This window comes from Spea bombifrons, chromosome 9, assembly GCF_027358695.1.
Source record: "Spea bombifrons isolate aSpeBom1 chromosome 9, aSpeBom1.2.pri, whole genome shotgun sequence".
Taxonomy (NCBI): Eukaryota; Metazoa; Chordata; class Amphibia; order Anura; family Pelobatidae; genus Spea; species Spea bombifrons.
This window is the reverse complement of record NC_071095.1, coordinates 585,748-657,836: the sequence shown is the minus strand read 5'-3', so window position 1 is coordinate 657,836 and position 72,089 is coordinate 585,748.

Genomic DNA, 72,089 nt, shown 5'->3' with positions numbered 1-72,089 from the left:
GGGAATTATGTTCCACTCAAAAAATAAATGAATTACTTTTCTGTTTGTGAATATGCGTAAAAGTACATTTGTACAAGCCCATAACCTGGACCTGCGAGAAGTTACATCCAAAAATCAATCGTGTTGTGGCCTACTTAAAATGTGAACTATTGGAATGGTGAGTAATTTAATTAATGAATGTATTAATATATTAATTGATTAAATGAATTAGATTTTCCCTACTCATTGAAAACAATAGCCTTTCTGATTAAGAGCATCTGATGTATATTTGGTCATGAGTTGCACAACAGTTTTATTTATAAAAACAAGGTTTTTCCTGTAATCACCCATCTGTTTTAGTAGAGATTACTTTCATAATTTTCTTCTTTTTATTGAGTCAAATCCTAATGTTAATATATTTGTGGGATAACGTAGGGGGACTATTGCTTCCAAGACAACAAACAATGGGGTAAAGACAACAATCAATTGACAAATCGCTCATCACCTAGTGTGGGTTAAGTTTCTATGAATTAATAATGTTCCACATTTTGAATGAGAACATATGTTTACAGTAGCTGCCCTTGACAGCAGGACACTGTTCTGACCTCCTTAACTATTTCTCAGTCTAAGCACTGTTACAGCTGGTAGACAAATCTTTCATGACTGCGATAAACGTCCTCTTTATGTTATACCGCAGAGACGCATGGATTTTAGTACTTTGAAAAGCTCATGCAAACAAATGCACCATACCTTATATCTTAAACATTTCAAATTGTGCAATGTGATGTCTCTACGGAGACTAAAAAGAATTTTCCTTTGCACTAAATCACATACATTTTTTCCCCATTTAGTGAATAATAAAATGGATCAAAGATTGGGAGTAATGTTTAGTTCTTGGCATAATAATCACTATATATATAAAAAGCAAGACCAGATCAGGGCAATAAAAACGCTAGTATATTTAAAATGTATACATTGAGATGTTGGTACTCTTGATACTTACGTGTAATTATTAGGTATAGAGGATTTCTATACAAAGTTTTGCTAAATGTCTTGTTTGTACAATGAATGTCAACATGTCTTATGCAGTGCTATGAAAAAGTATTTGCCCTTTCCTGATTTCTTCTATTTTTGCATACTCGCCACACTTAAATGTTTCAGATCATCCAACTAATTTTAATATAAGATAAAGATAAACACAAAATGCCGTTTTTAAATCATGATTACATGTATAGTATAGGAGGAAAGGAAATATCCAAACCTACCTGGCCCTATGTGAAAAAGTAATTGCCCCCGTAGTTACTAATTCAACCAATTACCAAATGTAATTGATAACTGTGTTCAATTTCACATATTGAACCTGTCAAGTGAACTAGGCCAAAAGGCCTTAAAAAGCAGCACATGATGCCAGGATTTAAAGAAATTCAAGAACATATAAAAAAACAAAGTCATCGACATCTATCAGCCTGGAAATGGTTACAAAGCCATTTCTAAGGCTCTGGGACTCCAACAAAGCACGGTTAGGCTCACTTGCCTCAGTTAAGGTCAGTGTTCACGATTCCACAATAAGAAAGAAACTGTGCAAAAATGGCATCCATGGGAAAATGTGAAAACCACTGCTGACCAAAACGAATAGAAAGGTTTGTCTCACATTTGCCAAAAAAACATCTTATCATAAGACTTTTGAGATAATATTCTATGCACTGATCAGGCAAAAGTGGAACTTTTGTGGAAAGCATGACCCCCGTTACATCGGGTATAAAGCTAACACAGAATGCCAAGTTCTACCTTTGAAATCTTTGGAAAAAAGAAACAAATGGAGAGGCTACAATCCCATATAAATTCAAATGATAAATCCAAGCGTAGCTGGGTACTGCAACGCCAAAAGGACCCAGTCCGTTGAGAATAAAATCTAAAGGAACAACAGTACGTGAACACGAACAGAAAAAAGGCAAAATCTTTGGAAATAAAAAAAAAAGCAGCACAATTAAAAATTGGAAAAAATAAATGAATAAAAAAAATAAAACAATAGAACAATATAACAGCGAAAATAGTCAGTAAATCTATAACAAAATCCTATTGAAATTAGGAAAATATGTGTGTTTGTTACAAATATTAAAATTACTTACAAGAAGACTATCCAACCACAAAATAATTGTTACTACGTCAGCATTCAGGACACAGGAAGAAATCAAAGTTGTTTTGATTTCTTTTGGTTGAAGAAACAACAAAATATTCACTATCCTAGTATTTTAACAACTCTTTAAAAGAAGTGTTCATGGAAATCAAAAGCTATAATTATCAGCAGATTTCTTTGAATATATGAAAGTTTATTCTGGATATTCTGGATACAGGCAGCTGGAACGGGACCTTCACAAATATAGACAGGCATAACAACTTTACAAAATCACGCACTATATATATTAGGGCAACGAGTTACATTCCCTGCCCGCTACGGGGACATTTTTCATAAGGGAGCGAAACTCATTGCCCGGTTCCCATATTCACTCAGTCTATCATTCTTGTTCACGCTTTCTCTTACGCTCTCTAAATGTTTCCCTTCCTTCTCTCCTGACCACTTCTGCTTCTGCTGACCACTTCTGCCTCTGGATCTTCTTATATTTTTTTAGCTTTAGAGTTTATCTTTTCCCTTCTCATCTCTCTTCAATCATTTATTTTTGTCTGATTGGGGGATTGGGAGAGGATGTCACCAGAAGTGCCAACGTTTTGGCGGATGTTCCTGCTGGGTTATGTCTTCGGAGATGTGGATGAAGATAAAAAATGGAAGACAGAAGAAGATGCAGAAGTGATCGTCGGAAGTGTTTGGCACGGAAGGTAGGGGAATATTTAGAGAAAAGGAGTGCGTCTGGCTTAGTAAATTTGCAATTTGTATGAATCCGAATGCACAAGTCTACTATATATACAGATTGATACAAAGGAAATACACACTTAAGAGGTTTTTACATTAGTAAAAATCTACTTTTTACTAAAAAGGTAACAAGTTGAACTTACATAACATAAATATGTATAAAATGGGTGGGTTTAAACAACAATATGTATACCTTTTGTCCTAATGACCCCAGCCCACCCTAATGTGCATTTCATTAAAGCCAGTTTAAGCTATACATTTGAATCCTTCCATTGTATACCTTTTTTTTCATAGGCCTCCAACTTCTCTCACCAAATAAAGTTTAACCTCTAACATTGCAATGTTCCACAGAAGTTACATTGTACATTGTATAACCCCACTAATTGTTTTAATGTAATACTTGTCATGACTGCAGAAAGCATCATAAGCAAGTTCTGATAATGCATAAGGTGATTTTTATGTGCTACATGCTTCAGAACTTGGCGGCCCCACTATTTTAGTGTGCATGGTTTGCCCCTTCATGGCTGAGCGTTGTTATGCTCCTAGATGGGGCAGATCTAGCAGGGCTGAATTTTCACGAACTGACATTTGGTAAAGGTGGCATCCCATGATATTGCCATGTTTAAAGTCACCAAGGTTTTCTGTTTGACCCAATTTTTCTCTATGGAGGTGGCTGACTGTGTGTCCACATACTGATGAGTGGTGTCCACATACATTGGTCATGTAGTGTATATGGCTATAGTCATATTAGCTCAAGAGAAAACAGAGTAAGAGGAGGTTTCTAAAGGGGGTAGCGGACAATGGTCGCTTATAGTGGGATGATATTCCAGGCAAGCTTTCTTCTTGGTTACAATATCTCTTGGAAGCCATTTTTGTTTGCAATAGTACTTTTAAAAAACCAGAACCCTGTATTTTAATAATTATACAATAAAATCTGTAGAATCCCTCAAATCTTGGCAAGACTATTTAAGGAATATTATTTAGTAATTACATTAATCACAAGTCGGATCAACATAAAAGGTGGTTTTCTAAAATATAATTCTATATTTTTATATGCAAAATAAGTTGAGATATTTATTACAATTACTGTTTTTTCAGAAGTCTGGGGCAGACATTTTCATTGGCTTTCTACAACATCCTGTTATGTCTTCTATTATCTGGTGTTCAAGCAAAGCTTACAATAGGCAAATTGTTTTACTTAAAAATGTCCTGTCAAGCTGCTGAGTTTCTTTTTTCTTTTCATTTGTGAATGTGAATTGCATCTTATGTATATGAGACATGGCGCTTTAGATCTAATCTCTAATCTCCTAAGTATTAACATTGACGGTTGTTTATTTTATTAGGACATACTTTCAGTCTCTAAAAATGCTCCAGGCTTTTTATTGTAATCTATTAAACTTATCCTGTTATATCATTTAGGTCCAGAAAATAGATCTTCAGTTTCAGTTGAACTTAGATGCATAGTTAATAGGGTCTGTAGTAAAAAAAAAAAAAAAAAAAAAGTAATAATATTTGTGTACTATTATAATTACAACCACAATATCGCTAGTCTGGTAAAAAGCAATTTCCTATGTATAGAATTCACTCACAGCAGCAAACTCATCTCCCAACATAGCTTAGAAAGCCAAAACCACATTATGTCTAGAAAGCTTAGGAAATAATATGACAGAGAGTTAATCCAAGTTGCTGAAAAAAGTACCCAACTGAGATAACCTGCCCTTTTTTTATTTGCCTGAAATATTTATGAAACAGCATATTTTCTTTTTACTGTACAGAGAAAATATATCATTATATTGTAAAACAACATGGTAACAAAATATTCATTATCTGAGAAATAACTTGACAACATTCTTAGTCAATTATTCATATTCTTCTTGCCAGCTAAATAAAATGTTCCTTGACTTTTTGTAGTCTACAAACTGTTAAACGCACAATCCACATCTAAATCAAAATATTTTTTTCACTAACAACTTTAACGGCAACATTCTATTGGCGGGTCCGGGGGGGGCAATGGCCCCCCAAGATAGACAGAAGCATCCTCCGGGGAGTACGGCTAAAGAAATAAGTCCCAACACCCAGTCTTACCTCTTTATCATCTTAATTTTCAGAAGGAAATGATAGGGGGTCATGTAACATTGCATTGTGTGACCCTGCCGGAGTCAGACAGGATAAGTGAGTTGTTTGTGTGTGTCTGGGTATGTATGTTTTCCTATCTGGGTATGTTAGTGTGTGCAGGGTTATGTTAGTGTGTGTGAGGGGGTAGGTCAGTGTGTGTGAGTCTAAGTATTAGCGTGTGTGTCTGGGTATGTTGCCATGTGTCTGGGTATGTAAGTCTGTGAGAACATGTGTCTTTGGTTACGTTTGTGTTATCTGGGTAAGTTAGTGTATGTTTCTGGTTATGTAAGTGTGTGAACATGTGCCTTTGTCTGTGTATCTTAGTATGAGTATGAGTATGAGTATAACAGTAACAGAAATAAATCTCAGTATAGCATCATGAAAATACAGTTACAATTACATCAAACAGATACAAGGAGAGCAAGCATATACTGCGTGACATAATCCTGAACACTCCAAACCCAGCAGACAGAACTGCATTAACTAAAGAAAAGAGTGTGTGAATATAAAAGATTGGGAAGGAAGGGGATAGTGTGTTTCAGCATTTTACCTCTTTATCAATCGTGAGTCACAAGATATAAAAGATACAAATCCCACCTCAAAAAGAAAAGAAAGGGGGAACCCCAGTGTGACTGCTAGCCATTAGATCCATATGCATTGATGATGCCTGGAATCAGGGCCGGCCGAAGACTTAACGCCGCCTGGGGCGAAGTTTAAAATGCCGCCCCCACCCCGCCGACGACGGGGTTGGCATTTTAAACTTCGCCGACGCCATTATCTATACCCCCCCGGTACTTACCTTTAAACAGTCCTGTGGGGAGTCTCCCTGCTCTGCCACGGTGCCGGCTTGTAATGCTGAGCGCCGGAAATTCATGTCACTTCCGGCGCTCTGCATTACAAGCCGGCACTGAGACCGAACAGGGAGACTCGCCGCAGACGAGAGAGAGAGGGGCGCCGAGCGGGTAAGCGAAAACCACTCGGCGCCCCTCTCTCTCCTCCGCTTCAAAAAAACAAAAAAAAACGCTTGGGGCGGCAAAGTGCCGCCCCTTCTAAAGTGCCGCCTGGGGCAATTGCCCCAGTCTGCCCCATTATAGGGCCGGCCCTGCCTGGAATTCAGCCCAACAGAACCATTCAAGATTGTTTCTCCGCGTGGACATTTCACATTCTTCCATTCTTTTACAAAACTAACTTTTTGAACACTAAAATGTAATGCTTTAGTTATTTTCATTCTTTGTATATTAAGCTAGTATTTTGCTGTCTGCAGATTGCTGCTTTATTTCTTCAGGGAAGTATAAAATAACACATTTTAGAAAAACTGAATCTCTTCCAGCACTTTTTAGATGTGGCTCATCTTTCTCATGTAATAGTGCCTTTCTAATGCTGGGTAAATATATTCACTAAATTGTTAGTTGGAGTGGTGGAGACACTGAGAAGGTTGGGAGACATTGAGAGAGTGTGACAGAGCGTGACTGAGAGGAAGTGAGTGAGTGAAGATGATTTTAGTTTCCAAATAAAGAATGTGTACAAATCATTTTTGGCCCACATGTACAAGTCTAGAAATTACCACACAACTTGAAGCATTAATGGGAGTGTTATTGCACATGAGCAGGAGGTATACTTAGGTATGCTTTCCGCATTTAGTAGTGGCAGCCAAGGGAGGAGGAAAATGGGACAGAAGTCGGCTTTTGTATCTCTGGTAGCTAAAGAATGGATACATTTAGCATGAAATGTTTTCTTTAATTTAATGTGTATTGAGCTAATTTCTACTCTTGTCTTATGTAATGGTTGTGGGATGCTAAGAAAGTGAAGTTTTTTTGGAACAAGGAGACACCAACTGTTAAAATTGTTAAGAGTAAGATTTCTCTGTCCATAAACACTATCTGTGCAGACTTTGAAAATGAGACAGGGCATGTTAATGTCTCATTTGCCAATTTTTATTTCAAGGGATCTGGTTCCTGTAGGAATTACTCTGTTCACAAATATATTTTAATATAGTTTGTTTGTTATCTTGCAATGGATACCTGCAATTAAAGAGACAAGTTAAAGAGACTATAATTCAGACTTTTACTTCCTGCCATTGGTGACAAATTCAGCAGGCTTAGTAATATTAGAAAACCTGTAGCTCCTGAAGCTTATAGTCAGCCACACCACACAAGACCCTGATCTATTATTATACCCCAGTAAGCTTCTGCAAATAGAAGGACTGAGATGGCTCGTCATAATGGCTTACTTGGTTTTCTCATCCAAAAATTGCAATTCAGGAGAACTTGTTTTTCCATAAGGGTTGAAGGCGCATGGGAATGAGGACTTCCTGTGGAGAAGTGTTGACACTTATCTTAATTAAGAAGAAGACTTTTACAGATTCTGATGATTGAACCAGGTTGTTAACATTTCTGTTTATTTTGGTCTTTGCTATTTCAAAAACAAAATTTTATAACCCCTCTCTCTCTCCCAAGGCATTTAAATCTGCCATTCCGTGAGACGGTTTTATTCTTCAAGTGCCCACTTCATATAATAAGGAAACTAGATCTATGTATAGATTATAATTTATATGATGGTCATGGAGGCAGTAAAAAATTCCCACTCATGGAATTATAATCCTTTTTTACTGAGAAATAACAAGGTTTTTATGATTAAGTTTGTAGCAGAAAAGAATAAATAGTGGTTACTGAATAGAATTCATAATAAAGAAATGATGTAATCACCTGAAAATAAAGCCTCTTAACATTGACTATTGTGTGAGTCTTCATCATTTACCTATTTTTGGCAATAGAACATGGGAATTGCTCTCATGAAGCAAATAAAAAAGTTTCCGTATCATTTGAATGGAAGCTTTGGTATAAAACCAAAGAGGTAGAAAGGCATTTTCTAAAGCTTAGGTAATGTCCAGTTTGGGAACTGATCTTTGCAAATACTAATGTGATCCCTCTGTCTGAGTTCGGGCACAGCAAATAAAAAAGGTCACTTTAGTAGACTACACTTTGCATTTGTAAAATGGAAAATTCTAGATTTGCAGACGGAATACATATCCACCTGATGCTTTATATACTTATATCTTATTATTTTATGGTGTTTGTGAAGGTTCATGAAGGTCAACATTTTTGCATTTTTTTTCAGACCCTTTTAATTTCTGTATATTTACATAACTTACAAAAAAAACATATAAAGTATATACTTTTTTGAGATAAAAATGTTGTTACCATACACTCCTAAAAAGTGGGACTATCAATCTTTTTCATACATATGCTAGGTTGCATACAAATGTACAAAGATAACAATGTGGTTAATGTATTGAAATGCTAAGTTCCTGATTACTTTAAAAAATATACATATCTACTTTTCTAGTCATAAATGAATATTTACCTGGAATAACATAGGGTACTGCAATATGTAAGCCCACTGAAGAATATGCATAGGTTGAAGTAAGATGACTATAAAGTGTGACCTAATCACCAGCTTGAATTTTTTTCTTTAGTTGGACAAAGTCGGCATTGGGGTTTCTGGCCCTTCAGCTTGTATGAACTGTCAATGGTAGAATGTATTTTAGGCATACAATGTGTCGTTATTTGAAACACACGTGGACACTCTATGGGTTTGAGTCTCCAAGTGAAGCTCTGTTCCCTGGGTCTCTGGGTCACTTTCTTTAGTCAATCAATATTTGTGGCTAGCCCACATCTTTGCAAAGCCACTCCGCCAGAAGAAAACAAAGTGTGGGTAGCCTACAAAGGGATATGCATGTGGTAGTACACAATCACACAATATCGAATCTATCAAATACTTGAAATATTTTACTTTTAGTAGTTTTGTGACCTGACCTTTGATCCCACTATTCCAGGATGAATTAATGATTTGACATGTGGTTGGGAAATCTCTTAATGGCATGACTCCAGAAAGGCCATGTCTATTGGTCCACGATAATAGCATTGAGCTTTTAATTTGTGCCATGTTTGCATAATACGTTTTGGCATAACTTTACTCATTTAGTAAAACTACCTAAACCAAGTGCTTTTCATTTGTCAGACAGTGTATTTGCTATATTTGGTTCAAAAACATGAGGTCTATATTAAAACTAGCCAACAGCTTTTGCATTGAGCAAGAGTATGTTGGTAAATGAGAATAATATGATGGAAGACATTTTCTTTTGCATTCTTCACTTCCTTTTTTATCTGGCAGTCGTTTCCTGTTCAGTAATCACACTTAGGGATGTAACATGTTTATCATATAGTTAGAGAAGAAAAACAATAAATGGAAAAAAAATTCTAAAGTCTAAAGTAATATACAATATTTATATAAAAATAATTTCAATGCACTACAAAACTAATGCCCCACGTACCAGAAACATGTTTTCTTGCTACAGATTCCCTAACCACACAGCCATTCCTTGTCTAATTTCATTTCCACCAGGCTATAGAGGAATAACAATAATTTTGATGATTTCATAGTTTCTAAAAATATTGCTGACAAAAGCACAGCATGTTCCCTTTTCTCCTCTCGATCCTTGGGGAGCAATAATATTTCTGTCAAGTTTTGAGTGTTGTCTAAACATGATACCAGAGGATCTGCATGGATTGTCAGCATGCTGGTTGTGTAAACATTATTCAACCCTTTTGTTGTTGTTGTTTCAATGTCCATTTTTAATTCTTTACAGTTTTTGTGTGTTGTAGTTTAACATAGATGCCTTAAATGTTAAGCAGTATTACAGTGTTTATGAAAATTGAATTGCAATCTTTTATCCAGAATGAAGATCTGACACTCCATAGCATTCAATAAGATGAAACATGGAAGCATAACCTGTAGTGACCCCTTTTATTGTTACGTTGCACCTTCATTGGCTCTTATCTATGCAATTAGTAGACTTGTGCAAATGGACCAAAAACAATTTGGAGAAATGTTTGGTTTAGTTTCTGGTCCATTCATTGTTGGATAATTAATTAAGTTTTCTGCCTTTTCAGTTCAGACAAATTTCGAAGGGCTTCTTATATTTGGAAATAAAATTTGTTGTCGCTGACCCTCATTTTCTCATGCTTTTTCACACTCTCACTCACTCTCTGATACTCTCTCACACTCTGCTCACTCAAGTTTTTTCACGCTCTCATTCACTCCCTCTCCAAATGTCTCTCTTCCTTCTCCGCTGACCGCTTCTGTGTCCCTGTTTCCCTGCCCCGCAGCTCCGCTTCTTCTTTTGCATCTTCTTCAGTGAACTTCCGCAAAATATCGCAGAGCCTCAGGGCAACCCTCTATCCCGATTGAAGGAAGAGACAGGGATTTGCAAGAGGTCATGAATGTGAGAGAGTGAGTGAGGGAGTGAGATAATGTGAATAAGAGTCTGAGAGAGCATGAGATTTCAAAGATTTGTACAAAGTAATGAAAATTGAAATTAGTACTAGTCAGAATGCACAACTCTAATAGTACCAGGTACCCATACCCACCAACATTTCAGGTGTCCAAAAATGCAGTACCTCTGCTTGGGGGTATGTCAAGAGGCAGGGGCGAGACCAGTCCCAGAAATAGGCAGAGCTTTAGGCATGGCCACCAGGCCATCTTTCCTTGCAATGCCTAGCTGCAGAGGTCACCACATTGGAACAGCCATGGTGGTCTGTACTGCAATAGCATAGACCTCTATTGGTTTTATAGCTTTCAAGATCAGTCACAGAAACATCTAGTAACCTAGTAAAGATTTTCTGTACTTATTTCCTGTACTAACATACCATTTGCTTACTTATCATTATTGTTAATTTGCAGAGTGTTCATGATGTGGCCATTGGGTGTTAGGATATTAACAGTTCACGGCAGCTTTGTTGCAATAAAAAATATGCAACAAGTGAACCAAATCCCAGGCTACTCAGTAAAAAAAACCTTGCCTATGATAACATAGGTAATCCACTTGCCCCTTAAGATTTAACACAATAGTTTTATTATATATATAGTCAGCGTAATCCATTGCATTACTGCTCATGTGAGACAGATCAGAGAACAAGTTCATGCTCCTGATAATGCTATAGAAAAAAATATAGAATGTTAAGTGTTGAATTAAATCCGGTACATAGCTTGACCCAGTTATTGTAACCTAGCTGCTAACTAATACATTGGACAATGACACAATCATTCTGCTACTGTGTGCTCCTAAAGATGGAGGTCAATGTGCCAAACAAACAAAGGAAATCTGTAACACACTAAAACCATATTCTACATAATTCTGAAACCTTTATGTGGCTACGAGTCACTGTTGCTAAGTGTGCCAAGAAATCTGAAACACATTATGGAGATTTGTGTTGTAAGACTTTTCTATAATTGCAGAAACAGAACAGTTTTTTTTCTAATTCTTATGATTTGAGTCTATGTGAATTAAGCAGAGCAAATTGTTTTACTAGACACTCACAGGCATGATTACTGCCAGCCCTGTTGAATCTAAATCAGTTAAGTAGAGCCTGTCTTGCAAAGTGAAGTAGGCTAAATAGTCTTAAAACAGCTCATGATGCTGTAATCTAAAGAAATGCTAGATAAGAAACAAACTAATTGACATATATCAGCCTGGAAAGAGTTACAAAGCATTTTCTAAGGTTTTGGGACTCCAGCGTACCACAGTGAGAACCATAATCTGCGAACGGAGAAAGCTAGAGACAGTGGCTGCCTTACCAAAATTCCTCTAAGAATGTATCATCAACTCATCCAGGAGGTCACAAAAGAACCCAGACTAACATGGAAATAACTGCAGGCCTCATTTGTCTCAGTTAAGTTCAGTGTGCACTATTCCACAATAAGAAAGAGACTGTGCAAAAATGGCATCCATGGGAGAGCTGCAAGGCGAAAAGCACTGCTGCCCAAAAATAATACAAAGGCTTTTCTCACATTTGCCAAAAAACATTTTGATGACCCCAAGACTTTTGTCATAATAATCTGTGGACTGATGAGTCAAAAGTGGAACTTTCTGGAAGACACGGGTCCCATTACATCTAGAATTAAGCGATCAGAGAATTCCACAATAACATCATACCAACTGTCCTATACAATGGTGGTGGTAGTGTGATAGTCTGGGACTGCTTTGCTGCTTCAGTACCTGGGCGACGTGCCATAATTGATGAAGCAAAATACATAAAGGATCCAGGCACTCAAGGGTTCCAGCTCAGGCAGATTTATTAAAGGAAGACAGCAGCAACGTTTTGACCTCACAATGTGGTCTTTATCAAGTTAACCACATAATCCATAATAATAATTGATGAAGCATTGAGTTTTGCTCTCCACCAAAAAATCCTGAATAAGAATGTCGGTCCTAAGTTTGTGACCTAAAGCTCAAGCGCAGTTGGGTTATGCAATGATCCGAAGCACATGAGCAAGTCCACCTCTGAATGACGCAAAAGATACAAAATAAAAGTTTTGGAGAGGCTGAGTCAAAGTCCTGATTGAATCCAATTGAGATGCTGTGGCATGATCTAAAAAAGGCAGTTCGCGCTCAGAAACCCTCTAATGTGGCTGAATTAATAGAATTCTGCCAAGAAAAGTGGCCAAAATTCACAGTCATGTAAAAGACTCATTGCCGGTTATCACAAATGTTTGATCGAAGTTGTTCCCGCCAAGAGTGGTGCAACCAGTTATTAGGTTTAAGGGGGTAATTACTTTTTCACATGGGTGATATAGATTTTGATTAACTCTTTAACCTTCAATAAATGAAATGATCATTTAAAAGCTGCATTGTGTGTCTACTTCAGTTGTCTTTGTTTAATTGGTTGGATGATCTGAAACATTCAAATGTGACAAACGAGCAAAAAAAAGAAAGAAATTGAGCAGGAAGCAAAAACTATTCTCTGAATATCTCCCTACCTTCTCTGCTGATTCCTTCCGCTTCTGTGCCTCGCAGCTCTGCTTCTGTCTCGCATCTTCTGCATTGTCTTTTTCTCCTCTCTTCTTTCTTCCTTCTTATCCTGGCAAATTTCCGCCAAAATGGTGATGCTTCTGATCAATAAAAGCTCTTCCAACCAGGTGGAGAGGACATCACTGGAGAGAAAAACAAGAAGATGAAGAACAAGATGTGAGACACAGAAGCGGAGCTGTGAGACACGAAAGCAGCAAGGCATGGAAATGGAATTGCAGTGGAATCGCAGAGAAGGTAGTGAGACATCCAGACGGCTTAAGAGAGTGAATTTGGATAATTGTGTGAGAGAATGTAGATGAGAATGTGAGTGAATGAATGAATGAGTGAAAGAGCTTATGAATTTAGGACAAACATGCTTTTTGCTTTGTTTTCGTCCGTTTCATGGAAGTTCTGGCCTCGTTTTTGGAGAGTTGATGATATTGGATGGCAATTTCCCGGCCAGCATCATAGAATAGAGGGCCAGCCTGCGTCACAGAACAGAAGCCACCTAGAGATAACACCATGACGTAAAGACAGTTTTCCCTGCAGGATTCTAGAAAGTCTCCACAACGGCTATAAAAACCCACAGCCGCAACCACAAACTTTCAAACCTCACCTGTGGTGTTTGCAAGAAAATGCACGGGCAGCCCAGGACTTTAATTTACAGCAATCAGCTATTGACTATTTTTCTTTACAAGATATTTGATAGTCCCTTGCGTATAGAATCCTGAATAATTAATAGTTCACCTGTCCTTACCATTCCTTCCAAAGCCTCCAGGAGGCATGAACTTCCTTCAAACAGCCATAAAAGGCAATTTAAACCCTTTAAATGGAGTACATTAAGTATTGGAACAGATTATGTAATATTCCAGAATCCAAAGAAACATAGCAGCAGCAACATCTGAATATGTCTTTTCCTAACTTTAAACACCAGTGGCACATATAACAAGATAGATAGAACATGACAAAATATATTATGTAAGGTCAAGTTAACACATTATCAATGCATCTACAGATGTCAGTCTTAATCACCCCCCACAGACGATCAGTAATGGGTTAATGAATTTAGTATAGTCATAGTAATGCAAAATCCATGGAGCATGCAAGTTCAGTGTTTCCCAATCCGCACCAGCGTGCATTGTCATTTTTATTAATCTAGCTCAGGGGCGTCTAACATGCGGCCCGCGGGACCTCGAGGTGCGGCCCGCGTAAGATCGGCAGCCAGGATCACAAGAGCCCTGCTGCTTACTTGTGGGAGGGTCTATTGTACTGCACAGAGGAAGCGGGAGGCCACGCCCCCTGCTGAAGTCTGTGAGCAGCATCGAGAACTGTAGTGCAGATAAGGGGGTGGGGGAGGGTGTTTGAATGAGTATGAGTGAGTGAGGGAATGAATCTGTGAATGAATAAATTAGTGTGTGTGTGATAGCATGGATGTGTAAGTGCTGGAACCTAGGCATGATGGGACTGTGATTGCTGTTAGCAATCACACTCCTATCGTGCCAAGTCAGCCAGTACATGCTGAAACCTGGCGAGCTGCCCCCTTGTGTATTGATGCTGCCAGCAGTATGGGGTCTGCACTTACAGCCACCCTGTACCAGCATGTAATGGCTGACTTGGGATGATAGGAGTGTGATTGCTAACAGCTAACAGCAATCTGCTAACAGCAATCACAGTCCCATCATGCCTAGGTTCCAGCATTTACTGGTTGTCTGGGTATAAAAAGAGTGTGTTTGCTGTAAGCAATCACACTCCTATCATGCCAAGTCAGCCAGTACATGCTGAAACCTGGCTACCTGTCCCCTTGTGTAGTGATGCTGCCAGCAGTATGGGGTCTGCACTTACAGCCACCCTGTACCAGCATGTACTGGCTGACTTGGGATGATAGGAGTGTGATTGCTCACAGCTAACAGCAGTCACAGTCCCAGTCCCATCATGCATTTACTGGTTGCCTGGGTATAAAAAAAGTGTGTTTGCTGTTAGCAATCACACTCCTATCATGCCAAGTTATATTGTTGATTTTTTTTTGTCCAATTGTGGTGTGTTAACTATTAATTTATATATGATTGTTGACAGCAATCACACTCCTATTATGCCCAGCCAACCAGTACATGCTGGAATCTGGGTATGCCTGAGATTGCTGTTAACATTCATAATATATTATTTTTTTGTACAATTTTGGTGTGTAACTTACTTTTATTAAAAGTGTGGGATTTTTTTTATTATTTTTAAAGGTGAAGGGGGGGGGGTCATTTGCGGTGAACCCTGCATTTTTGGTCCAGAATTTTCATGTTAGTGCATCCCTAAAATAAATAGAACTATTTCATTTTTACTTATCCAGACTCCTGAATTTGTAGTCACAAAACTTTCTAGGCCCAGAAATCAGTGAGAGGAAAAGTAAAGGTTTTGTGTCATTTACTTTATTTTAATCTGCATATCTTATTAAAGGCCATATTTTCTCACAGTGAAAAATGAGTGCGGCCCTCGCACGTATACAATTCTGATGAAGTGGCCCACTGCAGAAAAAACACCCCTGATCTAGCTGTATTCGTGCTGGGATATCTTCAAATATTTCCTGTTTTTTTTCTACATTTCAGGAGCTTGGGAAGTATTTAATGAATATATATATATATACACGTATGCATTACAGCAGTAACATCCAGCTGTTACTGAGATCAGACAGTGTCCCAGTGGTCTACATATGGTAACCTTTAAGTCTGTGGACAAAATATATCAACTAAATTGACTGTTAATCAGTTGGATCTCAATCTTGCTATAATTTAGCTGATCCCTGATGAAAACAAAAATTAAGTCACATGATATATTAAACAGGATATAAGGCCATTTCTGTGGTATGTAGTGTATGCAGTGTAATGACATTGCATTGATAGTATGGAAAAATGTTTATAATGAAAGGTACCCTCCAGCCCTGCATATGCAATTAATGAGTGTTAATAAGTAGGCAGTGGCGGCGAGGGTGGTGGTCATCAGCAGAATCTTCTCTGTACTTTTGTATTTAATAAATGTAATCTATTTCTGTTTGCCTAGCAGGAGATCTGTTACACTGGATACATCTCCGGCTCAGCATTGAGTAAGCAGAAAGTAGTCACTCCCAGCTGACTCCAGTCCTCGAGATTGGGGGCTAATGTAACTGTCTGTGTGCATATGGATTTGTTGCTCCCACTAATTTCAATGGGGCATTATGTTGCAGAGTATTTTTGGACAAAGTAAACAATATATATTAGTACTCTAATATGTATTAATTTTGGTGGAGCTGTTTAGGGCAGTTGATGTTGTGCTTATGACTCTGACGCATGGAGTAGTTTTTCCAATGTGATGAGAGATTACTCATCTTGTCCAAAAGGCATCATATTAAAAGGTACAGGTTGGCAATCCATTGTTAAGTGGGCAGCCAACAAGGAAGTCAACTGCATGCTGTGATACATTATCTTCTCAACATACAAGACAGAGACAATCTCACTGAGCCTCTCACAAGCGTGAACCCTGGTAAATCCAATTTCCAGATTTCTCATCTTTGGCATTTCTATAAATTGCACAGCTTACTATAAAGTCATATCAATTATGGTGTGGCCAGATATTTGTGGGGTAATGGGAGGCTAAATTTTATTATGTAATGTCCCTCGTCCACCAAAGCACTTTAATAGTTGCAGAAGAAGAGTAATCAGTCGTGCATGTCGGAAAATTTGTTTGTCTCTCTTCTAGAGCCTGGAATTGGTTTACAAGAACTGTTTGTTCTTGTGTGAAAATTACCTGTAATATTGCCAAGGTCAGTAATATCTTAAATTTCTTCGGTATAATTAATGCTTTTGTTAATAAAAAATGTAGCTTTGGGACAGCTCTGAATTATTAAATTCTCTCAACAATATCTCTTTATCTTTCATTTATTTATTGGCACTTCCTCACCAGAACATCCCAATATCCATTTTGGCGTTCTCAGCTAAGCAAATAGTTGATACTATTCAGTGGGAAATAAATCTTTCAAATCCGCTTCAGCTGTACTTATCCATGTAATGAATGTAATGCTATCTGAATTAACCAAGTGTATTACACTTTCTACCTCCTCTTCAGGGCTCCACAAGTCTCTTAACCACTGACTGACATCTACACACAGTTCATATTTTTTTAAAAAATGTAAATGTAGTCAAAAGAATGTCTGATATTTTTTGGAACACGTACATTAAGACAGTTCAACATATTACACAGCCAGCAAAATTGGCTTCTGAAAGAGCAATCATCACTTCCAGTGACCTATCGATTGAGGTAAGCAAATAGTCACATAAATTTATCAGAAAGCTGCCTGTGGAGCTAAATAACCTAGAATAAGCTGTGTTTGTATCACAAGTCTGCAGTGACTTCTGTCACATGAAAAGTTGTTCCTGTAAGCAAAAATAACTTCACTATTAACAAGTCTACTCATTGAACCACCCTTACCCGAATCAACATAAGTACTATAGAAGTCTTAGGTCTATATACAGTATGTATATGCACTATGGCCCCCGATTGCGATTTGCAGTATATTCAAAATATTCCCATCAATCTCAAAATATTCATTTACAGAATGGGGCAAAACCATTATTCAAGAATGAAGGGCTTTTCCTGGAGGCGTTAATCATTATAGATCATGTACATCTCCATAAAAGTCATGGTACTGGTGGTGTAGCAAAATATTAGAACCCTTCCCCCCTTCAGTTGTAAAGTACTAGAATCTTTGTCTAGCTCAAGTGAACCTCTAGAACCTCTAGAACCTCTAGAACACATCTATAATCCTTTTGACATAGGTGGATCATAGCTGACAGAGCACTTACACCACAACTGTTTTCCTGAATGAAAGAGAAATTCCTCTGTCTCTAAAACCATCCAGAAGTTAATGTTCTGGTGAGAAAATACAGCTTCTTGCTTTATATATGTGGTAAAATAACATAAACCAGGGTCTTACAAAAATTGTTTTGTTTCAGTAAATTAAATCAGGAATCCCCTAACACACCATTCCCCATACAGATCTTTCCCATTATAAACCAGCTGCCCCCTGCTCTGAAGCCACCTCCCCATCTAAACACTAAACAAAAAGATTTTTATTACTTTATTTATTTCCTGCTCAGAACACATTTTCGCTTCCCAAAAATTATTGCATAGTTTTTTCCGACATGAGAAGGCTTGGGAGTAAACATATCCCGCTATGTCCGCACTACAGGATTCCAGCTAATCGGAGCATAATTCTCTTCGTTAAGTTTTCATTCCCAGTCCAAATACAAATTGAAAAATTTGGAAGCTACCAGCGTGGAATTAGACAGGCAGAACAAACTGTACGAGTAATTTTTCTAACACAAAACATAAACAGGAATGCTCCATTATTGAGTAACTCTACAACTGTTAGCACACATGTTGTTCAATAGACAATATTCATATGAATTTACGCTAATGGCAAAGTACGGGGTTGTTTTCATATTTATATGTGCCAAACAAAGCTCCAAAAACCACGGATATCAGAGGAAAATGTCTTGCTTCACATGCAGGGTAAATCAGGACACAGAGTTGCTGTCATCGTTTTTTTTTTCATAAAGTGGAAAGTACTGCAAACAATATTCTTCAGCTTAAAATACGGAAAAATATTGGAAGTGTATCTATAAAGAAAGTAAGGTTATGGGGATGTGTTTTTCTTGCAATGTACCATAGTGTGTGAATTACACCAATTACCCAAATTGACTTTATTACTCCCCTCCCCAGGAATACCACCCCTACCAGTTGGATGTAGAGGAGGGACTATCTCTAATTTTAAAAGGGAAGGCTACAAGATAGACTTCTAAATTCCATGTGACTTCTTCATGGCTCTTTGCTAGGACAATCTGGATCTACACGTATGTCTCCCTGTGGTAGGATGCAGCTAGTTCCTTACTGCATATATAGAGGTGGGAATCAGGTTGAATGCTCGATGTAAAAGGTGGTTCCAAAAACATTACCGTAACTCTTTAGTATGTTAAGCCAATAAACTGTAGCTTATCTCACATTTTCTCCCTTGCGCTGAAGCTTTCATCTCTTGTAAATACAGGAAAAAACGTTTTAAGAAGTTTATTCATTGTGATCAATATTCAGAAACCGTATTGGCTCCAAATAAAAAATCAATCCGTATCTACCCCCGATTATAGTATTTACATAAGGCCAGAGCACTGTAAATGATGTATGATGTATGATAAGGCGCAACACTTTATTATCTCTTTATGGTATTTTGGGGTTATACTTTTAGTGTTTGCAGCATTATTTATAATTATATTTTCTCCACAATTTTTTGGTATAATAGTAATTTACAAGATAGTATATCATTTAGCGCCTGATCACTATTACAATTACCACTAATGATGTATGTGCCTGGCAGCCAGCTACCATAATGTGGGCCTCATGTGGACCTGAGTATTCAGGTCAGACTAGGAGTACATTTTTTAAAGTTCTGTTTTGCTTGTCCATGCGTTTTGTAGGCAGATATATCAGGGACAATGGACAGACTGGGTGGGCTGAATGTTTCTTATCTGCCATCAAATTCTCTGTTTCTATGACATGCTCAAACTATTTACCCCGGCTACTGGGTCCAGCTAGTACCATTCGTGTTGTGTCATAAAAACGATTAAAAATAATTAGAAAACTACCAATAAGAATAATGAAATAGAGCTCTTATCTAAGTTAAAACGTGCTACATTAAGCATTAAACAATATGGTGAAATTAGTATTTGTATGATTTTTCCACCCAACCTGTCCGTTATGCACAGAGAAATTACCCAAAAATGCATCTGTTTTTCCGGAATATTATTGAAAAAAACTAAGGAAAGCTAAAAAAACATATATATTGTGATAAGGAATTACATTATCTGCGATTAAAGCCTCTCTGGAAATATTTAGCGCAATGATTTAGAAAAAAAACTTACATATAGAAACAGCTGCATGTATAAAGAAAGTTCTCCAGTGATAGATTGGGAATCTTTATAATAAGGAAACATATGTGTTCTCAAGAGTTTTTCTAGAACCACTGATTAATGCTGACACCACAATAATTATCGGTATGGTTTGCTATGGTAGTAACGGTTGCGTGAGCCGAACATTCTATTGATCTTATGTATAAATAAGCACATATGTCTCCATATGAAACGTTTGAATGTATATTTCCCATACCTATGTGGCTGCATTTAATCTGGATTTGTAGACATGTAAATGATGGCAAAGCTGATTTTAATAATATATGATGTGTAGACAGAGTGGCGCATCACAATTGTATCAGGATTAATTCAACACACATTATGGAATTTGCAAAGCCCCAGGCAAGGCAAACATCAAATGACAAGTTATTCAGTCTGTCTATAGGCAGTTTGATACCGGACAAGTTAAGTTTTGTTAAGCAACAATTTTTTTTTCCCATGAAACCCCATATTTATCATTTGTAGTAATAGGGGATATGCTAACAAATTGATCCTCGTTATAATTTTTGAAGTGATAAAAAGGCTAGATTCTTACAAAAGTAAATACATATTCTGGTGTAAAGGAATCCTCATCAAATTCAGCCTATAATCTTAATTAAAAGATATAAAATGTGGTCGTGTAAATTTAGCATTTTTTTTACATATCCATTGCTGTAAAAAGGTAAAAATTATCAGGTGTTAATGCTGTACTAGTTATTTTATCTTATTACTCCAGTCCAATGATATTATTGACATTACACAGTAATAAAACAGTAGGGAGCTGGAAGGGAAGATAATGTTTGAAATAAAGAATTTTTCTAACAGTATATTATTATTATTTTATATCTGATTTGGCAACAGAAAGACTATAAAATAAAATAAAAAAATGAGAAGGTCAACAACAATGTATGCCGCATTCTGGTAACTTTTCATATACAGTAAAAGCTCTCATTGTGGGATATACTTCCCTGAACAATATAATTTTTAATCCTTAAATGAAACCACATAGCTTTCCAAGCTATTTACACCATGGAATCAGAGCATTATTCCAGATGTGTATGACATGTAAACAGCTGACCTGGTGGAATAATACCTTCTGTTATTTCATTTAATAGTTTGTTAGGTACTGTACAATACTAAAAAAAATAAAACATTTGGCAAACAGATTGTACAAATCTCTTTTCAACACAAAAAAATCTATGTATCAAAAAAGCATACTTTGCCATATGCATAAATACTAATTACACAAAACAAGGCAAGAATTCACCTCATACCCGGTGAACACCATTCAGAAAACACCTATCTAAGGTATAAACATTGGGGATTCCATCACAATATATGGCCTTATATTGGTTAGCCCACCATTACATCAAAATAAGACAAGTTTGGCGAGTCTTATTTAATTTTCCGTGGCTATATTGCTTATCAAGGAGCTGAATCAGTGGGACTGCGCTGCATTTTAACCAAATGAGACCCTCATGTAATTTAAAGCCTTCTCTGGACACCATTAGTGAGGCACCTGTGTGGCAGGAGGGGTGGCTCAACTTTAAGTCAGATTGGTCAGAACCTGTAAATAGTAACGGGATCAGCAGTATATGGCCATATAGTGTGACGGAATCCCCAATATTTATAGATAGGTGTTCTTTGAATGGTATTCTCTGGGTATGCACTGTATTCTTGCTCTGTTTTGTCTATTTATTGGTCTTTATTATTGTAGCAGCAACCCGGAAATCTGAATGTGTATGCCTCTTATGCTTTTTAGGCTATTTGCTGATGATTGAAAATGTTATGGTAATGACATGACCAGACTGGCCATCTGACAAATGCCCAATGGGCCGGTGGTCGATAAATCCGCATACTTATGGATACTGCAGATTGGGTCATACAGTTGGATATGCACACCTGCATAGCCTGAAGAAATAAAAAACATGTGGCCCTGATTGGGCGACCAATGGCCTTAAAGTACGAGGTCCGCTTTTTCATTCCCAGTCCAGCCCTGTCATAAGGTTTACTAAAAAAATGTGAATTTCTTATGGAACCTTTCATTTAAGTTTGAATGAAAAGAGCTGGTCATTTAACTTATATTATAACTTGTAACATACCATATAAAATGGTATATTTACAAACAACATTTTAGGAAAGTAAAATCTCTACCTGGAAAAAAATGGGTAAAAAGGATGTTTCCCTAAATATCTAGCACAAACATTAAATTAATCATTGCTAAATCAGTAAAATCACTCAACCCTACAAAACATCCTTTCATAAAGCTAAGCAATTTAGGGAATCATTTAAATGAATAATATAAACTGAAATTGGTATTTAGCCTTCATTGTATTGTAACCAAGTTTACCTTTTAGAGACATTTAATGAAGATACCTTTACATAAACTAATTTGGTATCTTCAGGACATATGTGGGTCTAAGTTTTTTTATAATGTTTTGTCTTTCTTATTTTTATTAATAAATGTTATGCATTAGCTTGTTTGGTTATGGATCCACCATTTTTTTTTTCGTTACTCGGGGATTCAATTCTTTGTAAGTAAATACATATTTCTCTTAGGTGACTTAATTTTCTTACATATGGTATTGGCCTCTTATTTTCTAATATTAATTAAATTAGGTAGTAATAATAATTATTTATCCTAGCTAGTTAAGCATTTGTGTGGTTACATATTTTCAAGAAAACAGGCAAAACAAATTGAAATTTTGCCAATGTGTGCATCGATGATATCTGAAATGTAAGAGTCTATTACAGTTACCATGTGCTATGGACACTATTTACATCCAGTGCCATTTTTGCCTTTACTCATGTATGCACAATTAAATTCCCATGGCTATTAACTTCAGGAAAAAAAATAGATAGTATTCGTTCATTAAGAGCTCCATACGTACCCAAAAGGCATAAGTATTATAAATTACTTAACAAATGTTACCCACTTTTTGATGTTTTTCCTGCCTTGCCTTCTGCCTGGAGAGTTCCAGAACACAGGAATGTCCTTGTACGTTTTGTACTAGATGTATCTTCCAAACAGTGAAGGACATCCGGAAAGCAAAAACAATTTAAAAACCAAAACACAAAAACCCCTACGGATTTTTGCAAATGATACACTTGGGTGGAAGTCTCATGTTTTTGGCAGTTTGAGAAGACAAGCAACTCTACTGGGACTCATTGTAAAAATTCTGCAGTTTCTTGTTTTGTTTTGCCTAAATAATCTGTTATTGCACCATGCTCTAGAAATGGACAATAAATATATACATACAGTATCTCTCTCTCCATATATATATATATATATATATATACTGTATACTAGGCCCGAGCAAGCCCAAAGAAACAGTCAGCCATGACTCATAAAAGTTTACTGCTGGAATGTAAATTTTTGTGCTATTTTATATAAGTCTCGATGGATGCGTATTCTTCCTGTCATTGAAAAAAAAAATCAACCTGGCTCCTACATTTTAACTGCCTATCCTATCCTATTTATTGATCTCTAAGGATATATACATCTCCTTGACACCTGAGGATCCTAAAACCTTGACACCTTGATCCTAAAATTTTGAATCTACCTTCCCTCCCCCCAATATTTCCTGTCACAGAAACATAATGTGCACCTACCTTCCCCCCAATATTTCCTGTCACAGAAACATGATGTGCACCTACCTCCCCTCCAATATTTCCTGTCACAGAAACATGATGTGCACCTACCTCCCCTCCAATATTTCCTGTCACAGAAACATAATGTGCACCTACCTTCCCCCCAATATTTCCTGTCACAGAAACATGATGTGCACCTACCTCCCCCCAATATTTCCTGTCACAGAAACATAATGTGCACCTACCTCCCCTCCATATTTCCTGTCACAGAAACATAATGTGCACCAACTCCCCCCCCAATATTTCCTGTCACAGAAACATAATGTGCACCTCCCCCCCAATATTTCCTGTCACAGAGACATAATGTGCACCTACCTTAGTTTACTTTTATCAGTGCAGGGAGGAGTTGGGACTTTTTCCTCCGAGTCCACAGGCAGCGAGCTTGCACAGGCCGGCCGGTCTGCGGATTCTGACAGACTCTAGAGCGCTGGAGGAAGTGACATCATGAAATTAAACATCACTTCCCCCCAGCGCTCAGCCTCCGACCAATCACCCCATCGCGGCACGTAGCACTGCACTAAAGACAGGGCGGCAGGAGGGGGGAGAGCTCTAATGGGTGCTCCCCCTCCTGCCAATCACCCTGTCGGTCTGCCCTGCAAAAAATACCGGCCATTGCATAGCCGGTATTTTTGATATACCGATACCGGCAGGGTGCTCTAAATTCCGGCTGTGCCAGTGAAATACTGGCCAGGTGGCAACCCTAATATTCTTTTTAGGAGTTTTATATACCGTACGCATCGTGTAGCCATAATATAAATGAAAAAAATACATTTTGTGGGGCACGAGTCACTTCAGGAAGAGTAGGTTGTTTTCTGGAAGACCTCAAGCATACAGCTATGACTGAATAATCCCACTTACTATATCTCTGATGCTTTGGAAAATGATGAATCTTAGTAAATACATTTATAATAATAATCAAATGCGTTGTAAGAAAAATTTGATGAAAGGTAAGGGAGCTTTGATGAGAGGTATCAGTGTAGTGTATAACACATGCATTCATTATTTTACAAACTATGTATTATGTGTTAAGTTATTATATCCCCATAATATATAGGATTATTTTTTTTGCATTTAAAAAACGATTGCAAAACCGTGTTTGTGTTGTTGCATTGGGATAGGTCTACTGGTTGTGTCTCCAACCTTGGACTAACCGGTCTTAGAGGTATTAAAGCTTTGAAAATGTGTTTATGAAATTTTACTTTATAGCAAATGTAAGAAAGCTATTTAAATGGTTAGACTGTAAAATCTGCCAGTGATTAATCCTTTATTCACGTAAAATTCCATTGGAACAGAGTGCACATTTTATTGTGTTTATTTTTAAAAGTCTTAAACAATTTAAATTCAGCTGTAGCACAGATGCAAGTTAAATGTGTGCACCTTTAGAAATCACATTTAAATATGCACACGTTAAAAACGTTATCCTTCATCATGAGTATGTTGGAATATTCATGAGACAGAAAATAATATAATTACATGCCATGTTACCCCATGGGGATGATTCATCAATTATATATTTTTGATGACTCAACAGCAGGGAATTATACAGCTGGCTTCTATGATGCCTATGGGATTCTAAGCTGTGATGAGACATTGAGCAATATTTTGTTTGATTATTGTTAGGCTTGATATCCCATTCAAACCAAATTGTTCCTACTTTTTTCCAGTTAGGGCCTCACAACATAAATCATTTAATTTCATATTGTAAATGGACTGGATTAAACAAAAAGGCCGACTGAATAATGATACATTTAATATCTATGTAGAAGGATATAGATACTTCGTAGAGTTCATAGAAGGGCTACTGGTTCATGGAAAACAGAATAAAATGTAACAGGAAAGGTTTAAGGATCTTAACATGTATGATCAACATGATAAAGGAGGAGAGTATATTTATTAAAAAATATACATATACGACAACAAGAGGACAATTAGAGGGGAAAATGTTTAAAAATAATATCAGGAAATAATACTTTACTATGCACGCTTCATAAACTAAACTAAATGAACCTGGAGTAGAGCCTACGGTTCTACAGTGACCTCTTCTTCTATGATACAATGATTCTTACCACTGATTGGCTGCTTGAGGCAACCAGTCAGGGACAGGAAAGCACTTCCCTTTAAATCAGTAGGGGCACTTTCCATGAATATGTTTGAGGGTTTCCTAAGAGATGCTATTTTGGAGTATCTCAATGAAAATAAATGTATGACTCCATATCAGCATGGATTTACAAGGGATCGGTCCTGTCAAACTAACCTGATCAGCTTTTATGAGGAGGTGAGCTCAAGACTGGATTGGGGTAAATCGCTGGATATCATATATCTTGGAAGCCCTGAAGACAAATAGTTAAAAGGGCTGCATGACTGGGGCAGTACAGCCTGACCAAGGCAGGTTTAAACGTTAAGCAGCAGGTGATAATCAGGATGGCAGGGAGGTGAATGAAAGGTCACTGGGTTTTTTTTGTGTTGCTAAGGGCAAGACCTTAATGGATCAGCCTCTTTCTCTCACTAAACTGCCGAATTTGTGTCAGACGCGGACGCCCTTACCTGTGTTCCTTGGAATGGAGCACGCTCTGGCGAAATTGCGGGCCGCGGCGTCCGTTCAAGGTGCCGAATGGTTGGAGCTCCAGGTTGACTCCTTGCTGAGGGCTGCCCCGACTGCTGTCTCTTTGCCGGCTGCACGGCCTCGTCGGGCCTCCAGTGGCAGAGTTTCCAGACCTCCTGAGCGGCTCAGTCTTTCGGCCGCTGCTTCTACAAGGAGGCCGGCTGTTGGCGTTTCTTCAGCCACGAGGCGTTCCAGTCCTGCCCCCAGCTGCTCGCAGGGACTGGAAGTTTCCGGTGGGCAGGAGGTTTCCGCCGCAGGGCTGTCCCCATGTGCGTCGCCTGCCATTTCCTTGTTCGGCTCGTCCCCTGATGCCGAGCTCTCACGTGACGTGGCGGTGCTTTCGCGGTCACGGTCTCGTTCTCGTTCCAGCTCTCGCGGGAGTTGGGGGCGGCAGTGCTCACCTCCGTTGCGGAGGGGTGGAGCGGTTTCCAGAGGAGTTTCGACTGGTCCGGCGTTGCCTAGACGTCGGCGGACCTCGTCTTCTGCCAGGGCAGCGACTCCAGGTTTGGCGCGGAGGGATTCCAGAGACCGACGCACTGTCTCTACTCGGCCGGTTAACCCGCCGGGCAGGTCGGCCCGGGTGGCAGCGCGGACGCAGAGACAAGGCCGTGCTGGGAGACTGTCGCCGGTTGTGGAACTTTCTTCGGGAGGCCCGGTGTCTGCAGGTGTTTCCAGGGGGGGCCCTATGGCTGGTGGTTCTTGGAGGGCGTCTCGGGGTCCTTCTGGTGCACACCCTGGGGCATCCGGCGCTCCTGGTCCTGGCGATGCAGCGGTGGATGCACCCTCTGCACAGTCAGTGCAGGAGGATGGAGCGTTGGGGGGTGTGTTGCCCAGCCGACTGTCTTCAGTAGCTGGACCTGCGGCTGGCCAGGCTGGCGTGGCGCAGTCAAGGGGTGAGTGGCCGCTGGGTCCCTTTCCTCCTCCTCTTTCCTCGTTTCCGCAGTTTAACCCTTTCCTGTATGGTGGGTCTGTGGGTGGGAATGTTTCCTCGGGTATGTTACCGTGGGTTTTGCCGTTTTTTGGTTCTCCCGCCGGCGTTACTGCACAAGGGGGTTTGTCTCCATTGGGCCCCTGGGTGCCTGCTTCGCAGTCGGGTTCGGGGCCGCCTGCGGCTCCAACAGCGCCTGTTGCGGTGGTTCCAGGTTCCGCTGGTCAGGAAGGGGCGGTTTCTGCTACGGTTTCTCAGGCTGCTGTGCCTGCGGTTTCACCTCCCGCAGCGGCGGTTGTTAGTACAGCGGTTGTTGGTACTGCGTCGTTGGACGATGCAGCTAAGGGTGATGTATACGTGTGTTTTGAGGGTCCTTTAGGGGCACATCTCAAGGCGGATGTCAGGGAAAAAATTTGGAAGGGGGAGTACGTAGACATTTTTTCTCTGCTCCCACTGGAGCGTTTTCACTTGGATAAGGCTAGTAAGTCTGATGACTCCAAAAAGGAGGATGAGGAAAAGCGTCGGTATCGTCTTATCCCTCGGACGTTCTCTAATTGGTTGCAAGCCTTCGCGATTTTAGCTAGTGTTGTGGGTGAGAAGCACCCTGAATCGTGTTCTGGCCTTTTCTGTTACTTGGACAGTATTGGTGAGGCTTATCGGGTTTATGGGGGTCAGGGGTGGCTTCGTTATGATGAACAGTTTCGCCAGAGGATGGCCGTTCGTCCCGGGATGCGATGGGATCACAAAGAAATTGCGTTATGGTTGCGGGTGTCTGCTCCTGCTGTGCGTCTGGGGTCGTCCTTTCAGGGCACGGGTGGTTCGGCTAGTGCGGGACCTACCTCGGGTTCCGGTAAAAAAGGTGTTTGTTGGCAGTATAATGAGGGGCAGTGTAGGTGGGGGTCGACGTGCAAATTTCGCCACGAATGTTCCACGTGCAATGGCTCCCACCCGGTTACCCGTTGTTTTCGAAAACCTAAGTCTTCCTCCAAGACATCCGAGCCTACGAAATAAGGGGAGAACGCCGGTGAGCGTGGAAAGTATGGGTCCGTGGCTTCGTATCTATCCTAAGTTGGCTGAGGCGGCATTATTGTTCGCTGGTTTTTCGGATGGTTTTCGTATTCCTTTTTCTGATGCGGTTGGGTTTTCGGGTCTTAAAACTTTGAAATCTGCCTGGGAGCACCCTGATGTGGTCACTGTTAAGCTGGCTAAAGAGGTTGAGCTGGGTCGTATGGCCAGCCCGTTTGTGGAATTGCCTTTGCCTCACCTGCGTGTTTCTCCTTTGGGTGTAGTCCCCAAAAAGGAGCCGGGTAAATTCCGGCTTATTCACCATCTCTCCTATCCAAAAGGTGATTCCGTGAATGATGGCATTGATCCTGAGCTTTGCAGGGTGTCTTATACGTCATTTGATGAGGCTTTGGCCTGGGTTCGGAAATTTGGTCGCGGGGCTCTTTTGGCTAAGGTGGACGTTGAAGCGGCTTTTCGGCTGTTGCCCGTTCATCCTTCCTGTTTTCACCTGTTGGGCTGTTTCTGGGGTGAGGGTTATTTTGTTGACAAGTGCCTTCCGATGGGGTGTTCTATTTCCTGTTCTTTGTTTGAAACTTTTAGTTCATTTGTGGAGTGGGTGGTTCGCACTGAATCGGGGATTCCGTCGCTTTTGCACTATTTGGATGATTTCCTCTGTGTATGGCCTCCGGAGTCTGATGTTTGTGGGGTTTTACTGGCTACGTTGCAGGTCAGGGCTGCTGCTTTCGGCATTCCATTGGCACCAGACAAGACTGAGGGCCCGTGTACGGTGTTGAAATTTCTGGGAATTGAGATTGATACGATGGATTTGGTTTTTCGTTTGCCTCTGGATAAGTTGGCTGATCTGCTGGAGCATGTTATTCAAGTGCAGTCCGCGGTGAAGGTGACCTTGCGACAGATGCAGTCCCTCCTGGGCAAGCTTAATTTTGCCTGCCGCATAATGCCCATGGGTCGTATTTTTTGTAGGCGGTTGGCCATGGCAACGTGTGGTGTTCGGGCTCCTCATCATTTTATCAGGGTTACGCGGTCTTTGAAAGACGACTTGCAGGTGTGGCATTCCTTTTTGTTAGGGTTTAATGGGCGTTCCGTGTGGTTAGGGTCGGAGGAGTTTCAGGCCGATTTGGAATTGTTTACGGATGCGGCGGGTAGTCTTGGATTTGGTGTGTTCTTTGCGGGTAGTTGGTGTTCGGCTGCCTGGCCGGAGTCATGGGTCCAGGCTGGCTTGACCAACAATCTTACGCTGTTGGAACTTTTTCCTATCGTGGTGGCGCTGGAGTTGTGGGGGGATAGGTTGGCTGGTAGACAAGTTTTGTTTTTTTGCGACAATATGTCCGTTGTGCAGGTTATTACCAACTTAACCTCTTCCTCTCCCCCTGTCATTGCTTTGGTTCGGCATTTGGTTTTGCGTTGCTTGCGTCTTAACGTCTCTTTGCGGATGCGTCATGTACCTGGTGTCACTAATGAGATTGCCGATGCGTTATCTCGTTTCCGAATGTTGGCTCCGGCGGCAGACCATCAAGGGACTCCTTGCCCGTCCAGGATGTGGGATTTGGTCTTCAGTGGGCTGACGAGCTGATCCGGAGATCTGTGGCTCCGGGCACGTGGTCTGCTTATTCTGCGGTATGGGAGGAGTGGGTCCAGTTTTTGGTTTCGGCAGGTATGAGCGCTTCGGGCCCTCCTGACGAGGACGCGCTTCTCTGGTTTATTAGCCTGGCTTTTGTTCGCAGGGCATCTTTCTCTTCTATTTCCAGGAAATTGGCAGGTTTGGCGTTTTGTTTTAAGTATTTCAACTTTCCTGATGTTACGAAGTCCTTTAAGGTGAAACAAGCGTTGAAAGGTTTTCGCAGGGGTTTTTCTTCGGCGGGATAACCGGGTACCGGTATCCTTGTCATTGTTACTTGCTTTGGGGGGGGTTTTGTCGTCAGTATGTATGTCTTCTTATGAATCTTCCTTGTTCCGGTTGGCTTTTTCTTGGGCATTTTTTGGGGCCTGTAGGATCGGGGAGTTGGTGAGTCCTAGCAGGACTCGCCAGGGTGGTGTGTTACTGGGTGTTGTTACCGGTTTTGATGGCTCGGTGGAGTTCTGGTTGTGGGGGACGAAGACGGATAGGGCTGGCAGGGGCTTTAAGGTTGCCCTTGGTAGCCTGGCTGGGTCTTTTATGTGCCCTGTGGCGTGTTTTTGGGAGTTTTTGAGGGTACGTCCTGCGTCGGATCTGGATGCCCCTCTTCTGATTCATGAGGATGGGTCCTCTCTTTCAAGGTTTCAATTTATTTCAGTTTTCCGTAAATCTTTGGGGGTTCTGGGTTTGTCGGGTAGGCGGTACAGCTCGCATTCTTTTCGGATTGGGGCCGCGACGGAGGCGTCTCGTTGGGGCCTTCCTGAGGATGTTATTAAAAAAATCGGGAGGTGGGAGTCTCGTCGTTTTCGCTCTTATGTTCGCCCTCATTTGTTGTAACTTACCCACTCTGTTGGTTCTGTTCTCTTTGCTTAGGTCCTGCCGTGTCTGTTTGGATTTTGGGACACTCGTTTATTTACTGGGCGTCCAGGAGATCGGATGTTCGTCCCAGCGGGAGGCAACTCGGCTTTCCGCGGTCACGGGCTTTGCTGCACTGGATTGGAGTCCGTGGTATGGTGTGGTTTGGCGTTCTGTCTGAAGTGATGCGGAGGTCCCGCTGGGACGGTCATCCCGGCATTCTTTTGGTTCACGTGGGGGGTAACGACTTGGGTTTGGTTCCGATTCGTTGTTTAATCAAGGATATGAAGTCGGATTTGTTGCGGTTGTGGTCACGTTTCCAGGTTTAATCATTATTTGGTCCGACATAGTTCAGCGTGCGTCTTGGCGGATGGCTAGGTCCCCGGCGGCCTTGAACAAGGCTCGTGTAAAGGTGAATAAGGCGATGTCTCGGTTCGTAGCCCGTAATGGGGGTGTGGTGGTTCGTCATCACTCCCTCGAGGGTGATACTTCGGGTTTGTTGAGAGAAGATGGGGTTCATCTTACTGATATTGGGTTGGATATTCTGTGCGCGGATTTTCAGGATGGTATTGAGAAGGCCTTACTGGTTTGGGGGAGTCGGTCAGTTTGAGGTTTCGCAACTGTCCTCCTTGGCGGTGAAGGGGTGGATAAATAAAGGGGGGGGAACTCGGGCCTGGTTAATATTTGGTTGCGTTGGTAATGGGGTCACTTCAACGGCTATCCAGCAGGTGTTGGTACTTAAGTGGTTTGTACAGTGGGCCCTCTGAGCTGGTGATCGGCGGCTAGGGGGTTAAAGGAACATGTGTTTTAGGGCTGGTTTGGCCGTGAGTGATAGGTTTGCCAGAGTCTTTCCCTCCATTTATGGTGTACGGTTATTTATCCACTTATGTTAACTCATTTCATAATTCATGTTAATAAAAGCTGTGGCCTTCTCAATCCAAATTGAATTGTCCTGTGTCGTTCTTTACTGTTAATAATGATAAGGGAAGGATACTTGGACTTGCCTAAGTCATGGAAGCCCTGAAGACAAATAGTTAAAAGGGCTGCATGACTGGGGCAGTACAGCCTGACCAAGGCAGGTTTAAACGTTAAGCAGCAGGTGATAATCAGGATGGCAGGGAGGTGAATGAAAGGTCACTGGGTTTTTTTTGTGTTGCTAAGGGCAAGACCTTAATGGATCAGCCTCTTTCTCTCACTAAACTGCCGAATTTGTGTCAGACCCGCCCGCCCGCCCGCCCTGTTACTTGGTGGGTTTTTTGGGGGTTCCTGTCACAGCTGTGTACTGGTGGTGAAGGGGTGGATAAATAAAGGGGGGGGAACTCGGGCCTGGTTAATATTTGGTTGCGTTGGTAATGGGGTCACTTCAACGGCTATCCAGCAGGTGTTGGTACTTAAGTGGTTTGTACAGTGGGCCCTCTGAGCTGGTGATCGGCGGCTAGGGGGTTAAAGGAACATGTGTTTTAGGGCTGGTTTGGCCGTGAGTGATAGGTTTGCCAGAGTCTTTCCCTCCATTTATGGTGTACGGTTATTTATCCACTTATGTTAACTCATTTCATAATTCATGTTAATAAAAGCTGTGGCCTTCTCAATCCAAATTGAATTGTCCTGTGTCGTTCTTTACTGTTAATAATGATAAGGGAAGGATACTTGGACTTGCCTAAGTCATGATTTTTCCAAAGCATTTGATACGGTGTCACATAAAAGGCTGGTACAAAAAATGAGAATGCTTGGGCTGGGGGAGAATAAGTGTATGTGGGTAAGTAACTGGCTCATGGATAGGAAACAGAGGGTGGTTATTAATGGTACATACTCTGAGTGGGTGACTGTTACTAGTGGGGTACCACAGGGGTCAGTTTTGGGTCCTATTCTTTTTAATATATTTATTAATGACCTTGTAGAGGGATTGTATAGTAAAGTATCAATCTTTGCAGACGATACTAAGCTGTGTAATGTGGTTAACACAATAGAGGACAGTGCACTATTACAAATGGATTTGCATAGGTTGGAGGCTTGGGCTGGGATGTGGCAGATGAGGTTCAACACAGATAAATGTAAGGTTATGCACATGGGGAAGAAAAATCCAGGCTGGGAATATGTATTAAATGGGAAAACACTGGGGACGACTGACATGGAAAAGGACTTAGGAGTTTTAGTTAACAGTAAATTTACCTGTAGCGACCAGTGTCAGGCAGCTGCTGCTAAGGCAAATAAAATCATGGGGTGCATCAAAAGGGGCAAGATCCTTTAACCTGTCCTGGTAAGGTTTATCTTGTATTCCATAAACCATTTTAGTAGCCCTTCTCTGCACCATTTCTCCAACATTTCTATATCCTTCTGGAGATACGGTCTCCAGTACTGTACACAATACTCCAAGTGAGGTCTCACCAGTGATCTGTACAACGGCATGAGCACTTCCCTCTTTCTACTGCTAATACCTCTTGCTATGCAACCAAGCATTCTGCTAGAATCACCTGCTGCTCTACTGCATTGTCTGCCTACCTTTAAATCCTCAGAAATAATTACCCCTAAATCCCTTTCCTCACACGTTGAGGTTAGGACAGTATCAAATATTCTATACTCTGCCCTTGGGTTTTTATGCCCCAGGTGCGTTACTTTGAATTTATCTACAGTAAATGCCAATTGCCACAGCTCTGACCATTTTTCCAGTTTACCTAGATCGTTTGCCATTTGGCTTCTTCCTCCAGGAACATCAACCCTGTTGCAAATTTTTGTGTCGTCAGCAAATAAACATACCTTTCCATCAAGACCATCTGCAATATCACTAATAAAGATATTATAGAGAATGGGTCCAAGTACAGATCCCTGAGGAATCCCACTGGTAACAAGACCTTGTTCTGAATATACGCCATTGACTACAACCCTCTGTTGTCGGTCACTCAGCCACTCCTTAATCCATTCAACAACATTGGGATCTAAACCCAGAGATTGCAGTTTATTTATAAGTCTTCTATGTGGGACAGAGTCAAAAGCCTTACTGAAATCCAGATACGCAATGTTTACTGCACCACCTTGATCAATTACTTTAGTCACCCAATCCAAAAAAAATCAATAAGATTTGTTTGGCAAGATCTTCCTGAGGAAAACCCATGTTGTTTTTGATCTTGAAACCCATGTGACTTCAGATGTTCAACAATCATTTCCTTTAACATTGTTTCCATTAATTTCCCCACTACAGATGTGAGACTAACTGGCCTGTAGTTGCCCGACTCCTCCCTACTGCCTTTTTTATGAATGGGCACAACATTCGCTACTTTCCAATCCCCAGGGACAACTCCCGTTACCAATGATTCGTTAAGTATATCAGTTAACAGTTTTGCTAGTACACCCCCAAGCTCTTTCAATAACTTGGGGTGTATCCCATCAGGCCCCTTCGACTTATTTGTCTTTACCTTAGACAACTGAAGTAGAGCGATGTCTGCAAGTATTACTTCAATGCTACCTGCATTCTTATACTTGGCAGGGAAATGTGTTGAGTATATAGAAAGTCTTAGGGGCACGTTTAGGGAAATGGATTCATAGCATGGTTGTTACCATATTTTCCAAGCTCTTTATGATAGACTGCAGCAAGGATGTTACACATGGTCATATTTAGACATGATGATACTTCCATATTACATGCCCAGGTAAAACATAACCAAAGTAGACCAAGAGGCTCCAAACAAGATCACCTTGGTTTCTACTGTAATGCTATTGAGGAGCAACCCATGTGTCAATTTAGGATGATATTGACCTTAGTGAATTAGTCTATATGTTTATGCTTAAAATAACATCTCATAGTGCATGTCCCGCGGGACATCAATTGAAGCTGAAAACAATATTAGCCTATTATTAAGTGATGTATGTTAGTGAATAGACCAATAATAGGCTTTAAATCCTGCAACTGTACAAAATGTTTCTCCTCGCTAAATAAACCTGCCCAGACTCAATTGAGAATCTTTTCCATATAGAGTCCACATCTGAATATCCAATGTTTAAGATAATGTGAAAACTTGCAAACTGAGACAGGCTGACATATATCTTGGCCTTTAACTTTCGATGTATGAATAGGCAGAGAAAAAAACAGAATTTTTTTACAGTATACCCCATGTAGAAATAAAGAACAATGTTCTCAGGCTAATTCATTTTATGGTATATTTTTTTTATGTTCTGCTGAATCAGATTTTAGAAATAAAAAAAAATAATAATAATTCCCAAGGAACAAAAATCTCGTTGATTGGATGTCAATGTGTTGATGTGAAAGTGTCACATAATATTTAATATAAATTACCAGAAACAGTAGGTCTAAATAAATATAGGATGGAGTCCACATGATCTTCATGGAACTTAGAAGGAGTAGCAACCATGTGTGTTTGCAGGACAACCAGGAACAGAATTAGCTTTCTTGGGGGAAAAAATTACCACAAGGGCATGAGAAGGGAATAAACATGACACAAGGAGGAATCAGAATCAAAAATTCATGCAGTGTCAGCCTCTCCTCCAGACAAATTTTTGGTGCCGAGGAAAACCACATCAATGTGGGGGATGCTCATTTCACTGACACTAAAAACATCTGGTGAAATATTTACATTTGGTGCCAAACAAGTGTTTTCAGCCACTGAACATGTGGACTGGTTTAATCTGGACGACATACTAAAGTATCTGGGTGGTCAATAAACATAGTTTGTTGAACAACTCGCCATGAAATACAAAGTAGGACATTAACTTTCGGTTGTCATTGGCGAGATATTCCACACAGTTATGCCTCAAACAATAGTAAAGATAAGAAAACATTGAAAATAGGGAGTAGGTATGTGCTTATATAACTTTATTTAATCATAGGAAAGTCCAGGGCAAGACTCCCTCAGTGGCCCCCCAGCCCATTCATACTAGCTCCTGAGATCCCTTCCTCCCAGAAGTAGCAGTGGAGTTTGAGGTGGAATTGAAAAGTTCAAGTAGAGCTGTCAACTTTTCCAGCACCAACATTTCTATACATTAGATAAACTAATGTTGTTTACCATTTTACAATATATAGATAGATTTATAGACTTACTTATAGGTACATTTATAGGTTGGAAATTAGCAAGGCCTCTGAAGACTGAATTACTCAAATGGCAAAAAGGCATCATAGATAGAAACTTGTACTCCTGTACAGCTGGGGAATACACTTTGTGGGAAAGGTAGTATGGAGGAAGACCAGCTCAGAGATTTCCCTGGATAGAAATCGGAGATACCAGGGCGTGTGTGTCAAGAACTTCTTGGAAAAATTTGTCTTTAGGGAGGTATGGGAGAGTCTAATGTTGAGACAGGAAATACTAGGTTTTGAAAAAGAAGTTAAAACATACTCTTATTTTCTTTTTGTTTCTTGGGCACTAAGGGCAAAGCATCAGACCTTTCCAAACCATTAGATTTTTGGCGGGCTCAGACTCTGTTTCTCGTATTCTCCCACCCTCGGTTTCATGCAATGTGAATATTTTGCAGGCAACGTAATCCATACAACTCATTTTGTAACAGCATCAAAACAGGAAAAAATGTTTTTTAGGGCAGACTGATAAAAAAAGAGCAGTCTGCAAATTGTCAAAGTTTGATCTATTTGCTAAACTTTCAACTTTCTTAAATCCTCTGCCAGGCCCCAAAGTATTTGACTTCCTTTCCTACTCCTCATATCTGAGTAAATAAGTAGTCCAATTGGTAGTTTTCTAGGGGGTGGAGAATTTAGGAAATACTTCTTTCTTTGGTCACATTGAGATGTTTTTCTGAAGAGGTCTAAATATCTTTCCTTAAGATTACATACTTGTATAATATACTTGCAGAACTAAGGAATAACAACTTATCTAATTATGTGAAGAAGAGGATATAAAACAAATGTAACGGTTTTATTTTTTTCCTTGATTAGATTTTTTAAATATATTCAATCGGTAAGCATCAGGATATGTATCTATCAGTAATTAGGGGGTGCGTGAGTTTAGTCAGGCCTAGGACAGCACAAAACCCAAATGCATCCTTTCTCCTATGCATTAGTTCAAGAAGTGTAGACTTACAAAGAGGCTTTATAAGATACCTTAAGAGTACTATTGGCACTTCTGCATAATGATTGTAGCTGCACTTTTTAAATTCCACCCACTCCACTGTATTTAAAATTCTTCTTTAAAACTAAAAGCACCATTGGAATCATCGTTCCTGTTACCTTCTAACACTTCAGGGAATGCTTTAATGACATGGGACACAAAGCTAGGCACTTTGTTAATAAGCATTAAACCTTTACAGCAGCGGTTCTCAACCTGTGACCCTTTCACAGGGGTCGCCTAAGACCATCAGAAAACACATTTCATAATATATAATTACATAATTTTATGGTTGGGGTCACTACAACATGAGGAACTGTATTAAAGGGTCGCAGCATTAGGAAGGTTGAGAACCACTGTGTCAGGTAGGGGGGAGTGGAGCGTAGCACAGGTGCCACCACACAAAGTCCAGTAACGCCGTAATAAAGGGGCAAATCAAAGCGAGTAGTCGGGGTCACGGTCCAGAGGTCAAGGCAGGCAGCAGACAGCAGAATCAGGAAACAGAGCAACGGTCAAAATCCAAGGAGTCGGTATGAGGTATAAGGTAGTATCCACCTCCTCCCCCTCCCTCTAGTGTTCTGACTGAGAGGGTGGTCACACCTTCTGGGGCTAAACCACGCCCCCTCCTCGACGGCGCGTGCAAGGCATGGCGTGCGCGCTGACCGCAAGGTCGGGGTTGCGGCCTACCACAAGGCAGTGCCACGGCATTACCGGGAGACCCGCGGGTAGGATTAGACCTCCTGCCCGACGGTTCCCGCGACGAGGTTCTGGGACCGTGCGACCACGCCGTTCGGAGGCCTGCCAACGGGGACCGCGATCCGAGGTGGCGGACCCCGTGACAGGTCTGACACACTGCAGAATTCAGAATAATGTGAATGTTCTGCTAAAGATAATAATAATAACATACCACAGAGTGTGATAATGTGAAATAGTGTCTTAATATGTATAGCTGATAAGAGAGAAGAGAGAGAAGGGGCAAAATAGAAACATAGAGGTGCAATGTTAGAAGAGGACATAGTCTAAAACTACAGTGTGATGAAATGTAAACAGGCATGGGATAGACATAAAGCTGACAGGTCTGAATCCCTTGCATCATGAAAAATAGGCAGACTAGATGGGTTGGATATTTTTAATATGCTGTCAAATTCTGTTTTTATGTTTCTATATATATATATTATCACTAAACAGTGTAATTAATAGACTTGTACATGTCAGGAATACTTTAGGCATACATTATCTTTGATTTTTTTCCATTTCTCAGAATATAACTACTCCTCAGTCTGTAGTTCAGTGGTCCAGTGTCATAATTACAAATTGTGTGTAAAATTTACTGAGAAATGTGTCATGACATATTCCTAGAAGTTAGTTGTTTTTCCAAGAACTTTAATTTTTAATGGGACTTGTCCTTAAAATCTGTAGCCAAATTCTTAGGCCAGTACCCATAAAATTCACAGTCAGACTTTTTTATGAGGTAATTGTTGAATGTACATATCCAGACATCAAAATGTTGAGAAAATATCAGCCTTGTAACGGTTTTGTGGCTTCATCACAGCACTTCCCCCTGTGGTAAAAGGATCCATGTACAAATGCCACAGGTTTCCAATATTATTTGTTTAGCAGCAGAGTTTGTGGCTATGTGATCTGGAATTACGGTATTTCCAATGCTTATAAATTAAAAGCATATTCAATATGGCTGCTTTTGATAACCCAGGCGCATGAAACCAGAAAGGTTTGATCTTAACATGGCCCCATCATACAAATAAATAATTTGGAAACATAGAATTTGAGAGCAGACAAGAACCATTCAGCCCATCTAGTCTGCCTGTTTTTTTTTTTTAAACTCAGACCTTAATCAGTCCTCGATCTTGTCTTAAATAAAGCCATATGCTTAACATCATACCTGTGTTGGGTTTTGTTGCTCCATTGTTAGTACACAGGCTTACTAGCCCAAACAAGAATATTGCATTTGGTTTTACGTAGCTAACTACCGCTTGGCTATTAAATATTAAGCTACCAACCAATATTGGGTTTTGTGTTCACCCCAGGGCCAGCCCAAGACTTAATGCCACCTGGGGAGAAGTTTAAAATGCCGCCCCTGCCCCCGACGCCCCCCGGTACTTACCTTTAAACAGTCCTGCGGCGAGTCTTCCTGCTCTGCCACGGTGCCGGCTTGTAATGCTGAGCGCCGGAAATTTGAAGTCACTTCCGGCGCTCAGCATTACAAGCCGGCACCGAGACCGAACAGGGAGACTTGCCGCAGAGGAGAGAGAGAGGGGCGCTGAGCGGGTAAGCGAAAACCACTCGGCGCCCCTCTCTCTCTCCTCCGCTTCAAAAAAAAAAAGTGCTTGGGGCGGCAAAGTGCCGCCCCTTCAAAAATTGTAGGGCCGGCCCTGGTTCACCCTAACAATCTGAAGGATCTAAAGTCTACAGTCATCATAACAAGCTAAACTAAACCTGGCTTCAGAGACATTGGTCTGGGAAATCAGAAATATAGGTTAACTGTATATTCTGTGTTCCTTAGATGTAGGAGTGACATGTAGAAGTTCTGGGGAGCCTTTGGTATTTATGCAGAGTGTGTGAAGAACAGGCGTATACAGTAACATGTCATCCTTATTAAAAATGTAAGGAAACTAGTTGGAGCATCTGAATGCACAGATGATAAAGGGATGAGACATGCTTCATTGATTTCTACATCCTAAAGCAGTAACACAGACAGTAAAGGAGAACATTAGTTGATGATTGGAAAAATGAAAATATTTGGAAAATGATTCAGCTAAAAAATATTTACAGCTTTATGGTATTTAATGCGAAAACCAGACATTTTCCTGTCAACTCACAATGAATTTAACATGAAGTGGCCAGTTTTCCACTTAAACGTCTCTTGTAGAACCTGTCGTTAAAATATACCATGGTGTCACTTCAAAATGGTGCAAGTTTCCAAATTTTGTCACTCTGTACAGTTTATTCAAGATTTGTTAACATTTGTTAAGCAGCATTTAGCTGAGATATTATCATGATGATGTTGCCGCTGCAATGTATTAACAGCATAGAAAAATAACACTATAAATATGGTCAGTGACGTATCCTGGCCTAGGCCGAGGAGGTCTTGGCCTAGGGTAGCAGGTCCAGGTGGTGGCAGTGGGAGGCAGTGCACCCTCTTGTGCGATCAAGCCCCCTGTCCTGCTGCACAATGGGCCATTTACAAGGGAGATCTTCATACCTGGGAACTTTTGTGATGTGGCTACCCGGGGCCTACCCTTGCGGGACGCGGCCAGGACTACCCACTGATGTTAGTGGTCCATCCCACTGACACCGGTGGCCGGTCTTACTGACATTGTGGGAAACAACCCCATATAAAGGACAAATGGGCGGGGGGTAGGGAGTGCCAAGACCCTGCTCCCAGGTGTTGACCTGGAGAAGCGGCCCTTCTCCTGGAGTTCTCTGGGACAAACCCTGAGAGTTTCCCGGTATGGAGATTTTGGATCTCCCTTATTGACCTATTTACGCTATGGAGACTGTACCAGCTCAGCACAGCCTCCATAGACTTCATTTAAGTCATGGCACGGGATATGAAAAGGCACATCCCCTTTTATTGTACCTGGGAGGCTGACCACGCGGTGCGACTTGGCAGCCCAAAGGTTAATACATCACTGAATATGATTCATCAGAGAAACATGCATGAAAGAATGTATATTTTTTTTGTAGACAGGTCTGCTTTTAGCTTCATGGTTATGATAACCATATTAGCATATTCTATAGCTAAGCAAACCAATTCATATTTAAAATATGCCTATTCTGAAAATAATTAAAAAAGGATTAAAGCCAAATATTTTAGGGCATGATGGAAATTTAAACTCGCAATCAACTTTATGATTTATGATAACTGCTTTAATTGCCCCTTTGTGCTCTTTATGAGTTCTCGGCTATGATGTCATACTAAGAGCCCTAAGTGGCCTTGAATTTATAAAAAAAAAAAAAAAAAAAAAAACATTTTTACAGCAGGGATTTGTATCACTGCAGGAGCAAATCCTTTTTTTCACTTCCTTTTTTTCACTTCCCATGGAATCCTCATATACTTGTTCTGGTATTTCAAAAGTTCTTGCTTTTATGTAATGACCTTAACATTACCCACATTAATTCTATCATCTACGATTCCTGGAAAGAATATAGGATTGCTGACTCTGCATTTTCTCATGAGGTCGAGAGTATTAAAAACATATGGAAAGCCAGCTGTGAAAAAAGACTGTCCTGATGTTACCAAATCTATACCGTCAATGATAAATTGGAGGTCAGATGAAAAGTTGCAGCAATTTGCCTCTGTGGGTTTATTGATTACATCCATTATGATGTGTAATTAATGCATAATTATATGTTACATATTTGTGTGTAAGTGATCTTTCAGTCAAACTGAGAATTAGGAATCTGACCATGGTAAAACCATCTGTATAACACTCTATATTTTTTTTCTTCTACTTTTTTATTTTGAATTTTATCAATAATTTTGGTTTCCTTTAATCATTAAATGTTTTCTTTCTTTTTTATTTTGTAATTGCAAAAATGTTTGAACCTTATTTTTAAAACAATTGTACATTTAAAAAATAAAAATCTTTTGACTATATGGTTCCTTGCAGGATATTCTCATTCAAAGCTTTGTGGAAAGCTTTGCCATCCATGTACTCTTATAAAAACCCTTTGAATTTTTTTATTTGTAGAAAAGATTTATAAAAAGTAAAGAAGATTTAAAATTAAATTGCCTTTAATGTTTGCAGTTTAACTAACTTAGTTATGAAAACTATATATAGAAGTTCCTTTTTTGGTTTTCAATCTGTATATTTTTTTGTTATTACTTGTTTAATTGTGTTTAAAAGTAAGGGACAACTTTACCGCATGGAAGCTGAGCTCTGTGACAAAATGGGGCAAAACATGTTTCGTTTAGAGGTTTTTCGCTATTTCTTTTACTATACCCTTAAAAGGGTTGTCTGAATCAGTCGACAATTACACACAATAGAAATAACACAATAGGGAGGAATAATCATGCAGATCCTCTGAAAAGGAAGTTAAACATAGAATTTGATGGCACAAAAGAACCATTTAACCCATTTAGTCTGCCCCATTCTTCCTGCCATGAAAAACTCAAACCTTAGTCAGTCCTTGTCTTGTCCCATGCATGGCCAAGTTTATATTTTTGTTATGTGATAGATGGTGGGATCAGAAGGGGAAATAACACCTTTACACGTCTAATTACCAACAGTGATAAGTGTGAATAAAGTAACAATCATATATAGTGGGTACCATATACTCATGCACCCAAAATGTTCTACCATATAACCGACCACAACATAGATGTGCTGTCTTCTTCAGAAGATAAATATTCAAGTCCATCCAGAAGTTTGTTTCTAAAAAAAAACTTTTCACATAGTCCTTATCATCTTAAGCTCCCTATTCAGGGCACTGTTTGTCATTGATGATTAATCAAATGTTACCAATCCAAACGCTACCATAATTGGCACTCTGACAGGTAACAAGTTAACTGACAGATGCACAACGTGCGATGCCATAAAGCCGTAAAACATGTAAATGTATATAAAAAATGTTATAGAACACTTACTGGAAAATAGCCATTTAAAGTTTAATATCTAATTACTTATTGGGGAACTGACATTAGATATTCACAAAATCTTCCATATAATTTAATTGTTTAAAAAAAGATCGGTTTATTTATGGTACAGTGTGAAAAAATGCTGTAAAGTAAGAAATGCGTTCAAAATAGACCTGTGAATAGTTTATTTTTATCATTTAACGAAATGCAAAGTGAGGGAAGAGAGGGAAGAGATTTCAAATCAATATTTGATGTGACCTCCCTTTGTCTTCAAAACAGCATCCACTCTTCTAGGTATACAAAAAGCCAGGGATAGGGATAGATTTAGGTGTCAGGACTCGGGTGATCAGGTTGGGTAGGAGCCCATGTGCAGGGGATACTTGGGGTTCAGTCTGTAACCCACGGTGCATGATTATGCAAACAAAGACACCACAAGCAGAAATCCGGGTAATGCAGTGTATTTTCTGTATATAACAGGACCAGCAAATAAGGGTAATACAGTCTAAGCAAGAAACCGGATGTATGGCAAAATAAAATACCGGTATTAAGTCTTTTGGCAGGGAGCCTGCTTGGAAGGGCACGAAAGGCACACAGCCCACTTGGAAGGGTACGAAAGGCCCGCAGCCAGCTTGGAAGGGTACGAAAGGCACGCAGCCCGCTTGGAAGGGTACGAAAGGCACACAACCCGCTTGGAAGGGTACGAAAGGCACACAACCCGCTTGGAAGGGTACGAAAGGCACGCAGCACGCTTGGAAGGGTACGAAAGGCACACAACCCGCTTGGAAGGGTACGAAAGGCACGCAGCACGCTTGGAAGAGTACGAAAGGCACACAACCCGCTTGGAAGGGTACGAAAGGCACACAACCCGCTTGGAAGGGTACGAAAGGCACGCAGCACGCTTGGAAGGGTACGAAAGGCACACAGCTCGCTTGGAAGGGTACAAAAGGCACACAGGCCACTTGGAAGGACACAAAGCAGGGAGTCCACTTGGAAGGACACAAAGCAGGGAGTCCACTTGGAAGGACACAAAGCAGGGAGTCCACTTGGAAGGACACAAAGCAGGGAGTCCACTTGGAAGGACACAAAGCAAGGAGTCCACTTGGAAGGACACAAAGCAGGGAGTCCACTTGATCAGGACACAAAGCAGGGAACCAGGAACAGTACAGGTGCAGAGCCACAGCAGGAAGGTCCATAGACTTCAATACAAAGGCCCTGAGTGAAGGGCAGGGCAGGTTCATAAAGGCAGGGTAATCCAGATAACAAGGCCCAGCTGGATGTATGGACTAGGGCTCAACCCAGGTAACAAGGCACACCTGATCCTAGTAATAGAGTTCTGAGTGCTCCAGAGGGCAGAGGGTGGTCACTAGTGGTAGCAGATTTAAATGCCACAGGTATGAAAAAGCCATGGTTCAGACAGCGAAAAAGTGGTTCCTGACATTAGGCATATAGTAAGGTTAAACAATTATACCAAACAGGTGCTAATGATCATCAATTTAATATGTAGGTTGAAACACAATCATGAACTGTAACAGTAACAGCTGTGCAGGAGGAATAAAACTGGGAGAGAAACAAAACTAACTAGCAAGGTGAGGTTTAATGTCAACAGCAACAAGACTTGGGAGGCTTGGCAGTGCTGGTGTTGAGGTCCCCAACTGGACTGGCTTGGAGGATTGGGGAGAGGACATCACCAGAAGCACCGTTTTTGGCACTTTACTTTACTTTGTCCGAATCATTTTTGGCCAATTTGCAAACGTCTATTGTACAATACGCTGGTAGTAATAGAGCTGACTAACTGTAGACTGTATTTGCATAGCATTGTGGGTGTGTTAAGCTGCAGAGGAGTGTTGACTATATTAACATAGTGGACAGAAAAATGTCATATTTAGGAATTGCTTTAAACTGAACATATATATGGAAGAGCTTCATTGTAACTAGGTAGGGTTGCCACCTTTCTTGCCAAAAAATACTGGCCAATGCTAATTTGCATAATTAATTATATATGCGTGACATCACAGAAACATAATGTGCACCTACCTCTCCCCCAAAAATATTTCCTGTCACAGAACCATAATGTGCACCTACCTTCTCTCCAATATTTCCTGTCACAGAAACATAATGTGCACCTACCTCCCCACAATATTTCCTGTCACAGAACATAATGTGCACCTACCTTCTCCCCAATATTTCCTGTCACAGAACATAATGTGCACCTACCTTCTCCCCAATATTTCCTGTCACAGAACATAATGTGCACCTACCTCCCCCAATATTTCCTGTCACAGAACATAATGTGCACCTACCCCCAGTATTTCCTGTCACAGAAACATAATGTGCACCTACCTTCTCCCCAATATTTCCTGTCACAGAAACATAATGTGCACCTCCCCCCCAGTATTTCCTGTCACAGAAACATAATGTGCACCTACCTTAGTTTACTTTTCTCAGTGCAGGCAGGAGTAGGTACACAAGGCTTTTTCCTCCGAGTCCACAGGCAGCGAGCTTGCACAGGCCGGTCTGCGGATGTTGCCAGACACCAGAGGGCTGGGGGAAGTGACGTCATAAAATTAAACATCACTTGTCCCCAGCGCTCAGCCTCCGCCAATCACGCCGTTGTGGCACGTAGCGATGCACTAAAGACAGAGCTGCAGGAGGGGGAGCTCTCTAATGGGTGCTCTCCCTCCTGTCCAGGGCCAGAATGGGACCGAAAAGCAGCCCTGGAAACATTTGGAGACCAGCCCCATAAAGTTTACCTCGTGGTCGAGCTCTCATACCCACACGCACCCCTTATACATACTCGAGTCACACTATTTGCCATACAAATAATTATAAAACATTGTTTTTATCACATTATTTGTATTAAAATGCCAGAAAGCAAAAGTGTTAAAATAACACATAATCACATTTATGAAGCTGCTGTAGTATATACAATTTACAATCGGGGACTTCTAACCATTTTTGAAATGTTGTCATTTTTATATAGTTTATTTTCATACAAATGGCTTTTTTATAGGTCTATATGTTGTGATTTATAGTGTTTTCCATAACTACAATTACATTGTAAAAATAACAAAAAAGGGCTAACCATATATATATATATATATATTAACTTTTAATAAAGAAAAGAATCTTAATGTACTTTATTGTCATGTGAGTTAATAATAAGTAGATACATGTGTATGGGGTTTAAGTGAGGACAAACACTTGAAAATCAATTCCTGGTCGATAAGTTTTAACTCCACGGTTTCATTTTCAAAATCGACAGTGCCAGTTTTTAAAAGGTAATAGTGATACATTCTTCAGAATAGGGAAAAACAAAAAACAAGATACATTTAGCCCTGGCATAAAGCTACTGAGTAGGTTTGAAAACTAATTGTTTGCCAATGCTTTGACACAATAACCAAATAAGCCAATGGCCATTGGCAATCGTCGACTCCTTCGCAGTTGAAAGTAAATTTCTTCCAGAGTAATATTTATCTACGCTGACATCTGGATGTAATGTTGAAAACAACAGTGTGGTTGGCTCTTAGAAACTCTAATAAACAGTGTTCATGACTACATCACAACACAACATGTGCATTTTTAATATTGGCGATAATTCGATAACAGAGAAAAATTAAAATTGTAAACACAATTAGCATAGGAACCTAAAAACAAAGATGACAATATGTTATACTACTATTTGAGCCCTTAAATGAGTGGCAGACCTTTGGTTATAAACAGAAAATTTATATTCAGCTAAAACACATTATTTTATAATCAATGCCACATGTTACTATTTTGAAATAATTTTCCTGTTCAAATAATTTTGTGAAACCTTCCTTCACAAATTGTGGCCCCTGAATGTAGATTCCAATATACCTTTGAAGATTGTAACACAGAAATTCAGAATCTCTAATTGGACGTCCATCTAGACTACATTTGCATTAATCTACAGTATTTTTCAATTAATGCCATATGTTGTTTTTTTTACATTTGTGATCAACTTTTAAAAGACTTTTCCTCTCCAACTATTCTTCTTAAATGTATATACGAAGACTTTTTGTATTTGAGGTGCTAACATTTAGCCATTCATGTTCAACTGTACGAATGAATGATATTTGCGGAGTTATGTGAAGCTTTAGTTCGCCGTACTGGCTGTTCCGATCCTGTCCTTAAATAACCTCAGCATTTAGGCAGTGGAGAGCAATTCGCAGTGCATCATTCGGTGGGAATCTGTGCTGTTATAACCAATGATTTTAACAATTGTATTTGGTTTAACATTATAATATTTCCTAACAGGTAATAAGCAGATTTGTTTACATTTTTACTATTGTTAAGATTAAAACATAAAATCTCTGATGTATGGCACGTTTTGACATATGTTTTGATGCTGTAGAGGGGGCTGAATTAACGATCACTTGTATAATGTGTTGTTTAGAAATGTAAAATGTTTCTGTACATCAATTAGAATAACAATGTTCTAACAATAGCCACAAGTTAGAAACCACTACATTGATAGACAAAATAGGGCAGTTAATTGTGTTTGTCAGCTGTAATGTTATGTCTTTTGGGGTCTGTCTTTGTTCAACAAATACGATGGTTTGCCCTAGAATAGAACTAGCCAGGAAAATCCATAATAGATCCCTTCTCTACGTGATCTCCATGTATGAAATGGTGATTTCATTAATAGGCAATGTGGGTTCACTTCTTTGTACACACTTGCTGATAATTGTACTAAAATACAGCTTTCGAGTGCAGCTTCAAACAGACACATTTGAACCTATAGACTTGTGGACCTTCTCAGTGTAGGGCAGGAATTTCACTGCTGTACCAACCTTAAGTTGATAAAGAAAATTGTAAGAGGAAATTTTGGCACAGACTGACTACGTTTTTATTAATATCAGCAAGTCAAAATTTAGAAATCAGTGATATTTTGGCACAAAATATAAACTGTGGGGACAAGCATAGAAACATGGAATTTGAACACAAATAGGAACCATTCAGCCCACCTACTCTCCCCATTTATCACATTTTTTTCTTAATCAGTCCTTGATCTTGTCTTAGATTCAGGCCATATTCCCATCCATGGTTAAAATCCCTCACTGTATTCACCTCTACCAATTCTGCTCGAGGCTATTCCACTTATCTACCACCCTCTCGGTAAAGTAAAATTTATATTACCTCTGAGCCTCTGGCTAGTTTTAGATTATGACCTCTTGTTCTAGTTTTAATATAAACTACCCTTCTGATCTGTAAATTTAATGACATTCAAGACGTACAGTTTTTTCAACCTGTAATACCAAGTCAAGAGGGTGTTCTAGATATTATGGTTCTTGGTCATCCTATTCTTAACAATTTTAACAAGAATTTTATGAAATATGCATCGGCTCGTTAATTAATTTTACTTACCTTAATGGTGGGAACTAAAAGAATGTATGTATAAAAGAAGAATTCTGTATACATGTATATGTTTTTTGAAGAGCGATAGGTAAATATTTGGGGTGACGGCAGTCTGGGAAATTTTCCAGTGGCCCGGTGACCGAAGTCTAGCACGGAAACAAGCTTATGTTGATCGGATCATAAGAAGCAACTTCTTGGAAGGATTCCTGGTGCACCGAAACAAGCACGTAGATTTTAAATTCCCACTGGTATTTGACTAAATAATCAGATACGTCTAGGAAGATTATTAATTTAACCCAAAATGCTAGAAGAGTCCTAATTATATTTTAATATTTCTCTTTAGAAACATTCATGAGTGCAATAAAAAACATAATTAAAGAAGATATAATCATGACAATGAAATGTTGATTTGCCACATGCAAGATGGCACAAGTGGGTTTTTTGGCAAACATTTTCCTATCTCTTATGGTCTAAGCTTATTGCCCTGGCTCCTCACACACCAACGGTTTGCTGGGTAGTTAGAATGAACTTACTATGTTGGCCTGTTGCCACAAATATATCTGTGCTACGATGCACAATGCACAAAAAGCAGACACAGGGAACATCGAGAACAGCAAATCTAATATGAAGGCGCCACCAACAGGCGCAAATGACCCTCTACATAATAGTGGAACATTTCCTGAATGCTATGGATCTGCATATGCAGTTATAAAATAATATGTGGGCATGTAAGAAATAAATAAAATAAAAAAGTGAGGTATGAATTAAAAATCATGAAATAAAAAAAAACTTTACATAGCCTAAACTGAACCGAATTTAATATCCCTTCCTGTGTTCCACCCACACATGCCGCTATTACTGTGGTTTGTATGACTCAATTATAGTTAAAGATACAAGAGTGATTGTTCTTTTGATTAAAACAGTAATTTCTTGCAGAAATTTATATGCGCATATTTATTTTAAGAAGTGTGCAAAGTCCTTCATTTTGATGTTAGTTAACATTTTATAGGGAATGTCTCTTTACAAATTTAATTACCATAGTAATCATTTCAAACTGGGCAAGTTCTGTTCTACTTTGGAGCAGTCTGCAAATTGTCACCTTTGTTTGAGTACATGCGATCAAAGAGTTTTGCTTATTTCTGGATTCTTTTAGCAAAAATGAAGGATTTAAAAAGAAATAGCGTGGCAGCAGCACCAGAAATTGAGTGATATAATGAATAGAGAAATCAGCTAATTCTGTTAAAAGACATAGGGTTTGACTTAATGAGTCATCGAAATCTTAAAGCGTGATAACAGTTGTGAAAAATATATTGCTTGCAATTCCTAATTGTGATTTTGGATTCTAAACTGTGACTGCTAAAAAAGTTATTAGTAAAATCATTACAAAACAACTTCTACTAACCTACTTGCAAATTAGGTTGCAATTTACGCCCTTTTTGGTAGTACATGGCCTCCATACTCATGGGATGACTATGTTGTGTATGACATCATTGCGGCAGTGTTCTAAATCCCGGGAGGCTTCCAGGTCACAAGAGTGAGTAATTGTGTTAACATCCAGTTAAAAAGCTTTAAAAAGAGTAACCTAAAGGATTAATTATGTATGTATTATTTGTATTGAAATTATTATTTTAGCTGAAACTGTTCCTTTGATCCAGATTACCAAGATAAATCAGGTCTCAAATTGTATTTCCTCTAAATTCTTTTTTTTCTTTTTTATCCCTGTTGCTTACGTCAAAAACAAAAAGAGCAATTAATATCTTTCACATTTCCAGGAAACCAAGTCATTTCAAGAGTACTTGATGGCAACTGGAGCCTAACTTTATATAAATAAATAATTGGTAATATTTTCTGGCCTCCTCTACTACTTTTCTTGGCAGGGAGTCAAATCTCCCCCACCCCCAATAGTGTTGGCCCTTCATATTATTTAATGTGTTTCTCAATGTACTACCTTTTCAATGATGTGTCCTCATTTCAAACTATAAAAAAGGCCGATGAAGTAAAAATAAATATTGACTAATGTTTCAGAAAACCGAATCTGACTGAATTATTCAAACATATAACACATAAAAAAAAATTTATATTCATATAAGCTGGATGGTTCATATAGATTTTGTTTTTTCAATATTTGAGCTTGGCAGCTGTTCGGTTCTTTTGTTATCCATGGAAATCCACAGAGAACCCAAAACAAACAATTACTGCAAAAAATGAGCAGTCCACCATTCTTACCAATTTGCAAGAAAATGTCTAGCCAAACAACTCTTTGCATGTTTGCATGTTAGAGCATTCTTTCTGTTAATGTGGGAAAGTCTCTGAAACCCTTCGAAATTAGCCTGTGGTTTCATAAGGTGTAGAAAACTTTATGATTGTGTTTCCACGCCAGCTACACCAAGTAGTGTCCTGAGTGTGGTTGTTGCACAAGAATTTTCTTGAATAACCTTTCCAGGCAGACACTTCACTGTTTGCCAGTAGACATTTATGCCATGAAGACCTCAAATTCCCATAGTATTTTTGATATCAAACTTGTTTCTGTTTGAAAGTATGGAAACTAAAACATCAACAACAATTAAAAAATGTATTGTGGTACTCTCCTATATAACATCCAAATAATGTCCACATTGAATATAATTCATCTTGTGCCTATGTAGCAATATGTTTCCCTGTGGTATAGCCCACAGAGGCAGCATTTGGCTAAAAAAATATCCAAGTGTCCTGGTCGTGGTGAAAAAATGTACTATTGAGCACATTCCAATGGTTGGAAATGCTAAACTACAAAAAGAGAAATATTGGGATGCCACAAAAGAAAAACAGGTTTTCTTTTTTTTTTTTTTTTTTTTACAGAAGAATGTAATTTATAGGTAATGTAATTATAGGAAATATGGTACAGGGCTATCTCCAAATAAAGGTGAACTGGGAAAAGTAACTTTGAATAGGGACTGTGATTTATAAATGTTCTACTTGTCAATAAACTATAGAAGATTAACAAATAAAGACACATTTGCAGACACCACAGATATTAAATAGTGTCTCAGGCTCCAGAAATAAAATAGGATATTTGATTGGGTCGTAGACAGAAACTGCAGACATTAAAAAAGCGGGCAGAACAGGAGAATCTAACACTTGACTGCTGTTTCACCTTCATTACTTTTCATGACTCTTCAGAGACTTTTTAAGAGGACCATGATCTGAGTATGAGTCTACTGTGCCAAATTTGAAAGCAGGCCTGGACAGAGCTGATTTTCAGTGGGGGCAAAGTAGGCTGACAAGCCATTTGTTTTTAAAGACAAAATGTCCATTAAAGGCAGGGGCGGGCTGGGCCGGGGGGCAATTGCCCCCCAGGCCGCCCTGAATCCGGTCCGCCGGGACTGGCCGTCGTGCCTGTAGCGCACCTGTTGGGGGGCGGTCCGTCTGGAGTGCTGCTCACTGAGGGGTGCCGGCACGCCTCCAAAAACGATGCGCGCGGCAACTGTGGCTGTGCGTCGGGACTTGATGTCAAATCCCGGCGCACAACACTGAAGCCACGCTCACCGTCTTCAGCGCAAAGGAAGGACAGGACACAGAAGAGGAAGAAGAAGAGGAAGAATGAAGAGGAGGAGGAAAAGTGACAGTGCCAGAGGAAAGTTAGGAAAATATTAGTAAGTGTGTGAGAGTGATGGGTGTTATGCTGTAGTTTATGATGAATGTTTGTGAATGAGGGTTTCAGATTGCATGGAAGTGTGGCGGGATAGCATGGCATAGGGAGGCTGTCTAGGCATGATAGGAGTGTGATTGCTGTTATCAATTTTTATATTTTTTGTTTCCGTCCAATAATTCAATAACAGTATTAATAGATATATATGGTTGCAAACAGCAATCACACGCCTATCATGCTAAGTCAGCAAGTACATGCTAGAACCTGGGCATGATAGGATTGTGATTGCTGTTAATTATATGGATATATATATATATATATATATTAATATTGTTGATTTTTTTTTTGTCTAATTTTGGCATGTTACTTTTAATAAAGTATTTTAAACGTTTTGGGTTTTTTTCGGTTTTGGCCAAATGAATACTGAATTTTCAGTTTCGGTCCAGAATTTTCATTTCGGTGCATCCCTACTATATACTAAGCCAGTCACTGAAGTGTTAGGCCTACACCACATCAATGTTTGGCTTAGTATATAGTGATAGGGGTTGTACTGCAGTATTGTCAGTGTCTGGCTCAAAGTATAGGCACACATTGACGGTGGTACAGCGTAATCCCTAAGTATATAATGATAACAGTTATGCTGTACCACCGTCAATGTGTGCCTCAGTATATAATAACAATTTTGCTGTACCCCTGTCAATGTTTGCCTAACCATAGAAACTATGCAGTTTTAAAGTGTGTGTGTGGGGGGGGTGCCACATACAGGATCTGCCACAGGTGCCAAATACTCTAGGTACGCCCCTGCATCATGCAGCAGTCAGACCCAATGGCCATTCCTCAGCTCTTCGTCCATCTTAAAAGGGGTGGGATAAAGAGCTGAGGCACGGCTATTGGGTGGCGCGGTGCGTGCACGCCGGCCGCTTTAATTTCATTAGGCGCCAGTGGAGTGACTGCTATCAATGTCGCTCGCAGCCGCTTTGGTGGCGCAATGGGCCACTTGACTAGACTTGCCCCCCAGGCCTTAGGCTGCCAGCCCTCCCCTGATTAAAGGACATAAGTGTGTTTTTTTTTTAAAGCCAACACTCACTCCTCAACATGCACAAAACCCTAATACACATAGACGTTCTATGCCAAAGTGTGCCTATGTAATGTTACTCGGAAACAAGCTCTAAATAGTTTGTATTATTTTGAGTAGACAATGTACCACATCTTTTTTCCTACTCCCATCTCCTACATCCAAACATCTAATACACTAATTTGTTAAAAGTCCTTTCTCTGGCCAAAAAAGAGACATATGTGAAAGCAGTTAGACCGCGCTGCACCCCTGTCTGCCTCATCTTTCATTGTCCCATAACATCATAGCATCTTGTTCTCTAATTTTTCTACCGTAAGGTGCCAAGGACAGTTTATCAAGTGGAACATTTGTGTGTAAAAGTAGTACATTTCTTAAAAACTAGTAAATTAACTTATATTCTACTGGTTTCCATAGTGATCGCACTATTTTGAAGAACTACTCCACCTGTTCTTCAATAAATATGAGAGCGCCTAAATTGTAACATTTTAAAACGGAACACTGTGTGTAGCCAGTGAAAGCCATCAAGTACAGTGCTTCATCTTTATTTACAATTCACCACAGATATAAATGCCAGCTATATAATCATTTATTTGACCTCACACACTATGGCCATACTTACAGAAGTCTGCAAAGCTCCTTGAAACCTACTTTCCCGACTGTAGCATTCATGCACACCACAAAAACTTGGCATGTATACGTCTGTTTTTGCAAGTTTAAAATTCTATAGGTGTTTTACACATATTATGACAAAAATACTAGAACATTGTTAAACATAGCTTATTTTGACTTAAAAGGAGCTGCAGTTGCTAAAAAATATGACTCTTATATCACTGAACATCACCGTGTAGGTACATTGGTAAATGCATACCCAGTGACTTACCTCGGCTGGGAGCTACGCCATGCCTGGCCCAAAGAAGTGCACCAGACATCCTCAGCCACTTACTTCAGTGACTGCTGTCCTCAATGCTAAGCACTGGGATATGATGTCATATCCTGGCACTGCATTTTGGTGTTAGTCACAGATCTCTGACTTCCTCGACTGGCTCGGTGCCCTATAGGTCAATCTGCCCCTGGGACTACAGCACTAGGCCCTATTTGGCTTAGGGCGGAATATGCCACTGGATAAAATGGATAAGCGCATTGCAAAACAAATTGAAATGTTTATAAGTAATACACATATTCACTAGTTTCAATGTAATGCATAGCTACACATTTTCAATTTAAAGCTGAGCTAAATAATTTCCCAAGAAGGTCTTCCTCTCTTAGTTAATTTATATATATATTTGTTGTGATACATAGAAGTAGATATGGAACATGATATATTGTAGGGTAGAGACACATTATATGGGGATAAATTATAACATTACAATAAAGACACAAAATATTAGTGGAACTACTTTTTTAATAAATATAAATCTGAAATAGTATTATGTATTCTATTTGAGTGTCCTTTTTAAGCTTATTTTAGTGGAGGAGAGGGGTTAGGTTACCTTGGACATTATAATCCATGATACCTGGTTTTCTTGTTTTTTTTTTTACGACATCTCAAACGTCTCCCAAAATTGATCAGCTTGGAAAATACTGGCACTTTATTACACCACCCTTCTCTCTGTGTGATGGATCTACAGCTTTCTCGTCTGTTCAGAGGAAGCATTTAACTTTAAACTTGGGATTTCCTCTTTAGCAGAAGTCTTGCTCATGCTGTTAAACACGTGAGTCTTCCTCGGGGACCTGGAAACGTGGCTGCCAGTAGGCTTACATTCCTCATAAGCTAATTGGAAGCCTTACCATACTACAAAAATGTTTTTGCCGCATTCACTTGTAAAGATTGGAGCCACTACTTATGAGGTACTTGGCTCACATGTGAAGTTGGCACTGAAAGGGTTAATGAGGTAAAAATTTAACTAAACCAAAAATGCAAAATATTCGTAGATTCCATAACTTAATTTATTTATCCTATTAGCTTGGAAGGGACATTTATTTAGACCTCATAAGCACCAGAGTTGTTATCAGTAAGAAAGAATAGCTCACACCTCACAAATACTGTTGTAGAATCAATTTTCAGGAAGTGCTATTATCACTATAGCAACCAATGAAATATTCCTGCTCATAGAACCATTGCCCCAAATTATTTTTATAGGTAAACCTATGTGTGCCATATACCTGGAATATTCTAATATATAACTAGAGTCACAATTTCTATTTACTATTTGTCTTCAACTGCAAGACACGTTGGTGGTTAAAAAATAATATGACATTGAAAAAATGCAACGTATTTGGGGGCACACTTGTTTTGGTAATGTGTATTTATCATTATTAAACATGGTCAGGGAAAGGGTAGAGGGCAGGGGAAACAAAAGGAAGCATGGGAAATAGGGAAGGATGGATGGAACAATGGCTTAATTGAACATTTAGTTTTCTGTAGAAATGCTACAGCAGCTGCATGTTGCTAAAAATCTTCTTGGTTTCAAGAGGTTTCAGAAGAAATTGATTACCCCCCCCCCTTTTGCATTTAGCAGGAGGCATATTTCTTACTGGCTTTGTATCTCTACTGAGCTCCAGCACAATAATAACCTCAATGTCATCCACTTGCTGATGTTCTAGCAGACACATACACATCATCTTCAGAAGAAAGGGGAGAGATGATGAGAAAGGTGAAAGATAGGGTAAGGGGGGGATAATGAGAAAGAAGAGACATAGAGGAGTAGAAAAAAAAGTAAGAAGAGAGATGATGAGAAACAGGGAAAATCAGGGAGATAATGAGAGATGAAGAGAAATGAGAGATATAATGAGGAAGGGAGAGAGAAAGTGACACAATGGGGTGATAATAAGAAAGGAGAGAGACAGGGAGAAACAGGAGACATAAAGAGAAAGAGAAGGAGAGACAAAGTGAAAAAGGGGGAGAGGTGTCTGACCAATATGGCAATACATTTTTCTCATCTTAGTGGTCCATGTTACCTAGTGACTATTGCTCCATGACCTCAGCTTTCCCTGTACTGTTACTAATCCTGTAAATATTTTGGGCTGAAAATCCCAGGACGCCTTATGCCTTGCCTGGTGCGAAATGCCTTTCAACTGAGGCTCAATCATCCTTCAATCTGACATTCTATGTACTTGGATTGATAATAATTGGCTACTTAGAATTTGGTCCTTCTTTGGCCCAGCTGCAAGTAGCATGGTAAAATGAGTTCACATCAGCTGGCAACACTTACATCTTGTTCAGTAGTTAACACCATCAGTAACTCCTTGGAAAATGAGTTAGTGTCTTTTTGTAAAATATGTGATATTTCCTGGTTAATTTTTTCCTCTCTGAGTACAACAGTTGTGCGTAATTTTGAAACACTCCACCCTCCCTTTTTTCAGTTTGATTTATAATTTTTTACTTCCTTTCACAAAACCTTGCACGATCTAATACAAATGAAAAACACCTGGAACTAAAGCTCTAGTTATTTGCCAGACAACTTTTTTTTTCTTATCCTAAGCTGCAAACTTGTAGTCAGTTGGTCTGCTCATGTGTTGTTTTTATTGGCCTTGAATCCGAAGTATAATTTTTTTTTTTTACAGCAAGCGGTAGTAAAACAACAAATTATGCAACTTCTCTGTTTTTTTTCCAAAAGAAGAACATGGGGAAATTATGCACTTATCATAGACTTTTTAAGTGAAGTTGAATTTGGGCTTTTCTTACAAAGGATGGTGAAAGGTTATTAATTGGGTGTAGATAATTAGATATGTGCTGATTTAAAAAAAAAAATCATGAAATAGCATCTTTCTAATTGTGATGGAAACTATTTTTTTAATAAAAAGTACAATATCAATAAAATATAATATTTACCTAAATTAGTAAGTATTGCAACACAGCTCAGGGTAATTCACATAGTACAAACTCTGATCATATGGTAAAGTCAGTTTTTACAATAACAGGAGATTTCCAGGCAATAGCGCATAAAATAAGGTTTAATGCTTCAAAAAATACCTAGGGAAATGATGTGGTGGTGTGTTAGGGGTTGTTCTATGATGTGGGCTGGGGGTGAGTTGGGGTCAATGCATTTGGTGGATTTTAGAAACTAAACATTAAAAAGTATTAATAGTGTTTCTCTATGATTTTCTGTGTTGGATTCCATAATGACATTAATCACAGATGTGACAGCTTCTATGTCAAATGACGTTACTAGTCACTCATAGTTCACTGTTTAGCAAATAGACTCCATTGTTTCCGGCGGTAACCTTCTCTGCTCTCACGTCAGTAGACGGTTGACTCCTAAAGAGATTCGGCTGTCCTGACTAATTATAAACTTTTGCTATCGCCCGATCTAACCTCAGTCATTGAAAACAAGGTTTTTTATTTGCTGAGATGAGAGCTTAAAGCATTGATGGTCATTGATAAATGTTGTTTATTGGTAAATGTAAAAAAAAACCTTTTTTTAATACCCCTTAAGTCCCATGGTTGTCAACAGTGAATTTCACTGTCCACCCTCCTGGCACCCAAAGAGATATTAGATGGACCTTGGTTCCCCACCTGTAGGTAACCCCCTTCGTTTTACACAACATGGACTCTGTGTCTCAAACTAAGTGTAACAAACACCTACCCAGGTGGCTGTATTACCCCTAAATGTGTGTGTGTGTATGTGTGAGGCTGGAGTTTTCTCACTCAGCATTAAAATCTATTATTTCTAATATTATTATTGATTTAATTCTTTCCACATACTTATAAAATAATATATATACATTATATATATATATATATATATATATAATGTATATATATATTCTTTTAATACACATACGTATATTGAATGAATTGCCAAAAAAAACCAAAGCATAGTAATACTAAGCCCTAATGTCATAAATAATTCAGTGGATTACACTGGAAATACTATCTGTAATATCTGTTGTCGATAAATATAACTGAGCTGAAAGAAAAGACCACTGACTTTGCAGATGCTTAAAAAAAGCAACTCAAGAACTTGAGTAAAACAGGGTAAATGATAGATAAATGATAAATAGATAGACAGACAGGCAAACAGACGTTTGGGGCACATCCTAATCTTTTCTATATATTGTGAATATAAAGAACTTTGGAATCTGAATCAGACTGATATTTCGAATTCAGAAAAGTACAAGATGTCTGTTTTCACAAGCTGACTCAGTCGTCCACCCACTCAAAACTGTAGTAAACCATGAAAAGACAGCATTCTCACAATTTGTGGGGGTCAAATGATCGGCCTCTTTGCTTTTGCTTAAAATTAATTCATTTGACCTCAAGCATATTTCCCCAGCTCTGTCCCTGATTCTAAGCACGATTCAGATTCAGAACTCGCTTGGCTATATTTCTGCCGAGTAATATCAAAAAATGCCACCCTAAGTGGAACTCACCACATTTTTAAAGACATAAGGGAACCTGGCACCTCTACATTGGCAAAGTTGGCTTTGTGTAATGGTTTATGAATAGCTCGGCATGTTAACATTACAGGTCGACATTGTGCAAACTGAGACTTATTTCACAAAGTTGAATAGTGCAAAGTTTTGGACACCACTCAATAGAAATCCTATTTTCTTCCAGTTTTCATGATGTCCTTTCCGTTTCATTGAATCATATCAAAGAATTAATCTCCAACTTCCTCTTGATGTCATCTGACCAGTGATTGACCAAGACATGTGTGTACATTTTAACGTCAGACACCAATGAACTAGTATAAAGTGCTGCTTCCGTTATGGGGGCTATATGCCATGACATCTCCCGTGTTCATTCAGTGAACTTCTCTCATGCCCATGCATTTGATTGCTATTTTTTATGGGAGTTTGGCATTCCCTTGAAGGAAAACACTGTTGGCTTAAAGCATATGATAGATGAGAGGTCAGGTTCCCATTGCAAATGCATGGCGAGGGTTCAGCAGAATTCTCACTTATATATATTTGCCCCTCTGTCTACCCCCACAGCTATTTTCCATTAGGAGCTGAACATATCTGGTCAGTAAATGCTGTTGGCAGGGGTATCTTAAGACCCCTGGGTGGACAGCATTCCCATTGATTTCAAAGGGAGTGTTTTCCTGCCACTGATTGGCTGCTTCAAGAAGCCAATACCGTAAGAGGATTTAAACATGCATGAGAGAGTACTTTAATATAGATTCTTCTTTGGTGAGGCTGTCTGAACATTAAACTGTCCCTTTCAGTATCATGCTTATAAAAAGGGGTCTATTTCAGTCCTATTATATTCTCAAATAAATTCTATGTGAACTTTACCTTGTTGAGTTAGGTTTCAAATTAAGCTATGATTGCTATTATAGCTTATCTTTTCTGCATTTCCCATTCAGATGATCCTGGTAAATCCTAAGTAGAAAGGTTTCTAGTAGAAATGTAGTTGTAGAACATATAGAATCTAATTTTAGTATGGTCCTTAAATAACACGGCTGTACTAGAATGCTTTTGACCTTAGTTGACTTAAGGCATTACTTTTCACTGGGGTGATGATTTTTTCATGAGTCAGGCAAGTATTACCCAATGCACATATTAATATCAAGTACCAGTCACAGTTATAGCACAAAAGAGCAGAAATTATTACAAAAAACCTGGAAAACATTTACAAACTAATCTTAAAACATATACATGAATCACTTACTTGTGAATCAATAGAGAGAGGAAGATGAAATTTGAGGTCCCTACAAACCTATTATGTTTAACCTTGATCTGTGCATTTTTCTCCTAAACCTATTAGGAACTGTAAAATAGGATTTTGCAACCGCTCCGTTCTGTAAAATCTAATCCCGAAGCAACGTCTGAAATATAAACCACAGCACAACCTAGTGTCAAAATCTCGAAATTCATTTTTTTTTGCATTAAAACAATTAACATTTTCAAAAAGATATGTTTCTGATCTCTGCATTAGAAGTTTTCAAAATGTAAAATAATAAAATGTATTTGTTCTTAAAGAGTCAGGCTGACAGCAAGAGACTTTATCTTGAAACTGAAATTTGAGATATACAAAACGGAGATTTTTTTTTAGGATTTATCATTTGTTATTTTATTGGCAATGCCTGCCTACTTTTATTATATTTGAAAAGCTTCAACCTCAAGTAAAAAAATATTGGAAAATATTTTTCAAACAGACAGTAATAAAAAGATCATATAAAAATTCCAAATAAACGTTAGAGATCTTGCTTGGTTTTTTTTATGCCTTGGTGCTATGGGACCGCTTTATCTTCCTGGGTAAAACGATGTGAAAAGTATTAAACTGCTGGCATATTAATTTGCTGCAAGAGAGATAGATATGGCTTCACTTAATAATAATCACATCCAAAAAAGTACAGTTAATACAGTTCACATGTGAGAATGCAGAACTGCACCCCCAATGAGTGGTTCATAACTTTCCAGACAGTAGGTGGTGGAAGGGTAAATAGGTGCTGCTACCCCTGCCATTGGATATTAAATTATATGCTAATTGTCAGAATAATTAGTAGTCAGTGACTTAATTATATCCTGTAAAATGGTTCACATAGAATGGTATGGACCACCAATATTCTGGTAGGGATACTAATTCTAATTATTCTCCATTTTGCCTTCTTCTTACGTTTTCTTTTCTTTCTCTTTCCATTTTCTCCTTTTTCCCTTCTCTCTATCATTTCCCACTCGATCATCTTTTTTCTCCACTCTTCCCTATTCTTTCTCCCAGTTTACTGTTTCTTTTTCTCTCTCTCTTCTCATTTCCCTTTCATCACTGCTCTTTTTCTCTAGTTTTTTTTTTCACTTCTTCTTTCTTCCGTGTCCATTTTCTTGTTTCTCCTCTGTCTGCTAAATAAAACATTTTAGCTATTACTGGTGTTCCACACCCAGACCACACCCCAGATGCAATCTTTTAGAGAGTATCTAGTAAAGGTGGCAACCCTATATTCATACCTTCAAAACTTTATTATAGCTTAATATTACTAATACTCAATAATGATACTTCATGGTTGATTAAAAATCAATAAAAGGGAAGTAAAATGTCCCAACATAAAATAGGTGCACATGGTTATCTGAACACGGGTGTCAAATGCTTAGCCCAAGTGGTGGTCTAGAAAAGGTTGCTGAACCTAAGTAATTGTAATCAATGCCTACCTAGCCTGATAATGAAAATATGAGAAACACAGCTGACCCAAGTTACTGTCAACCCATCCCCCACTTTGTGCAGCTCAGGAAACAACTTGATAACACTCTCATTTTTGAGGCTCTCAGCCTTTTATCTAAATGTGTTTGTTGTTGAGCAGTATGAGCATTGGGTCCAAAGTGACTAGCATGGATGACTAGCAAACTGGAGAAAGGGTCTCTATTCTAATTTTAAGAATGATCTCATCCTACCACAGCCCTCCCCATAGAGATACCCAGCTGTGAACATGACAAGTTTATTGTATGACCGCACTCCAGAACAATACAAATCTCAGAAATGACCTAACTTCCCAAAATTCACCAAAGCTTAATTTCCCATAAACTTTGGCAGAGGTGAAAATATGTTATTGTGGAATAATCATGTGCATTCCTTCTCCTCATTAGTCACAAGGCATTCTCTGGTTTATTTATTTTTTCCGTCTTCTGGAACTAATCCATAGTGTGATTATGCACCTTTTTACCAGTGAATGTGTATTCCTGGACTTTAGACACGTTCCTAGTTTTTAATCATCTTTCCATTAAAATGAAACACTTAAAGGAACATTAGAATGAATTGAAATTTTAGGTAACGATTATTACATTTGCCAGTGTACAGAATGTCAGCCAATTTGTATTTCTCTGGCTTTTAGCTTTAATTGGGCTCATTCATAAGAACAATAATCAATAATTACTGGAGAGCTAATGACTTACCACCTGAGATATACACAGATAGCTACAGCTATTATTAGTTCATAGATAAATCAAGTGTAGCAATAATAACATACTTATATTATGTGAATTCCATACATAACTTAAATTAGTTTGAATGTGTATTATACATTGGCATGACAACTATACCTGAGATTCTTGCAGGTTTCACCTGGAGTCTCCAGATAAAGGACTGCTTCCCTGAGTCTTCATGTTACTCTCCTCCTTTTCTGCTCTTCAATGCAATTTGGGGCTGACCTAGCCTTATCTAGCCCAACAATTATATGAATAACCACACACCTTGTACAGTTAACCCCATCATGAAGCTGCTCCTTCAAAAGAGAGCATGCTCAGGGTAGCCTAACCTCACTTAGGACATCGTGCACGTCTGGACTGACCATTGGCTAATGCCCTGTGGGGCAGTGTGTAATTCTGCCTTTCATGCACCTTAAGTGCTGCTAATGTAGAAGATCTTGTCCTTTAATGTGCAGCCGTTGATTACATTAACATGGCCGCATGCTGCAATAGTGTAAGTGCAAAACATGTTTGTGCACATATCTTAACAGTACCTGCACAAATGCCATTTATTAGCTGCTGGCCTTAAAGCGCCAGGTCAGATTTTAATCTTAGTCTGGCCCTGATGCATGCCGTTATACTAGAGAATAGTTGAGATAGTTTTGAAAATGTAGCTAATGGTGTAAGGATTAAAAAAAATGTTATTTAAAACCAAAGTTAATCCCCATCGCACTACTGCATGAGATTGTCACATTCACAACAGAGTGCTACTGCACAGATAAGAGATCACGTATAAACACTTTTTATAAACTAACGTTCGATGTCTTACGTATCATGAATCCATTTTTCAAATGCCTGGTCAATCACCCAGAAAAGTCTGCGCTACAATCCTTGATTCTAAAAAAGTAATTTTAAAGTGCTTTAAAGGGTCATTTATTAAGAATGTTATTTGAAATTCCAAAAATGGAATACTAATTCAAAATTAAATAAATATCTCTCACAGTGGACTAGGGGTGCTTACCTGTTTGTAGAATAAAGCACAGCTACCAAAAACACTTTCATGAATGTTGTTCAGTACAAAAAGGAGAATTCTTTGATAAGATTAGCCTTAGTTCTTTTGTGTTTTAGGGCAGTGGAGTCCAAAGTTGCATTTTCCAAAATAGCTAATTAATTGGGGATTTTCTTCCTAAACAAAAACCTTTCTATTTTTAGCTGTCTCGTTAATACAAGGTTTTAATATTGTATAGTGTTTTTTTTTATTCTTTTCAAATTCAAGGCAGACAATTAGTCTGAATTAATGGCTATTTAGTTGCTGTTTATGCTAATGTCTAAATTGGGTGAACAGTCTTGGGAACGGAACAGCTTGGTAGTATAATTAAATCTGGCAACATCACTGGGTCTTATTTAAGAAGAATGTGAAAAAAAAGGTTAATAATTAAAGACTTTTGACATGCTGTCAAACATGTACTCGGTGATACAAAAAACATGAATACTATACTTATCAGTGAAACCGTGGCAGGAAAAAAATACCAGTTGTATGGTGAGAACCGTTGCTGATAAAATATTGCAATTTTTTAGTCTAGTAAAGCTACCGGAGGGTCTCTTTTTATTCGGACAAAAGCTGTTTGTGGTCGACAATATAACTCTAGCTTAGAGGTGTCCAACTTGAGCCAAGTGTTTTGTAGATGCCTAACTAGCTGCAAAAGCCACTTACTGAATTCTACAGAACTAGCTTAACGATCCAAACCACTCACTGTGACCCTTCCTCCTCTTATTGTCATAAAACAAATTAGTTTTTAACATCTCTTTCCTGCATGTTCACATGTCCCAATAGGCTCTCTTCGTCGGAGTCCTTGGACATGACAGCAGTGATTGATGTTTCTGCAGAATGACTTAATAAATAGTTTTCCTTAGGTCATTTGGATTTACTAAGCAGAGAGGACCACAAGGGAGATGTACAGGTAGGAACTGGGTAAAGGCAGGCACATCTTTCCTCTCCCTTGTGTTTTTCACAATGGATTTGTCATCTCATATAGGAATTCTTAGGGTGTCAGGGTCCACGTTTTGCCGCCTGAACCATGGCTTAATCATACATGTGGTTGTTCCATCTGATACCACTAGTGGCCACCCTCCTCCCTCTGGAGTGCTCTAAAGCTCATTATCAGGTACAGCTGCGCCTTATTGCCTGAGTGAAGCCCTGCTTCTATAAGACCTGCCCTTCAGTCAGTGCCTTGGCACTGAAGTTGAAAGACTGCTTTGCTCTGAGCCTCTGCCTGAGCCTGTTCCCGTGCCTGAGCCTGTTCCCGTGCCTGAGCCTGTTCCCGTGCGTAAGCCTGTACCTGTGCATGAGCCTGTACATGTGCCTGGCCCGGTATTACTCTGTTCCCTTCCGCCCTGCCAGTGGGCCTCCGTTCCCTTCCGCCCTGCCAGTGGGCCTCCGTTCCCGTCCGCCCTGCCAGTGGGCCTCCGTTCCCGTCCGCCCTGCCAGTGGGCCTCCGTTCCCGTCCGCCCTGCCAGTGGGCCTCCGTTCCCGTCCGCCCTGCCAGTGGGCCTCCGTTCCCATCCGCCCTGCCAGTGGGCCTCCGTTCCTGTCCGCCCTGCCAGTGGGCTTACATGAACCCGTGCCTCTGCCTCAGCTCCCGTGCCTCTGCCTCAGCTCCCGTGCCTCTGCCTCAGCTCTGTCACTATGCATAAAGGGGTACAGACAGAATCCCCCGTATCCCCTGCACATGGACTCCTACCCGACCTGCTCGCCCGGGTCCTGACAGAATGCCAAGGCCATACCAAGGAGTCCACGGAGATGACTGCAGTTCTGGAGATACTGGCGGACTGTCTTCTTCAGCTGTGTAAATCTGTAAGGACTGTGTTGGAATGCGATAGCACTAAACAAAAGCCTATGACCAAGACCAAGGGCAAGAAAGCGCCACAGAAGAGCTTTAAGCATAAGCCTCTCACCAAAGAAGAGCAACAAAGCCCGGTGAACCAGAAGTTAGGGCCTTGGCATTGAAGTTGAAGGACTACTTTGCTCTGAGCCTCTTCCTGTACTTGAGCTTGTTCCTGAACCCATGCCTGTCTGAGCCTGTACCTGAGCTTGTTCCTGAACCCGTGCCTGAGCCGGTACCCGTGCCTGAGCCGGTACCTGTGTGTAAGCCTGTACCAGTGCCTGAGCCGGTACCTGTGTGTAAGCCTGTACCAGTGCCTGAGCCGGTACCTGTGTGTAAGCCTGTACATGTGCCTGGCACAGTGGGCCTCCGTTCCCGTCTGCCCTGCCAGTGGGCCTCCGTTCCTGTCCGCCCTGCCAGTGGGCTTACCTGAACCTGTACCTGAGCCTGAACCTGTCATCCGCCCTGCCAGTGGGCTTACCTGAACCTGTACCTGAACCTGTCATCCGCCCTGCCAGTGGGCTTACCTGAACCTGTACCTGAACCTGCCAGCGGGCTTACCGGCTCCCGAGCCTGTACCTGCCTCGGCTCCCGAGCCTGTACCTGCCTCGGCACCCGAGCCTGTACCTGCCTCGGCACCCGAGCCTGTACCTGCCTCGGCACCCGAGCCTGTACCTGCCTCGGCACCCGAGCCTGTACCTGCCTCGGCACCCGAGCCTGTACCTGCCTCGGCACCCGAGCCTGTACCTGCCTCGGCTCCCGAGCCTTTACCTGCCTCTGCCTTTCCAGTTCTGCTACTCTGTAATCCCCCGTATCCCCTGCACATGGACTCCTACCCGACCTGCTCGCCCGGGTCACAAAGGGGCAAGGTTAATAGTGTTGTTTCATAAAGATAGCATGACATAAATCTATCTGTCTGCACACAATATAATTAATCATTTTCCAATGCTTTAATACACCAAGGGTAACAGCCCCTTATCTCAACAAGGTACATCAAACAGGAAAAGAAGTAATACAATGAATTGCGCCACTTGTGCATCTTCACTGTTATACACAGACAAAACATTAATAGTATCTTCTAAGTGAACACGCCATAGCAGAACTGTGACTTTATGCTTTCTTCTAAAGACTTAATCAATGTCTAACACCGAAAATTATGAGAACATCTTTGTTTCTATGGGAATGAACTTATCAGTGCCTACTGTGAGTCACATGACAATTAAGTGTTCCAGGAAAAATTATAAATAAGACACAACATTCACATCAACTTTAAACAAAAGTGTCCAAAGTGTTTTATTCGATAAGTGGGAATCTGTATGTGCTGTCATATTCTTCTTCTGATACTGGACAGATGGTCATAGGTCACCATAACCAGGAACGTTTCTGTGAAAAATATCTAATCTTAACAAACACTAAAAACAATGCAACATCATTGAAGATTTCACAAGGCAGTAAGTAACGTTTCAAATTACTTGCTTTTATTTTTTTGTTATATGAAACATTATAATTCATTGTATTATCCAAACACAGCATAAAAATGGTAATTTGCCAACAATAAGTTGAATGTGACATATATTACATTAACATGCATGTGGGCTACAATATAAGCATGCAACAATTAATAAAGTTAAGGTAGACATTTCACAGAACTGCGATCATGAAAGATTATATGATGTAGATATATGTAGAATTGTAGTTCTTGGCACGTATCACATGCAACATGGGGAAAGAGTTAAGTGTGCAAAAAAAGATAAAAAGATTACAGTTTCAATATATTAATACACATATATTTAATAGAGTTTTGTTTGGAACATAACATATGTTTCAGGATAAATGTTTGACTATTCTGTATACATATAGACAGTACTATGTAACTAAGTCAACAACAACAAAGTAACACATCTGATGTTTTGAAAAATGAGAAGTGTGGTCATAACCTTACAATAATGTTCATTAAACCCAACATTAGTCTTAGTACTGTTATCTAGTTGTTTATAATGTAAATGATATGTGTACATTTCCAAAAATGTAGTCTAATAGTTATCGTTCTAACATGTTAGAGAATGAGAAATGCAGAGATTCCACACTGTGTAGGATTATGTTGGCAACTCCAATCAGCGACAGGCTATTAAACAATGGGCATTCTCTTTAAATCAAGTTGGTTTGAGGACTACAAACCTAAAAATATTTCTGGATTCTGCATCACTAAACGTGTATGAAGACAGGGTAGACAACATAAATGTTGTTGCACAACAACACAAATACAGCAGAGATGGCAGCTTGATTCCTCTGCTCCGTGGTTCACTCACCTAAAATCCGCATCCATCGCCTTCTCACAATATGGGCAGACTGAAACGACCATCTCAGCGCCAAGAAACCCCGGACACGCAGACGAGACAATCGGGGCAGTCGCTCCGGTCTTATTTTCACACACCGGCAGCCCTGGGCCCGCAACCGCCATCGCCTAACATGGCGCCCTCACCGGCCAGCGCGGCTTCCTCGGATGACGCCCCCCGATCACCGCAACTTCGAGACCCGGCATCGTCCTCCTCCGATCTCCAGGAACTGTTCCGATCTCTGCCTACCAAAACGGACTTTAGCAACCTCGTGGCAGAGGTTAAACAGGCCCTTCATGAAGAAGTTGCGGCCCTGAGGGCAGATATCGCGCAACTGGAAGCTTCTCATGCTTGCACCGCGCATCAACTCTCTGATCTTCGTCAGTCCTCTAGACACCTAACCAGCATGACCTCGGATCTACTCCGCTCGATTGAAGACCTTGAAAACAGAGGTAGGCGGAACAATGTGAGGGTGCGGGGCCTTGGTGAATCTGAAGGCCCGGAAGATCTCAGAGCTTTATTGCAGCGGCTCTTCAACACCATATTAGGCCAGCCACTTGACATCCTCATCCGCCTAGATAGAGCACATCGTGCCCTGCGGCCTCGTGGTAACCCCGTCGACCCCCCCAGGGATGTAATATGTTGCTTCCAGGATTTCCTCCTAAAGGAAGGTGATGTCCAGGGCCAGGGGTTCGCGTACCTTCACTTTCGAGGGCCACACAATTGCACTATTTCAGGACCTATCCCCTATCACACTTCGGAATAGGAGGATGCTGCGACCACTTCCTGCCATGCTACAGGATAGAGGTATACGGTACCGCTGGGGATTCCCCTTTCAACTCCTTATAACGCATGGGGGCTATACTCATACTGTGCGTCGGCACAGAGATGTCGCAGACGTTCTCAATGCCTTGGGCCTTCCTGCTCTTCATGTGGAAGACTGGCAGAGTCCTTCCCTTCTCTCTGGGAATGTTCCTTTAAGGGGCCCTCTGCCTAGACACCAGGGAGCTGGGCGCAGAGACGGCGCTGCCGAGAGAAGTCATCCCCCGCACACACGTGAAGAACGATCCTACTGCATGCTGTTCCACGCATTTGCAGACAAAATACGCTGGAGACATCACATATAATATATATATATATTTTTTTGGACTGCTCCGTGTGGCCTCGCAGCTGATGGCACCTCACGCGAATGGGGGATCCTTGTTCTCCATGGTCCCTTACTCACGCCTGGATGTTTCCTCTCGAAGAGATTTGCGCTCTTGGTGGGATCGTCGCTTCCTCCTGTCTCGAAGACCTCGGCCCAGAGGCCTGACAACCGTCTACTCGCCGGCAGTATTGTACCCATGAATCTGCTACTGCCGCCTGGTATATGGGGACTGTTGGTTTACGAAGCTGGGTTTAGGTTGGGGTGCTTACTCACCGCTTTCATGCTGTCACCCGTACATCTGCACTCACTTTCACACCTCGCACTATCGTAGTTCTGCTTATTCAAGCACCCCTAACGTATGCACCTTTCTACACCTACCATATACCCAGCCCCAAATCCAAAAAATAATTTTTTTCTCACTGCTCGGTGGGACACACTGCACTACATTGAAACGTTGACAAGACGAGGTTCGCGTCAGGTGATCCGTTCCCTACGCATATGGCGCGTGCACCTACTGGGTCAAACGCCAAGCCCTATTACACACTTCAAACACCCACAACCTAACACTATACATATCTAATTTTTTTTTTTTTTTTTTTTTGCGGCCTCCTCCTAAATCAGCTTCTGGCGAGTCTCACTGCTTGGTTGGACACACTGCACTACATTGGCACGTTGACAAGGCGAGGTTCGCGTCAGGCAATCCGTCTCCTACACGTATGATGCGTGCGCCTACTGGGTCACACACCAGACCCTACTAAACACTTCAAATGCCCACAACCTAACACTATACATATCTAATTTTTCTTTTTTTTTTTTTTGCGGCCTCCTCCTAAGTCAGCTCCTGGCGAGTCTCACTGCTAGGTGGGACACACTGCACCACATTGACACGTTGACAAGACGAGGTTCGCGTCAGGTGATCCGTTCCCTACGCATATGGCGCGTGCACCTACTGGGTCACACGCCAAGCCCTATTACACACTTCAAACACCCACAACCTAACACTATATATATCTACAAAAACATTTTCTTTTTTTATTTTTAATTTTTTTTTTTGTTATTGTCCTCACACACACGGGACAGGTGAGCATCGTTCGCCGTTACGCGATGATACACCATTGTATGTTCTACTGATTGTTGTGGATTATACGGGTGGGCTGATATTTGTTTTGTCTGCTCATTATACACCGTTTAGCCTGAGAGGCTGGTTGGGTGTTTCTTTGCCATACCTATGTTCTATGTTGGATGGTAATAAAATTTGTCTTACTTCTGTGAGTTTTCACCGCGCAGATACTGTGAATTTCCTCTTATTCTGTTTACTCGACACTTTGTTTCATTCAGTCTACTAACCTCTCTGGTGAGGTTTCCACTTTCCTTAGCAACTCGGGATTACCCTGGGCGTCGGATTTCAGATTATATCCGGAGTTTACAGGGAATGCTCATCCCGTTTTTGCTGTAGTGACCATCGTTGGGGCCCCCTGCCTTCTCGGTCCCTTGAAGTTTTAGGTTGAATTCACCTCCCTTTTCCTTTTCCCCCTTTTTTTTTTTTTTCTTCTTCTTCTCCTTCTTCCCTCTCCTCCCCCTCAGGGCCTTCCAGTATGCCTCGTTGTGACTCACCCTTCCGGCCCTCGCCTCTAACAGTCCTGAGCTACAATGTAGGTGGCCTTAATATCCCGGAAAAGAGGTCTCGGTTGTTCCGAGAACTCCGACTAGCAAAGGTATCTGTGGCCCTCTTGCAGGAGACCCACTTCAAGGAGTCTACCGCACCTGCTTTGCAGAACCCCGCTTTTCCTTTGATTTACACCAGCAACTTCCCGGCCTCGAGGACTAGAGGCACAGCTATATTGTTTTCTCGTCACACTCCTTTCATCGTGTCTGAGATGAGGGGAGACCCCGAAGGTAGATACACTTTCGTTAGGGGTACCATACGGGACCAAACATTTACGTTCGCTTCCATATACCTCCCCAATTCGGGACAGTGTGCCTCCCTCTCCCGCATTCTCCGCTCACTTATGGAGTTTAAACAGGGTATTCTGGTTTTGGGAGGGGATCTAAACATGGCGCCCGCTCCCCGTGTGGACACCTCCTCCGGCTCCTCTCGCGCCCCGTCGTCTCAAACTCAACGTTTCAATTCTATCCTGCATAAACATAGATTAGTTGATTGCTGGAGGGCCTTCCATCCAGAAGACAGGGACTACACCTGTTACTCCCCTCCGCATAGATCTTACTCCAGAATCGATCTCCTCTTAATGGAGTATTATCATCTAGACCTAGTGGTGGACTGCACCATTGGGACGGCGGGACTGTCGGATCACTCCCCGGTCGCTCTGCGACTTCATGCCCACATGTTCAGGCCGCGTGTCACCTCCTGGCACCTCAATGAGACGCTCCTATCTGACGAAGACACAGCACAGGCATTTAATGAACAGTTAGAACACTTTTTTCGGGAGAACTATAAGATTCTCACTATGTGGTATAGGACTCCAGTGTACATTAATAAGATATGCCCGGGGAGTGATCCGACTTGCTGGAGATGCGGAGAGGAGCCTGGTACATTTTGCACATGTGGTGGGAATGTAGGAGGATTCGGCCTTTCTGGCGGGGTGTTGTACGCGGAGTGGAGGAGGTGTTGGGACGAGAGGTGTCCTGCACCCCCAGTTTTTGACTAATCTCCCATACAGATGCTTCCCTGACCTCTTTGAAACACTCTGTTACCAGGCATCTTCTTAATGCGGCCCGCTCCCTGATCCCTAGACACTGGAAATGCACTGAATCACCTTCACTACGACACTGGGTGGCTCAGGTGGAGGAGATAAGGGCAATGGAAGAATTGATCCACCTGTCTAATGACAGGATGGAAGCATATACTAAGGTCTGGGCTACTTGGCTGTCGTTCCAGTCGTCCCCCGCACTGGCAGAGCTCCTGAGGTGATACCCCTCCATGTCCCTTTGCTTTCTTTTTTCTCTTCCTTCCCCCCCCCTTTTTTTTTTAACCCCTGGGGCCCGGGAGGGCAGTGGCCTTCACCTGAGGCGATGCGAATCGGTGATCTTGACACCTTGTGTTCCCATAGTGATGTATTATCTGTTTGGATGCCCCTCTCCACTTCCATTTTATGGTCCCCCCATACTGGCGCAAGTGTGATTTTATCATTTGTGGTCTCTGGCTCATGAGACATATATATTGCTCCATGTACTTGGAAACATTTGCTTTCACCCGACGCCTGCAATTTTATGATCTGTATCTCTATGCATTCCGATCTACACCGCAAATGTCATACTGCTCGATTTCTTCTGTATGCCTCCAATTGTTATCAATGCGATTTTATTGTACGCTGTCTGGCCTCTGATGCAATAGATAGATTACAGAAATCACACATTTTTGACCATCATTGTATCCATGTTCTTTTTGTCTTACCCTTTATTGTTGTACTCCCTTTCTGTCAATAAAAACGTTATTTACCTAAATACAGCAGGGGGTTAAAGAATGCGGAGACCTCGTAACTTTTTCATTACAAAATCACACCACTGGTTCTATGGTGTAACTAGCACACTCCATGGCTTTCACCCCACCTTTTCCTTCAAGCAGAACCTTGTTCTATCATCTTGTATTAGTTTTGTAGTAGTCACTATCCCCACCCGTGAAGCCTTTTGGTTTTTTTTTAGTTTCATCTACCTTTCAAAAATAATCGCCTTGCTGCATTGATTCCCACAGCTGGAGAGCTAATGGCTGGAATCAAAACCCAAACCAGAAGTTATACAACCGTTCTCGTATCTGAAATGATGTTAATCTGCGCAGCCGTCCTGATTGCTGCAAGCTTCAGCCTTGAATGTTACATTTCGTTTAAGACTCAATAATCAGCCATAGAATTCTAAAAATGAGACATTCTATATTCTTTTAGATTTCTCAATAAACTAAGAAGAAACACACTCATTATCCCTCAAGCAAATTTAGCCATAAACCAGGTATTTCAGTACAGTACAGTATAGACTGTTAGACTTTTCAAGACACGTACGGTAAGCAATGTATATGAGAACAACAACAACAACTTGCAACTCAATGTAACATTCCCATTAGTAGTGAGATAAATATGATCTTGCATTACTGGAAAGAAAACTTGCTTAAAAACGAAAAGAGTTGGAGAGTACAGTTCTAGGTTTAAAACCACACAAGGCATTTAATTACCACCAATTTCATCCCTGCATCAATGGTTGTGAACATGTTATTATGAGTATCATACATTGGGCAATAATAACAACTATTATTTCAGCTATCGAGTCGGTTAATCCTGGGAGCATGCGCTAAAGAGCGCTTTAAGTCCCACTTGGAGAAAGGTGCTATATAAATGCTAGGTGTTATGTTATCTTGTGGACCTAGGTCAGGACACCATGAGCATGTGATCCAAAACTGTGTGGAAAAGTAAATTTGGTTGAATGACTCCAGTGGGTTGGGATAACTTAATGTTTTAACATATGAAGTAGTGATTACATTCAACGTATATATGCTCTATTAAGGATTCTTTTACAAGACAGCACCTTAGAACTTAGTGTGCTGTATGGTCGCACCTGGCTGAAGTTATTGCAAAAGATGGATTTTGTCGCCTGGTTCGGTGGTAGCTCCCACTGAGGTGTTTACCACTCCAAAACCAAATTTTGTTGATTTGAAGGTAGGCTGAGATCATAAATGCTTGGATTTGG